At 37.3% G+C, this 72,089-nt stretch overlaps 6 protein-coding genes across 7 annotated transcripts; 1 reads left to right on the top strand and 5 right to left on the bottom strand.

Moving 5' to 3' along the window:
• Window positions 1-11,757: 11,757 nt before the first annotated feature.
• LOC104115881 (uncharacterized) lies at window positions 11,758-12,285 on the bottom strand. The gene has a single exon (XM_009626599.1). The coding sequence runs from the start codon at window positions 12,283-12,285 to the stop codon at window positions 11,758-11,760; it is 528 nt and encodes a 175-aa protein (XP_009624894.1).
• Window positions 12,286-16,060: 3,775 nt separating this feature from the next.
• LOC104115877 (methyl-CpG-binding domain-containing protein 11-like) lies at window positions 16,061-20,828 on the top strand. 2 transcript variants are annotated; one of them, XM_009626596.4, is made up of 2 exons: window positions 16,061-16,282; window positions 19,523-20,828. In XM_009626596.4, the coding sequence occupies exons 1-2, from the start codon at window positions 16,211-16,213 to the stop codon at window positions 20,438-20,440; spliced, it is 990 nt and encodes a 329-aa protein (XP_009624891.1). In that variant the 5' UTR covers window positions 16,061-16,210; the 3' UTR covers window positions 20,441-20,828. The 2 variants fall into 2 exon arrangements, with proteins under 2 accessions (XP_009624891.1, XP_009624890.1); XM_009626595.3 differs by having other exon boundaries at window positions 19,520-20,828.
• Window positions 20,829-21,297: 469 nt separating this feature from the next.
• LOC104115878 (thylakoid lumenal 16.5 kDa protein, chloroplastic) lies at window positions 21,298-24,608 on the bottom strand. The gene is made up of 4 exons (XM_009626597.4): window positions 24,145-24,608; window positions 22,389-22,528; window positions 22,210-22,282; window positions 21,298-21,651 (listed from the first exon to the last, which is right to left on the bottom strand). Exons 1-4 carry the CDS (start codon window positions 24,488-24,490, stop codon window positions 21,542-21,544), a joined length of 669 nt encoding a protein of 222 aa, XP_009624892.1. The 5' UTR covers window positions 24,491-24,608; the 3' UTR covers window positions 21,298-21,541.
• Window positions 24,609-28,175: 3,567 nt separating this feature from the next.
• LOC117281370 (uncharacterized) lies at window positions 28,176-29,012 on the bottom strand. Its single transcript, XM_033661223.1, has one exon. It carries the CDS (start codon window positions 29,010-29,012, stop codon window positions 28,176-28,178), a length of 837 nt encoding a protein of 278 aa, XP_033517114.1.
• A 30-nt stretch (window positions 29,013-29,042) lies between these two features.
• On the bottom strand, window positions 29,043-29,591 carry LOC117281371 (uncharacterized). The gene has a single exon (XM_033661224.2). It carries the CDS (start codon window positions 29,589-29,591, stop codon window positions 29,043-29,045), a length of 549 nt encoding a protein of 182 aa, XP_033517115.2.
• A 12,774-nt stretch (window positions 29,592-42,365) lies between these two features.
• Window positions 42,366-56,284, bottom strand: LOC104115880 (uncharacterized). Its single transcript, XM_009626598.3, has 15 exons — window positions 56,127-56,284; window positions 54,619-54,792; window positions 54,132-54,183; window positions 53,917-54,024; window positions 51,594-51,678; window positions 50,932-50,986; window positions 50,446-50,817; window positions 48,794-48,853; window positions 47,285-47,383; window positions 47,097-47,207; window positions 46,344-46,415; window positions 45,928-46,044; window positions 44,958-45,107; window positions 43,863-43,963; window positions 42,366-42,842 (listed from the first exon to the last, which is right to left on the bottom strand). The coding sequence occupies exons 1-15, from the start codon at window positions 56,187-56,189 to the stop codon at window positions 42,512-42,514; spliced, it is 1,950 nt and encodes a 649-aa protein (XP_009624893.1). The 5' UTR covers window positions 56,190-56,284; the 3' UTR covers window positions 42,366-42,511.
• Window positions 56,285-72,089: the final 15,805 nt, after the last annotated feature.

Here is a 72,089-nt window from a genome sequence, read left to right as displayed (position 1 = left end):
CCTCTCCCAGGTTTAGGACAATTTTCTCATGATATGCCAGGTAACTCGAATAACCATTGTAGGAAACTTATGTCAGTGGTGCATCAAAAGAACTTACTGGAGTACCTCGATTAATTCGATGTGCGAACTGGGCTGGCCGACTACCCGAGCCCCCGCCATAATGATTTATACTCGCAGGGTAAAATCCACTGAATCCCCCAGAACCTCGAGACGTCTTGGTCTCCTTAGTTTCCTCACCCCGAACACGTTCTAATATCTTGGCAAATTCTACCACTAGTGGAAATGAAGTATCAGTCTGTAGCTCCTGAGTCATACAAAATTTTACGATCATAATTAAGTCCTTTAATGAGTATGTGGACTCGCTCTCTGGCCGTAGGAAGCAAAGTAGGAATATGACGGGCTAACTTATTGAACCTGATGGCATATTATGACACTGTCATGGTGACCTGACGCAATCGTTCAAACCCTATGCGCCATACATTACGGAGAGTCCGGGAAACAAACTCTTTCAAAAGTATTTCCGAGAACCGATCCAAGTAGGCGGTGTTGTATTGGTTGGTCTGCCTTCTTCATAGGCTTGCCACAAACACCTGTGGAGAATTATCTCTCCCAAGGCCAATTTCTTCTTTTGTTATGCTGACTCAACACTATTGAGCTGGCCCATTTCTTAACATACTCTTCAATTCTTCTTTGGGGTAAACTTTACCCCTATTTATATACAATGATCACAAAAGTATAGCTCCATACCGACAATTCTTAGTCCAGAATCTCGTCAACCACTGTACTTCCTCCTAAGCACCCCAGAATCCGCAACTATGACGTCCACGCTGAGTAGACCTTCTGTAAATTTAATGTTGTTTCTCTAACTCCTTTGGTACTGAAGTATAAGATTATTATGGAGGCGGACATACCGCAAGTCCCAACCTTATCCTCTACAAAATCTCAGGTCTTAAACACATGTAAATTTTTGGGAGAACTTTTCAGTACCACATATATACATTTCAGGCCAAAACTGATATAACACATGACTCGCAATCCATTCATTACTAGTGGACTCCCCCACTCGGCGCGAAGTCATAGTTCACCACGTCCGATGGTCCACAATATTAACCTTCACAACTTGTATAAATCAACCAGATGCCAAGGTACGTTGCACCCCACCCCCCACACATTATTCACTGGGTGATCTCTTTATACGTCCGCATCTTCAGTCGGAATCACACGTTGAGGTAATGTTTGAGAATCTCTGGATCCCTCGTAGTTCATCTGCAGCATCACAAACCGTCGACACACAACTGATACCGAGTGCACAATATCATACACGAGTAGATACAAAGGAATGTGAGATATAGGTTTCAAGCAAAATCAATGCCGCACGATAAGGAATGAAAGAGGTGATATTATTCCTAAACTTCATAGTCTCTGAGAGATAAGTACAGATGTCTCCATACCGATCCTTAAGACTCTGCTAAGCTTGCTCATGACTCGTGAGACCTATGTAACCTAGGGCTCTGATACTAATTGTCACGACCTGAAATTTCTCACCGATGGGACCGTGATGGCGCCTAACATTTCACTTGCTAGGCAAGCCAACGTTAGAGAATCAATAACCAATTCCTTATTTCCATTCATTAATTAACAATAATTAACTAAGATGAGATATAATAAGTGCGGGATATCATAAAACTGTATTAATTACTACCACCCGGATCTGGAGTCACAATTCACGAGCATTCTAGAATTTACTACAAGTAATAATCTAAAAGAAATACAACTGTCTGAATGAAAGAAACAGTAGAACAGAAAAGATAGGCGGGGACTTCAAGGTCTGTGAACGCCGACATATCTACCTTGAGTCTCCGGATAGCGGACCAAGAGCAAAATCTCGATCAACCCGAATCAGTATCAAATTCTGCACAGAAAGTGCAGAGTGCAGCATCAGTACAACCGACCCCATGTACTGGTAAGTGTCGAGCCTAACCTCGGCAAAATAGTGACGAGGCTAGGACAAGACACCCACATATAACTTGAACAGTATAATCATGCTAGTGGCAATAACAGTAAATAAAGAAATAATGTAGAAATAATGGAAAGAGAACATACAGTGGGGGAATACAACATAAAGAGTAAGAATAATGAAAAGACAAAATTAAACCGAAAATCCTTCAACTAATTGAGCAATTAAAACAGCAAGGAAAACTGCACGGTATCACCCTTCGTGCTTTTACTCTCAACCTCACCAAATAAATAAATAGAACGGCACGACATCACCCTTCGTGCATTAAACCTCTCATAATATACACGGCATCACCCTTCGTGCTTTACACTCTTCCTCACAATATAAATAATGCATGCACGACATCACCCTTCGTGCTTTACACTCTTCCTCACAATATAAATAATGCATGCACGACATCACCCTTCATGTTTTACACTCTTCCTCGCTATATAAATAATTCACGCACGACATCACCCTTCGTGCTTTACACTCTTCCTCACAATTCACAGAATCAATAACAACGGATAGAGAGAAGTTTCACAAAGAAATCAATATTTCATCAATGATTACTTTCACAATTTAACATCTCAACCTCGAATCAATATTCACAATTTTATAAACCTTGGTGGAACCAGATACAAGTCTCCCAACATTTTAATAACAACAATAAGCATGGATAACATGATTTAAGACTACAAATTTGCAAGAATGGAATTTCACTCGCATGCTATGACTCGAACATAACGCATAGATGCTCGTCACCTCAATTATACATCGTATTCAACAACAAAATATGTAGCTAATACTCACACAATACCTATTCCCTTAAGCCAAAGTTAGACACAACACTTATCTTGCTCTGAAGGCCACTTAATTCTCAACAACAGCTTTTCCTTTGGAATTCATGTCCCAACCACTCGTATCTATTCAAAAATAACTCAATAATATCAAATATTGCTAAAGGAATCAATTATATTTCATAAATTAAATTTCCCAATTTTTTCCTCTAAAAAGTCGAAAAATCGACCCCGGGCCCGCTTGGTCAAAACTCGAGGTTTAGACCAAAATTATTTTACTCATTCACCTTCGAGCTCGAATATGTAATTAGTTTTGGAATCCGACCTCAAATCGAGGTCTAAATCCCCAAATTTCCGAAATCCCTAGTTTCTACCCTAACCCCTAATTCTACCATGAAAACTCTAGATTTTAGGTTGATAATTCAAGAAATGTAATGGGTAATTGAAAGAAAATGGTTTAGAATCACTTACCAATAATTTGGGAAAGAAATGGATCTTGGAAAATCGCCTCTACCCATTTGGTTCTTGAAAAATGTTGAAGAAATGGCTTAAACCCGTGTTTAGAGTCTGTTTTAAGTCATTGGACATGCCTTTATCGTGTTCGCGAGAGGCCTGTCGCGACCGCGATGCACAACGGCCTAAGGCGTTCGCGTTCACGAGTCTTTCTACGCGTTCCCATAAGGCAGCTCCCCCCAAGCCTTCGCGTTCATGACCCAGTGGACGTGTTCGCGTAGAAGAACATGACCCCCCTCCCCCAGGTACATTAAACTATCGCGTGAGACAGATCGAGTTCGCGAAGGGTACCACCCCCAACGCTTCGCATTCGCGACCAGTCCTTCGCATTCGCGAAGAAGAAAATTTCCCTGCCCCCATTTTACCTTTCGCGTTCGCGACACTACCTACGCAAACGCGAAGAAGGGCATACCAGAACAGCTGTTGCAGCACAATCTCAGATTTTCTAAGTGCAAATCACCCCGTATCCTATCCGAAACTCACTCGAGCCCTTGGGGCTCCAAACCAAACATGCACACAAGTCTAAAAATATCATACGGACCTGCTCGCACGATCAAATCGCCAAAATAACACCTAGAACTCCAAATTTAGCACCAAATCGAATAAAATTCTCAAGAACACTTTAAAATTTCTATTTTCTCAATTGGACGTCCGAATCACATCAAATCAACTCCGTTTCTCACCAAATTTTACAGACAAGTCTTAAATATCATAATGAACTTGCATCGGGCTCCGAAACCAAAATATGGAGTCGATACTAACAATGTCAAATATCAATCAATTCTTAAAAATAAATAATTTCCAAACATTTAATTTTCATCAAAAATTCATAACTTGAGCTAGGGACCTCCGAATTCGATTTCGGGCATACTCCCAGGTCCCATAATTCGATACGGACCCATCGAAACCATCAAAATATGGATCCGAGCCCGTTTACCAAAAATATTGACCGAAGTCAACAAAAATTAACTTTTAAGGCATAAATTCTTATTTTCATCAATTTTTAACATAAAAACTTTCCGGCAACCTGCCCGAACTGTGCACGCAAATCAAGGATGGTAAAAAAATGAGATTTTTAAGGCTTAAGAGTGAATATTCTAGTTCTAAAATATAAGATGACCTTTTGGGTCATCACATAGGCTTATTTGAAAATTCTTGTATGAAATTTTCTGTGCATATTTGCCAAATTCGTGTTTGTAATTATTGAGTTTTAACCTAGAAGGTAGGTGCTCGCCCAGGTGGAGTTAAATATTAATTGTTAATTTGGGTAAATAATTTTGAGGTCTTTATGCATCGCATGTCGTTATCAGTATTGTGAAGGTTTGCAATGAGATTTTTGTTAACATGAGGTTAATTGGCAATTCTGTAATTGATTATGAACAACTATTAAGACCAGATTGACCCAGATGGATGCCCCATTTAGATGGCCAGACGAGTGTGAGTTGATCTTTCAGAAGCACAAGACCGCTTTGACTACATCGCTAGTGTTGGTATTACCCATAAGTTCAGGATTTTATACGGTGTATTATGATGCATCTCGCGTTGGGCTTGATGCAGTATTGATGCAAGATGGCAGGGTGATTGCATATGTGTCACCGCAGTTTAAAGTTCACGAGAAGAAATATCTTATTCATGACTTAGAATTGGCAGCCATTGTTCATGCACTGAAGATTTGGAGGCATTACCTTTACGGTGTCTCGTGTGAGGTATTTACTGATCATAGTAGCTTACAATATTTGTTCAAATAAAAGGATCTCAATTTGAGGTAGAGAAGATGGTTGGAGTTATTTAAAGATTATGATATCACCATTTTGTATCACCCTGAAAAGGCTAATGTGGTGGCCGATACTTTGAGTAGAAAGGCTGTGAGTATGGGCAGCCTTGCTTATATTCCGGTTGGTGAGAGACTATTAGATGTAGATGTCCAAACTTTGGATAATCAGTTCATGAGGTTAGATGTTTCAGCACCTAGTCGGGTTCTAGTTTGCACAGTCACTCGGTCTTCTTTATATGAGCGCATTAGAGAGAGACAGTATGATGATCCTCATTTACTTATCCTCAAGGACATGGTGCGGCACGGTGATGCCAAATAGGTTGTTGTGGGGGAATATGGAGTTCTACGAATGCAGGGTCGTAGTTGTATGCCTAATGTTGACGGGCTTCGTGATTAATTCTTGAAGAGGACACAGTTCCAGGTATTCTATTCATCCAGGTGCCACCAAAAGTTATCAAGATTTACGGCAACATTACTGATGGAGGAGAATGAAGAAGGATATAGTTGCGTATGTAACTCGGTGTCTAAATTATCAGCAAGTCAAGTACGAGCATCAAAGACCTGGTGGTTTGCTTCAGAAGTTAGAAATTCCTAAGTGGAAGTGGGAGCATATCACTATGGATTTTGTTGTTAGACTCCCACAGACTTAGAGAAAATTTGACACAGTTCGGGTTATTATGGATAGGTTGACCAAGTCAACATATTTCATTCTAGTAGCAGTTACCTATTCTTCAGAGCGGTTAGCTAAAATATACATCTGTGAGATTGTCCTCCTACACGGTGTGCCCGTGTCTATTATTTCAGATCGAGGTACGCAGTTTACCTCATACTTCTGGAGGGATGTACAATATGAGTTAGGCACGCGGGTTGAGTTGAGTACAACATTTCATCCATAGACAGACGGACAGTCAGAGCGCACTATTCAGATATTAGAAGATATGTTATACGCTTGTGTTATAGACTTTGGAGGTTCTTGGGATCAATTCTTACCACTTGCAGAGTTTGCTTATAATAATAGCTACCAGTCAAGCATTCAGATAGCTCCATATGAAGCATTATAAGGAAGGTGATGTCGTTCGCCAGTTGGATGGTTTGAACCGGGAGAGGCTTGGTTGTTGGGTACCGATTTGGTACAAGATGCCTTGGATAAGGTCAAAATTATTCAGGACCGACTTCACGCAGCTCAGTCTAGGCAAAAGAGTTATGCCGACCGTAAAGTTCATGATATTGCATTCATGGTTGGAGAAAGAATATTGCTCCGGGTTTCACCTATGAAAGGTGTAATGAGGTTCGGAAAGAAGGGCAAGTTGAGCCCTAGGTATATTGGACCCTTTGAAATTCTTGAAAGGGTGGGTGAAGTAGCCCACAGGCTTGTATTACCACCTAGTTTATCAGCGGTTCATCCGGTGTTCCATGTGTCTATGCTCTAGAAGTATTATGGTGATCCGTCCCATGTGCTAGATTTCAGCTCAGTCCAATTGGACAAAGATTTGACTTACGAGGAGGAACCGATAGTTATTCTAGCCCGGCAGGTCCGACAATTGAGGTCTAAGAGTTATCCTTCAGTTCGGGTGCAATGGAGAGGTCAGTTATAGAGGCATCTACCTGGGAGTCCTAGTCGGATATGCTGAGTAAATATCCATATCTTTTCACCAGCTCATGTACTTTTTTTTCTAACTCCGTTCGAGGGCGAACGTTTGTTTTAGAGGTGGAGAATGTGATGACCCAAAAGGTCATCTTTAAATTTGATAATTAGTTCTATGTTTTAAGACCTCGAAAAGCACTATTTATCATTATTCGACTTGTGCGCGCAGTCCGTATAATTTTCCGAAAAAATTTTATGTGAAAAATGGATTAAAATGTGAAATAGAGCTTTAAAAATCAACAAAGTTGTCTTTGGTCAATATTTTGAGCAAACGGATTCGGATTAGTGTTTTGACAGTTCCGGTAGGTCCGTATCAGAATTTTGGACTAGGGCGTATGCCCGGAATTTAATTTGGAGGTACCTAGCTTGAATTATCGCCAGTTGGCGAAAACTAGAAGTCTAAAGGCTAAAGGTTTCTAAAGTTTGACCACGAGGTTGACTTTATGGATATCAGACTCGGATTGATATTCTGACTGTTATGTCATTTATGACTTTTGTGCCAAATTTGAAGTCATTCCGGATTCATTTAACATATTTCGGCACGAGCTTTGTAAATTAAAAAGTTTAAAACTCAAAAGTTCGAATCGAGGTGTAAATTGTGATTTTGATATTGTTTAACGTGATTTGAAACCCCGAGTAAGTCTGTATCATATTTCGGGACTTGTTGGTATATTTAGTTGGGGTCCCGGGGGCCTCGGGTTAATTTCGGGTGATTAACGCATTATTTTTGGACTTGAAAAAACTGTAGAAATCTGCTTCTGGTTTCCTTCTTCGCGTTCGCGAGATGGGTCTCGCGTTGGCGAAGAAGAAATTAGAGGTAGGCGGGGTTGTTCTTCGTGTTCGCGAAGGAAAAAAGGCTGGTCAGGAATTTTGCCTTCGCGTTCGCGAAGGCCAATCCAAGCAAGCATCGCGTTCGCGAGGTAGCCCTCGCGTTCGCGAAGGGCAATGTTGGACAACACAAATTTGTGCTTTGCGAACGTGAGGCACTTACTGCGTTTGCGAAGAAGAAAAATCTGAAAAACATAACTTAAATTCTGGAAATGGGATTTCGACCCATTTTTCACCATTTTCGATTTTGAGCTCGGGTAAGTCGATTTTTGGGCTATTTTCACGGGAAAATATTGGAGTAAGTATTCCTTATCCTATATTGATTATATTTCATGATTCCATACTTATATATATCATGAATTTGTGAATTTATGTAAGAAAAAATAGATTTTTATAAAATCTTCTAAAAATATAAAATTTAGATTTGAAGGTCAATCCGATGTCGGAATTCGATAATTTTTGTATAGTTGAACTCATATCGGAACGGGTGTTTGGATTTTATGAGTTTTTTTTGGAATTCGAAACGTGGGTCCCACTGTTGATTTTTAAAATAAATTTTAGATTTTTATCCGAAAAATTTATAAATTCATATGGAATTAATTCCTACGATTTGTATTGAGTATATTGAAATGTTTATGACTAGATTTGAGGATTTCAGACAAGAATTCGCGAGGCAAAGGTTTATTGGATTCTTGAAATTTGATTGCAAAGCGAGGTAAGTATCGTGGTTAACCTTGACTTGAGGGAATAGAACCCCTGAATTATTTGCTATGTGAATTTCATGTGCATCGATGTATAGGCTAGGTGACGAGTGCCTATACTTTGTCAATTTAATTGGTTTCTTAATTATTTTAACATCTTAAATTGTTTTAAGAAACGAATTAATTATTATTATAATTATTTCTCTCCTATTCTTTGTCAAATATTAATTCTTGAATTCCTGCAATAATTGTTACATGCTTATTGAGTTATGTGTCTTAATTGCTACTTGATATTTAGCATATTAAATATTAAACTGTCTATTTTCTACCTAATTTTCATAATAAATCGCTACTTGTCATTATTTATTTCATAAATAAATTATAATTATTGTATGCTTGTTGTCTATAATTTTATATTAATTGTTACATTTATTGGGGTAATTTCTTTTATAAGAATTGGTAAATGAATATATTGGAGGAGCGGGTTGCACGCCGCAACGTAAATAAAAATGAATATATTGGAGGAGCGGGTTGCACGCCGCAATGTAAATGAAAATGAATATATTGGAGGAGCGGGTTGCACACCGCAACAGAATTCAATATAAATATATTGTGGGATCGGGTTGCAGCCTGCTGCAACAGACTTATTTAAAAATCTATATTGGGGGATCGAGTTGCACGCCATAACAGACTTGTTAAAAGTCTATACTGAAGGATCAGATTGCACGCCACAACAGACTTATTTAAAATTCTATATTGGGGGATCAGATTGCATGCCGCAACAGACTTATTTAGAAGTCTATATTGGGGGCTCGGATTGCACGCCGCAACATAATTGATTGAAATAAATATATTGGAGGATCGGGTTGCATGCCGCAACAGATTTATTTGAAATATATATTGGAGGAACGGGTTGCACGACACAATAGAATTGATTGAAATGAATATATTGGAGGAACGGATTGCACGCCGCAACAGAATTGATTGAAATGAATATATTGGAGGATCGGGTTGCACGCCGCAACAGAATTGAATACAAATATATTGTGGGATCGGGTTGCATGCCGCAGCGGAAACTGATTGAAATAATAATGGGTTATGACTACCGAGTTGGCTTCAACTGTTGAAAAGAGACACCTATTTTATTTCTATTATTGTTGTTATTATTATTATTGCATACAGGTTAATGTATGTGACCTGCCTTAGCCTCGTCACTACTTCGTCGAGGTTAGGCTCGACACTTACCAGTACATAGGGTCGGTTGTACTGATACTACACTCTGCACTTCTTGTGCAAATTTCGGAGTTGGTCCCAGCGGCATACCATAGACTTGCTCGGATTTCAGCTACTCAGAGGAGACTTGAGGCATAACTGCACAACGTCCGTAGTTCTGAAGTCCCCGTCTACCTTATTTTAGCTATGTGTTTGCTTTCAGACAACTTTATTTTATTCAGACCTTTATCTGTATTATTCTAGAAGCTCGTGCACTTGTGACACCAATTCTGGGATGGTATTTAGACATCACTATTATTATGGATTATTCACTACATTTCAGACTTTACTTCCGCATTTGTTTCTTTGTTAATAATCAATTTAAAATTGTTTTAAAATGGATAATATTATTCTAACGTTGGCTTGCTTAACAAGTGAAATGTTAGGCACCATCACGATCCCGAAGGTGGGAATTTCGGGTCGTGACACTAACTTGGCTAGGCTTTGCATGGAAGATGATGATCCTAGGTTGAATGAAGAAGTGCGCTGCAACCATGGTTATGTGCTGCCGATAATGACTGCTTGGATCCATCAGAACCTCGGTAGCAGATATTGGGTGTGTCTAAACTATGGGGTAAGTTTAATTTTTGTAAATTAGTTGAATCTTTCACTGATTGACCTTTAATTAATTTCTTGTGTTTCATTATTGTAGGGTCCAAGATCTTGTGATTTTTGGCGTTGGAGAGATGCAGAAATTGATCCAAGATCTTAATTTTTTATTCCTAAACTGGTGGAGAAAATTGGTGAACTTGAAAGGGCATTGGAAGTGTATGAAAATGTTGAGAAACCTAGGGGAAAAACAAGTGGAAAGGAAGATAGAGAGGCAATTAGAGAAGTTGGAGCGAGAGATTGAGAAGATGAAAGGAAGGGAGAAGAAGCGGAGGATTAGTTTGGTTAAGTCCAAGATTAGGGAGAAAGTACTTTAATTTTTTGTGTTATGTGGATGTGTTATAGCTATAATCTATTGGTGTCATGTAGTATATGTGAAGAATCATTCAATGAAGTTGCCTTAGGATCAGTTGTGGCTGTAGTATCTTTAGTGTTGCTTAACAAAACTGCAGCATATTTTGTAAAAGATTAGTATAACTTTTGTTGTAATATAATGCACCTTGTTGATATAGTTTGTATTGTGAAAATTGGCAATATGTCTGTTACAAATGCATGCTTTATATTGACTTAGAAATCTGTAGTCACTGCTGCATATTAGCAGCATAATTATGCAGAAAAATATATCAACAACTTTGCAGTCACTGTTGTATATTAGCAGTATATTTATGCAGAAAATAGATTAACCACTTTGCAGTAGACTTAAACAGAAAAAAACTGAAAAACTGACTTAACAAAATTGTAGTCATTACTGCATATCATTTCCAGTAAACATACCTACAAATCTGCAGTAATTGCTGCATATTGCAGAAAAACAGACTTAAACAGAAGAACACAGAAACTGACTTAACAAAATTGCAGTCATTATTGTATATCATTTCTAGTAATAGACCTACAAATTAACAGTCATTGCTGCACATAATACCATAGACTTAGAAACTTTTAGTCATTGCTGAATATAGTTACATACCAAAATAGAATTTCATATTGTCTTTACATATACCAACTGACGAAAGGCAAACAAAAACACTAAAGTTCTAATATCTACTGGGCAGTTGATTGGGTACTGATGAACTTGTTTGGCTCAAACGAACTCTTTCAGATGCCTTTGACCTTGTCTCTATTCTTTTCTTAGCTTGAATATGTTGAAGAGTCCTTGAGGTGATAGCTTTTTTACCTTTCAATTTCACCCATGTTCTTGGTTTGTGTCCAAAATCTCCAGTCACTACTGCAGAGTTCATAGGCACAGCTGACATTTCAGGCTATATTCATATAAACAAACTTAGTTAGTTTACATCTAAGTTTGATCAAAATGAGTTCATAGTCACAGTTGACATTATATACTTACATTATAGATGGAAGCTCCACTTTCTCTTTGTAGAATTCCCATACCAACCATTCTTGGCCTCTTATAGGGTGTCCACCTTTCTATACCGGTACCAATATCCTATAAAAAAGTGCAAATTATTAAGAGGTTAAACATAAAACAGACCTACAAAGATGCAGTCTATAGAAGTAACTTCAGAATAATTACCTGTATTGTTGAACCTCATGGTCTTTCTCTTCCTGTTCCTATTTTTGGTACACTTTGAAACTGAATGTGTTGATGAAGAACCAACACTTTATGACTTTGCACCACCAGTTGATCTTGCAGTACCTTGTGTAGCCTTGTGACAACCTTTCTTGTTATGGCCTTTAGCATGACGGTTGTTGCAGGTCATCTGGGTACCTCTTTTGGAAAGCTTTCCTATTTTGTTTTCAATTGGTTCTTTCCTTCTCACTTTCTTGAGCCTACCAGTCATTACTCTTACTTCTGGTGGTATAACCGAATGGTTTTGTGATTGTGGACATATCTCCATATTTTGTACAGGCTGAAGGAAGTGACTGCAGGTTTTCATATAAGTCTCCCTACGGTACCAATGTGCAATGTAGTTAACTGGCTCCAATTTCTTGAAGTGGATAGCAGCTACAGCATGAGCACATGGTATACCCTTCAACATCCAAGCTCTACAAGTGCAGGTTAGCATGTTTAGATTCACTATATGCTTACTGGTGTGTCCTTCCTTCACCTCATAACCATATTGAGCATTCCAGTGTACCACACATTTCATTGATTTTGCTGTGTTCTCCTGCAATACCTTCAGTGCCATTGGAGAAATTTTATTGATTCAAGTATCACAGAAATCCCTCATTTGTGCTATTCTTATCATCATCTTCACCCTAATCTATTCAAGAATTGTGATGATTGTCTTGTGCCTTGGCCCCAATATCCAAGAATTGAAAGTTTCAGCCATATTATTGTCAACACTGTCACAATTATTGAAATACTTGAAATACACCTTGCACCACCTCTCTTTGTTATAGTATAGCAGGTCCTCAACTATTTTATCTCCTAGTTTCTCCATGTGATCAAGATTTTTCCTTAACTCTTGTTCATAAGTTGACCTAGCACATCTCCAAAAATAGTTTCTTCTCTCAATGCCTCTCCATATTTTTGACCAGTTTGCTAGGATGTGCCTGACACACATCCTATGTTCTGCCTGTGGGAGGATCTCACTGATTGCTTTTTCAAGTCCCTAAAACATATAAAAGATAAATAGTTAAAATATAAACAGTTAAAAGAATAAATAGAATTAACAGATTTGAATAACACATTTAATAGAATATAGGTTATCTTCTGCATGTCTGTAATAATAGTCAACTTTGTCCCATATCCAAGCTCAAGATCATTCTTTAAAAGATTCATAAACCATATCTAATTAAATGTGTTTTCAACTTCAACTACTGCCCAAGCCAATGGCAACATCTGATTATTCCCATCCTTACAAACAGTCACAAGTAATTGCCCTTTACATACACCTTTCAAAACCAACCATCAAACCCAATACACCTCCTACAACCATCAAGGAAGGTCTTCTTCAATGCATCAAAGCAGATATTAAATGCTACAAATATTTTCCTTCCATCTTCATGTGTTTCTTCACTAAGTCTCATAACACATGTGCTGCCTAGATTAGTCCTTAGCAACTCATCTCTATAGTCCAGAATTCTGCCAAACTTCTTAACATGGTCTCCCATAATCTGTGTTAACACAATATTCTTGATTTTCCTTGCAACAGTCCTTCCAATATACACTTTTAACTCCTTTTGAACTAACTCATAAAACTTAAAGATTCTAATATTTGATTAAGAAATTATTCTGTCCTTGTATCTTTCTGCTAAGTACTTTGAGTTACTCAGTTTGTTCTTGGTAGTACCATTGCACTTGTGAAGTGGATTATAGTTCTTCACCACAAAATCTTTTGTCCTAGAATCATAACTAGCAAACAAGAGCCATGGACATCCAACACAACACTTTACCCTCACCCTTGTTGGTTCATTAACATACTTATCTAACTCTACATATTCATCAACTGCATACTTTGTAAGTGTTTCTCTAAACTGTCTAACACTCTCAAAAGAAATTTCAGTTTTCCAAACAATTAACTTACAACTAGGATCAAAGATAACCCTATTTTGCTGCTTTCTTCTTGCTCTTACTGGCTGTTGGACTTCATCTTCAGCTTCATCATAAGCAATTTCATAAGGATCTGTTTCAAAACTAGCAGCTTCATATGAGGGATAATATGGCTCATCTCCAATAATCTTACCTTCTAAAGATGTCTTCTTCCTAGTTGTATACTCATCATATCCTACATCTGGACCCCTTATACCTAACTTGGCATGTCTAGTTTGAACCTCTTTCTCTTTTCTCTTCATCCTATGCACTTTTTTCCTCTCTTCTCTTAAATTCCTATACTCCTCATCAGCATCACTACCATATTCTTCTTCCCCTTTCTCAAACAACTCTTCAATTTCTGAATCTCTACTATGGTCACTACTTTCTACATCAGTTTCAACTAATGGAGTATCGTCAAGATTAGAAGGACCACCCTCATCCCCACCAAACACATTATCAGCAGCAAGGATACTATTTTGTGGTTCTTCAAACCCTACACCTTCACTGCCCCCAACACTTTGATTTATCCATTTATCAAAAGACACACTAGATTTTCCACACACATAGCTTGCATATTCAATAGTTAGAGTGACCACTAATGCTTCATCAACAGAGTGGGACACATACACTTCAAATATATCTCCATTTTTTAATAGAGGCACAATACCCATAATATCCCTATGAGTTAAAATTTTTACCAAAGTGTTAGAATTATGTGGTCTCACATAAATATCACATGTTTAACAATTATACCCATTTTCTTTCACATAGTCTACAAACTCAAAATACGAAAATCTGTCAACATCAATATCAAAGTACTCTATCATAATACATCCTTCGTAGTTGATAGGATACTGTTGTAACTGACCTCCATGGAACATCCTTACTGTAACGAGCTCAAAAGCCATTTCTTCGAACTGAAATCAGTAAACAAGAAAAATATCCGTAAATATTTTTTTTACACTTCAAAATCGATAAGAGATTGAAGAATCTACAAGAGAAGCCAACGATCTTCAGTATCTATACTCTAATCGACGAGATTTGAGGGAAAATCGACACTAGGTTTTGACTTCATCAGCCCTTTTCTTATTTTTTTAGAGAGAAATGAGGTTGGGTAATTCAGCCTAGGGTAAAAAAATAAAAGATAACGAGTCAGGTATTTTAATCGGGTGGGTTTTTAAGTAATGGACCGGATCATTAAAAAGGTTGAGTTCATTTATGACGTGACATCACTAGAAAGAGCGTGGCTCACACTCGTTAGTCTTTAACTGGTGTGGGGGTCATGGAGGGTGGAACAAAATTCACTTGCAATGTGTTTAGGGGGGTAAAAGAACATCCGTTTAGTTAAAGTGTTCAAACCTGATTTTGGACAAGTTTAATGGGGTATTTATGTATTTTACCTTTAAAATTTCATCAAGTAGTTGATTATTTCCACTGTTGAAATACTTGGAAGACTATTTTGGATGTATTCAAGATTAGTTTACAGATAGATTGGTATGCTTTTTATTTTAGAAAATACACTACTATAGATGACACATGCAGCTTTAATATATTCTCTTATGATACTCAAATATAATGTGGAAATAATATCATTGAAACCAATTTTCCAATTTTGATATCTATGTTTGACATTGAGTGGATGTTAAAATGAGTATTATAGCACGTAGTTTAAACAAGTATAAATTATTATTTAATTTTATATAAGTTATTAAAAGAAATTAATTGTAAATTGTGATCCCAAATATCATTTTCTATCCTTGATTAAATGAATATAACGATGATTAATTTATTTATCAAAAAATTAATTGAACACCTACAAATAACAATTTTAAGATTGCAATGTTGGGCCGTATACAAGCCTTTCTCATCTAGTATATATATATATATATATAGTTTTGCAGGCTGCTTCACCGGGCCTCATCATCATTCACATGGCCTCAATAAGGGTTTTTTCTTTATTTGTCACTTTCTTGAATTATAGATCTGACCTTTTTGACACACTTATCTCTTCATCTAATCCTTTTTTAAATCTACACCTTAATGTCTTCTGGTTGCTACTATTATCCACATTTATGTCTTTTCGCTTCTAGACTCTAAACCCTAAACCCTAAATTTTCGCTTTTTTCGCTTCCAGAGTCATCATCTTCATTTTCGTGATATCCCATATCCGAGTCTTTATCTATATTGTCTATACATATATACACACAGAATTAAAAACATACTAGAAATTTTTGTTTTATTTTTTTTCTCTGTCAAATTCGAATCACTATAAATATATCTAAAAATACCAAACATAATCCAACAAGTAATGCAAAAAGAAAAGGAAAAAAGAAATCAAAATAGTGGCCATCTGTCACCATCCGATGCGAAGTCAACTGATCTCAACCCTGTAATCTATAAGAAGAAAACTAAAATAAGACATTACTAGTAATAAACTACGATAACAATATAAATTAAACAATCCCAGAAACTTTTGCAGTTTTTAGTTTCAATTATATTGGAGAAATTGTGTACCCATTTTACAGTTAGTTGGTTTGCTTCATTTATTTATTTTTGGAAAATTGGGTAGGTGGAAAATGGCAAGCTCTGTGGAGAAAAATGAAGTTGTTTCCATTGAACTTCCAGCTCCTCCTGGTTGGAAGAAGAAGGTAGTTCTCTCTTTTGTTCAGTTCTTAAAGTTTCTTGAAAAGTTAATTTTTTTTAAAATTGTTTTTTTGGATTTTATGTAAAGTTAGTTTCTTTAGCTTTGGTATGTGCAAATTTGCTACAATGTGTTTTGTGGGTGTTGTTTAATTTTGCTTATTTTTGTGTTTCTGAGATTGAAATTTTGGTTTTAATGAGTAGGAGTTATTTAGGAGATAGGGTTTTGTTCAGGCTTTATGTTAGCTTATGTTCAGCCTCTAGTTTCTTGAAAAAGTTCTGATTTTTATTGAATTCATGTAAAGTTTGATTCTTTAGCTTTGGTATGTGCAAATTTGCTACACTGGGTTTTGTGGGTATTGTTTAATTTTGCTTATATTTGTGCCTTTCAGGTTGAATTTTTTGTTTTGATGAGTAAGAGTCATTTAGGAGATAGGGTTTTGCTCAGGCTTTATATTCGATTAGCTCATGTTCAGCCTCTGTTTTCTTGAAAAAAGTTCCAATTTTTATTGATTTCATGTAAAGTTCGACTCTTTAGTATGGTATTTGGAATTTCTTTTAAAATGGGTTTTGTGGGTATTGTTTAATTTTATGTAGTTATGTTATGAGATTCAGATGTTGAATTCTTGTTTTAGAAGAGTAAGGGTAGTTTAAAAGATATGGCTTTCCCCAGGCTTCACATTAGTACATCTATGTTTGCTTGAGAAATTCCCCATTTTAGTGATTTCATGTAAAGTTCGTTTCTTTAGCTCTCGTATTTGCAATTATTGTAATTTTCTAGTTCTGGGGTTGAATTTTTGGTTTTGAAGAGTTAGAGTAGTTTAGGAGATAGTGTTTCCGAGGGTTTAGGAGGATGTTTAGTCTTGTTTTTGTAGATTTTCTGCAAGAAATGTCAATCGGTGTTAATATGAATCTCGGTGTTCTTTGATATTGGGGTTTTCCTGCTTCTATAAGTTTGAGGCATTTCTTCTTGTTCTTAACTTGATATTCTTTTGTAGTGCGCAGAAGTACTCGGTTCTGCGTTTTGGTTTGTTTTATCATAAGTAAAGCTTCATATAGTCGAGCCCAACTTGTTTGGGGCTGTGGCTTAGTTGTTGTTGTTTTATAAGTAAAGCTTCATGCGTTCGTGCTATAGAGGAGAGAACCAGGTAATCCCATTTATTGTAGTACTGCAATTATGTCCAATGGATCCAGAACAGCAGTTTTTCTTATCGGGATGAACTGGTTGTGCAGTAACAGCGAAATTAAATGCACTTGAGTTTTTTTTGTCGCGTATTAGACGACTTTAAAACTTCGGAAAATATTGTTTCATCTTTTCCTACTCATGGTAATCTTTCTTGCATCCCTATGGTTTTTCCCATTTATTGCAGGACATGCTTTTTGTTTCTCTTAAACTGCCTTAAACCAATGTTAATTAGCTTGGAAATATTTTAAGCTCTAAAACAAGGATAAAAAGTTGAAAACTGCAGGTTTACGGTTAAGTAAGATTGGCTTGGGTGAGTTTTTGCCCATTTTTTTGAGAAACCTTAGAAGGGAGGAGGAAAGATGAGAGGAAACCGGGCATAGGATCGGCAATACAAAAATGGGAATTTAGACTAAGTTTCAAATATAAGCCTTATCCATCATGGAGGTACTGATTTTGAACCACTATGTTGCTAGAATAAGATATTATGCAGCAAAAACCTGAAAAACATTTCAAAATTTTCGATTGGTGCAAAAATAAGAGATGATGAGGCTGAAAAGTGCTTTTCATCCTCATGTAATTATAGAGCTTATAGGTGCCTGGACTTGGTTCCTTTAGATCTGAGACATGTTAACAAGACCTTGATCGAAAATATTTTTTTCTCAATCAGACGGATAGTTACTGTTGGTGCCTTAGTAGGTTATAATGATTCAAGTATCTAAAGACTCTCTTGCTCAACTGGCTTTTTAGATGTTGTCTTGCTGCCATTCTGTGATTCTTTTGGCTTGGTTGACAATTTTCTGTTGAGAGGAAAAGTATGTTATGTAAAATAGAAAACCTTTTTATTGGAGCTAGAAAACTGTGATTCAGGTATGCAAAAACTTCTTTGTTTTTGAGATCTTTACAAAAATAGCTTGCCGGATTCACTATTTATTTTCCCTAGCCGGTATACATAGATTTATACACATATTTTACATGGATTATTACATATATTTTACAGCCTCCAGCTATTTTTAGTTTAAGTGGTTGGGTTGGCGGCTATTTAGGTTAATTCTATTTTGTTTTTTCATGATCGCCGTGTTAATTCATAATGATGGCATATGTTACTCTTTGATAAGAAAGAAAAGAAAATCAATCACGATCAAAATACACTCAAGCTATACTCTATTTACAAGATCCTAGAATATTCTAGAATATCGACGAGATTCTAACATGAACAATCCTTTATGTAATCCTAGGGTGAGTTTGTTTCCTTTCTGGTAAATTCATCTATACTACAAAATAAAAATTTAAAACAGGCGATCATGTCTTTCAGCTGTGTGCTAAAGACGACTTGTTTGATGTCCCAATTTAAATGCAGAACCTGTCATATCTTCACTGTGAGGGAGAATCCATAGGATTCAATTTCAGGGAAAAAGATAAATTTATACAAGTTGAAACTCTACAGAATCTCATTTGATTAAGAGGAGAAACATCATAGGAAGCCCTTTAGCTCTGATTTTGATTTTCTACTGAAATTGCCGTTGGATGTGGCTGTGCAGCCTACAAACTGTGTGCTAACTTATATCTTCATGCATACTAGTTAAAGCAGCAGATTCGTGTATTTTGTTGCATTGGTTTTTTGTTCCAGAAAGACTCCTAAATTACTTACAACTCCTTTAAGCACTCTTTTATCTCCTTTTCCATCTCTCAAGTAGTTTTTTATCTTTCGTTGCCCTCAGGGCTTTGGTCTAGTGGTAAGAGCGTAGTGCATGATCTGTGGGTTACGCCGCGCATGTCACGGATTCGAACATCTATTGCAAAACAAAAGCCTAGCAATTAAGTGGAGAAGGAGGGAGGGATAGGTCCATTATCCAATGAGTTTGTACTGTGCACCACTGACCCTGAAGATTTTTCAGTTATCAAAATTAAAAGTAGCTTCCTATCTTTGGAACTGCCACAGCTTGTCCAATACTCCTTTTTAGCACCCACCCAAACCCGCTCCAAGAACATTATAAAGAACTTAAAAGAGAAAAATGGAGAACATATTTCTTTTTAAAATTGACTCTTTCTGTTCCTTTAGCAGTTTCTGCCTAAAACAGGAGGTACTCCAAAGAAGAATGAAATCGTATTTACTGCACCAACAGGGGAGGAGATCACCACAAGAAAACAGTTGGAACAGTACCTGAAGTCGCATCCCGGTGGTCCACCAGTAGCAGAGTTTGATTGGGGAACTGGTGATACTCCAAGAAGATCCCCAAGGATTAGTGAAAAGGCAAAGGCAGCTCCATCTCCGGCAGAAAGTGGGCCTGCTAAGAAACGAGGCAGAAAGTCTTCAGCTTCAAAGAAGGATTCCAATGAAGTCCCTGAAGAAACAGAAGCAGCAAAGGACGATGACATGGAAGAAGCTGAAGAACATGAGAAGGATACTGCAGCAGTGGAAGCTGATAAGGATGTTGAACAGAAACAAGACGAGAACCAAGATGAAACTCAAGATGGAGAGAGCGAAATAGAGACGAAAGAGGAAGCTGAAGCTACTGAGAAGGATGTATCAAAGAAAGATGAAATTGAATCTTCTGAGAATGATGGAAAGAAAGACGAAAGCCAAAATGCCTATGGCAAAGTAGAAGATGCTCCTTCTGAAGAAGCTCAGGTTGAGAAAGATGTCCAGATGGCTGATAACGTTGGACATCCCAAAGATGTTGAAGAGGCTGCTGGTGATAAAGTAGCTGATGGTCCTGAAGCTGCTAAAATGATTGAGGAGGAAAAGGATGTACAGGTTCAAGAAAAAGTAGAAAACATGCCTACTGAAACAGTGACATCAGATTCTATCACTGCTGAGGAAAAGAAGCATCAAGCGGAAGGAGAACAGAACGATGAGCAGAAAACTAGTGCTGCAACAACGAGCACTGAAGATCAACATAATTTGATGAACAGTGAAAAAAGTAAGGTGGATGGTGAAGTAACTGAGAATGGCAGCAACACTAATGAGGCCAAGCCTTGAGCTGCGGTTTGAGTAGCTTCGTGCCACTTCTCTGCTCTCTCTCTGTCTAACCTTTTACTCCTACTTGCTTCTTTTCGATGACTGTATTGTCGTTAAATTATAGATACTCTAATTGTTCACGAGACGTCTGTATGCAAAATCTTAGATTTAGGACCTAAATATTGCTCTGGTAGGACTTATCGCCTGCAAAGATATTTGCACCACTACTAATCTATGTCATAGATTAGACCTTCAGCAGAAACACTAATTGCGCTGAGGTAATTTGTAGTTGTCAAGATCTCCATAGCTCGTTGTATGAAACTCAGTGATGTAAGCTTATATAAAGCCTTTGTGTTATCTTGACTAACAAGGGAATTGGCTAATACGAGTTACTGCAGTTTGTTGTGGAGTGATTGTGTTCTTACCTTTCAGTAATACATCTATCAATCAACTACCTTAATCCAAAACTAGTTTGATGATTGCTCAGGTGGTCGTTGTCCAAGGTTGTATAATTTTCTTAGCTCAATCTGAGGATTAATCCAGTTCTTGGCTTGATGCTAATTGAAAAGTTTATTATGCAGCAATGCTGAAATTTCAATAGCTTGTTCCCTTTTCCAAAGCAATAAAATATCCAGATTAGGGCAGCCCGGTGCACTAAGCTCCCGCTGGGTGCGGGATTCGGGGAAGGGCCGGACCACCAGGGACTATTGTACACAGCTTTATCCTACATTTTTACAAGAGGCTGTTTCCACGGCTCGAACCCATGATCTCCTGGTCACATGACAGCAACTTTACTAGTTACTTCAAGGCTCCCCTTCGAATTGTGCACTGGTAATTGTTTGAAGTGAACTGGCAGAAGCAAAAGAAAAAAGAAAAGCTGATAACAATAGTCTAGTCTTTTTTCTCACACATTTAGCTTCAACTGAAACAAACTCAAATACATTGTATATTTTTCATTTGACAGAGGAAAAAAACACTGAAAATGATTACTGTATAACTTTGTAGATACATAAACAGTAAAAGTAATGTCAAAGGTAAAAACATGTTGGCATGGACCAAATTTTCTCAATTCTCATATTAATAGGTATCAGATAAAAGAGGGAAATGCTAATTCCTTTTGCTTCAAAGCCCTTTTAGCTCTTCAACCAATCCTGTTAATGTTGTCCATTTCTCAAATGCACTTGCTGATGCCAAAAAAGCTGTCTTTGTTCCTTCAATGTCATTCTTAGTAACTGCATAATACAGAATAAACAAGAAAAATGGTTAATTTTCATTGACAAAAGTACATATTTCGTGATCTTACGGCACCCAAGGGTTTGGCCTAACGGTCAATAAAATTGCGAAAACTATGGGAGACCAAGGTTCATAACAGAGACAAAAAAACGACACATAATTTCTCCCATCTGCCTAAGTCTTAGTATCAGAGTTACCTAGTACCTCGCTTCTAGGTTGGCAAGCTTCTGAAGAAAGGGTGCACATGTCACCTTAGGCGAATCCCACAGCGAAATTGGAGAGGAAAGTGAAGAGTTTTATAAAGCATGACAAAAGTTCACATAGTACGCGCGCTTTTGGGGCTCGAGATGGCGTAACCCAAAAAGTATAAATCTGTGCGGGCCTAGGCCTAAAGTGGACAATACGTCCCATGGGCTTGGGTCGCTGGTGAGATCTAGCAGATATTTGGTAAAATATTTGAGGTGCCACAAGCTAGTCCGGACACCACCATTATAAAATTTTTAAATAAAAACACTTTCTTGATTTTGTGATCACTGGTTTCTCAAGAAAAACATTACCTGATGAAACTAGAGAAAATAGCGAAGAATTGAAGGAATCAATCTCTGTTTTCTCCTCATCGCTACCACTAAACTGTAACAACACGAGGAAAATAATATTCAGTGCACATGAACATCAGCTGCAAAATAGATAATGAAAAAAAATATGTGCTTGAAATGGAAAGATCAACTAAAAACACCTTGTTGAATGCTGAATTAACTTTCTGAACCCAATCTGCATCAGTGCTTTGGCCAAGAACTGAACTTGCAGCTGATAAATCATTGTTCTCTATTGCTTGACCTACTATACTGAGCTTGTATACCAAATCTTGCAAGTATCCTTCACCATTGTATATAATAAATGAGAGTTAACAAATCTATACTTCAAAAACTTCTTAACATTATTGCAAGATTTCATTAATTAACAAATTAAGCAATGACATAACAACAACAACAACAAACTCAGTATAATACCACATAGTGGGGTCTGGGGATGGTAGTATGTACGCAACTTTAATCATACCTTGTGGAGATAGAGAGGCTGATTACGCAATGACATAGTCTAGTTTTAATTGCATGCAGATAAGATTATTAGGCCATTTTTCGTGGTTAGAAAAGTACTATGTTTTTAGGTACAGGGGCGGATGTAGCTCACTTTGAACCCACAACTTTCAAGATGGAGTAAAGATATATATGTAAAAACCTACTAAAATCTCAATAAATATGAAATCTGAACCCATAACTTTAACAATACAATGAGTTTATTGCCGCTTCTCAATCAGGTATACATCAAAATTCAAGTCTAATTGCTACCAAGACTTAAATTCTATACCTTTGAAGCTCTCACACTTCATTATCTCCTAAGATGATTCAGGTAACTGACTACTCAAACAATTTGGGATCCCAACTTAGGAACTTTCTGGTGTTGCACTCTTTTCTGATAAAATAAACTTGATTGCGATCCATAAATAAAAAGATGAAACTAAATAACTAAGGTTGGATCATCATTATGATACTATACTTAAGAAAATGGATATCTAAAAACAAGGTGTAGCTCCCCCAAATTCGCGCTTAAGACAATGCAGACTAGTCAATTAACAATATAGTTTCCTTTTCGAAATTTGGTAATCAAATGTATAATTATAATACAAAGTTTAATATGGTAATATGGCAAAAATTTAACTATTACAAATGGATTTTGGCTGCTTTTCTCATTCTGCAAACAACATTTTAAGCAAAAACCAGCCAAGTCCTTATATTACCAACTTACTGATATGAAAACAAAGAACTTTATATTATCAACTGCACTATAATGGTGAAACTTGGGAAATGACAGAACCTAATATTCACTTTAATTGGGTAACTTTTGAATTCTCTATATTTCAATGTCCAACCTGTACTTTTATAGGCATATTGTACAACTCCAAGAATTAGTCCCATAAACAAAACTTAACCACCGAAGGGAGCCTTGGAGCAACAACAAAGTGTCTATGGAGGCGGACCTATGCTATAGGTAGAGGGGCCACAGGAACCCATAAAGTTCGACAAAAATTCTATATAAACATGTATATGTCATTAGAAAATATTTATATATTAGTAGTTGACACCCTGTATATAAAGCAGATTTTGGTTGAATCAAAAAGTGCACCCGCGACCTTCAAATCCTGGGTCCACCTCTGGTTGTCTTCGTGTGACTTATAGGTCACGTGTTCGAGCCGTGGAAGCAGCCGCTAATGCTTGCATTAAGTTAGGCTGTCTACGTAACACCTTTAGGGTGCGGCCCTTCCTCGGAACCTGCATGAACGCGGGATAACTTGTGCACCGGACTACTCTTTAACCAAAACTTAACCACCAAATAAGGGGTGCTTCAGTAAATATATCACATAACAAACTATTCAAACTATACTTAATTTTACTAGGGAAATTTTCAAGAAACAAGAAAAGATTTTTTTTTACCTTTCTCCTTAGTAGAGGAATTGATAATGCCTTGTCTTTCAAGTCTTTTCTTTCTGTCCTTTTTCACTTTTTCCATCAACTCATCATCCTCATCAGCTTCTAAAATTGCAGCATTGGCTTGAAAAAGTCCATTACCAGTTAAAGATAGCAATAAACTTGATGCAATGCTAATTGAAAGGCTTCTCTTGCTAATAATTAAAGAATTAAAACTAGGTACATTATTTTCTGCTTTGCACACAATTAATTGTCTCTTAACACTGATTTTTTGGACTGTTAAATTGGACAAAGAAGATGAATGAAGAGAAGGAAGAAAAGATTTAGGATTTGAGAGGCACACAGTTGCCATTTTTTTCTTTTGTTTTTTTTTCCCCTTTCTTTTTATTTTTCCTCTTAAATTTCTCTGTTTTTTCTGTTAGTATATGGTGGCAGTGTGACAAGTTGGAGTATAGAGGATAAGATTACAAGATTTCCCTCATATCAGAACCATTCTCAGGTCATTAAAATATTGAGGGTATTTCAGTCATTTTAATACCAAACAAACAAAAAACTTAAACAAGCAAATAAAATTAAGAGAACATCCTATCTTCCACTGTTCCTACTTCCAACACATAACCAGTTAAATTTTAACTTGTTTAGTCAGGAAAAACACTAAACATTAAACAATTCCTCCGACAAAAAATATGATCAATTATAATTTGAATAGAGAAAATTACCATACAAACACATCAATTACAATGTAAAAATTACATGGGGCGTCCTATTTGGTCGCCTCTTTTTAGCTGGCTATCAAATTAATAATTTTTAAAAATAAGGTACAAGTTAAAAGGTGGCACAAATATAATGTACGACTGCAAATCCCCAATTATAATTTGAATATTTTAGTGGTGACTGGTGAGAATCCCACGTTGTGGCCGTGGAGACCCGGGTTCGAATCCCAGTAGCCACATATCTTTACCGAGGGTTTATAGGAAACAATCTCTCTACTCTCACAAGGTAGGGGTAAGGTCTGCATGCACTCTACCCTCCCCATACCCCACATTTGTAGGATTATATTGGATTTGTTGTTGTACTCAATTACTCATACAAATTCCTTTTGTGTTATATTTACAGATCATATATTTTACTAATCTTCTATAAAAATGGCTATATATAACTAAAAGAATATTTGTATAAACCATAAAATCAATCTCTCCGGCTTTAGTGAGCCAGGAGTTGAATCTTGACTCGAGTTTGTATTGTATTCTTTTCCTTTTCTCTTTTATTTAATTGACGCTGCAAGATAAGGTTGCGGCAATAAACAAATTGAATGAATGATATAAGAAAAAAATGAAACTAGATTAACTTAATCTTTTTATCCTAATTCCATTTGATCAATTAAGAACTACGTACAACCAAAGCTTGTTAAAGAGACGTCTAAGTGGCTACATACCATTGCATGCATGAAACGCGGATCCGTTTCTAGTAAGATCGTCACAAATTTTAAAAGATTTATGCACAGATATTGTAAGAATATTTATATAATCAAGATAAGTATTTTAAAACTATTTGCATAGATAAACGTGTATACTAAGCATGAGTTAGTATATATACCCTGTTAGCAAGATTATTCAAAAAGAGCTCAAACGTGTACACTAGGTAAATTTGGTAATTTTTTAAATTGTTAGCAAGATTATTTAAGAAGAGCTCAAATGTGTACACTAGCTAAATTTGGTAATTATTCAAATTATTGTGCAGAAGTCTTCTATATTGTATTGCGTCATATAAAAAATGCTTGAAAAAATCGAGTAAAAACTAATTATTTTCACTAGAAAATAATTTTATTTTGTTTTGGTTTGCTTTGTTCTTATTTTTGTGAGTTTTTTTTAGATATCTTTAGTATTAGGAGAACCGTCAAGGATTATTGTGATAGAATTTATTTTGTGTTGTCTGTTAAAAAAAATAAAATGAAACGTGTCTGAAAAAAAAGGGACAGAAAATTTGTACAAGAGAACTATTTTTTTAAAAATAAAAAATAAGAGGGTCACCCAAACAATATATGTCACAATTCACCAACTTGACTTACCCGAATTCACATTAAAATTCACATTTACATGTCAGCATAGAAAGGTTAGCCCGGTACATGAAGTATCTCGTATTTATACAGAATTCGGAGGAGGGTTGCATCCAAAGGGGTATATGATATAGGCAGCCTACCCTAATACAAGTATTAGTAGCTGATTCCACAGCTCGAACTTGTGATCTATTGGTCATACGAAGACAACTTTACCATTGCTCTAAGGTTCCCCTTCAGCCAGTGGCGGAGCCACCTTATCTAAAGGGGTGTCAACTGACACTCATTCGTCCGCAAAATTATACTGTGTAGTTCGATAATTTTTATTTTATAGGTATATATATTAATGTATGTTCATGACTCCCCTTAATTTGTTTTTAGTATGTTTACTTTTTCTATATACTGACACCCCTTAGTGTGAAACTGCCTTCAGCATATTAGATTGAATTCCATGCTGTCATCCTTAGCCACGTGTCATCCATAAAATAGCTGACTTTGGTCCTTCAAAAATCAAATGCCCCAACAACTGCCTTTGCTCTACTGCTTATATATATAGAAAGATCATAGCCAACCTCATGACTCCAATTTGAGCTCTTTTCCCACATAAAAAAACACAAAGATATAATATACATATAGAGAGAGAAAGCTAAAGATTTAGAGAGAGAGAGATCTAGTTCTCTAGCAACACAAAAAGCAGAATGTCAAGAAAGTTGAATTTGGCTATGTTAGTAGTAGCAACTGCTTTGTTCAATATTTCAATGGCGCAAAATACTTATGTAGTAGGTGATGCTTTGGGTTGGACTGTACCTCCTGGCGGAGCCGCCGCTTATTCCACCTGGGCTGCCCCGAAAATCTTCTCAGTCGGCGACACTCTTGGTAATACTCAAAATAGTAATAGTGTCACATAGAACAATTTTTTTTTTTTTTGGAAAATTGACATAAAATATTCTACAACTACATGAAATATTTTAATTTTATCATTAGTTATACTTTGGATCCATTCCTACCTTTGTCATTGTTAAAATAGCACGTGTTAGCTAGTTTTCGGATTGGTAATTAAAAAATGGCCAACGTTTGCAAAGTCATTAAAAAATAACCACTATTTTGTTGCAACACGCAAAGTTCCAGCATAATATACCGGAGATTGGAGCGCCTATGTATGAACTTCCAACATATTATGCTGGAACTCCAGCACACGGAAAGTTCCAGCATAATATACTGGAGATTGGAGCACCTGTGTAAGAACTTCCGGCATATTATGCTGGAACTCCAGTACACGGAAAGTTCCAGCATAATATACTGGAGATTGGAGCACATGTGTATGAACTTCCAGCATATTATGTTGGAACTCCAGCACACAGCATATTATGCTGGAAGTTCACATGTAAAATATTTGAACTCCAGCATATTATGCTAAATATTTTTCGGATTTTGAACAGTGTTTTTGTTCAGATTTATCTTTACATAAAAAATGGGTAAATTTCGATTATTTTTAAAACTGTAGCTATTTTTAAATTAACACTTGTAAATCTGATTTTTTTTTTAATTTTACTCTGTCATTAGCAAATTGTCTGCGTACTGGCCTTACCCTAATATTTCATAGTCAAAAGCTAGATATTTTTCTGAAATATTTGGACGTGGAATTCGTCCACCCCATGCTGGAACTCCATCAAGCTCAAGGTTAAGCATGAGACAATTTGGTGACAACAAGAGTATGATTGACCCTAAAGCATAAGGAAGGATAAAATTAAGACGCTTCGTGTAGTAAAAGTGTGAATCTGGATATTTTCCTTTTTTTTAACTAATAATTATATTATTGATGTAATCCTTGTTTTTGAACAGCTTTTAACTTTGCGACTGGAGCACACAATGTTGCTGAAGTATCCAAGGCTGATTTTGATTCATGCAACACCGCAAGTCCGATTTCCACATCAACTAATGGACCAACAAACATTATATTAAACTCTGTTGGAACACATTATTACCTTTGTACATTTGCAGGGCATTGTGACCTAGGCATGAAATTGGTTATAACTGTCTCCGCTGCCTCCATCTCTCTTGCTCCTCGGCTTGTACCTGTCACGCCCATTACTCCACCAACAACCACCCCAATATCTGCTCCTGCCACGCCTACGCCACCAAGAGCTAACCCCACTACTCCACCGATAGCCACCCCGAGATCTGCTCCTGTCGCGCCCACAAGTTCTTCACCAAGAGCTAAGCGTACTGCTCCACCTATAGCCACCTCAGTATCTGCTCCTTCCAACTCTATTACTCCACCAGCAGTCACTCCAGTATCTGCTCCTATCACCCCCAGTACTCCACCAAGAGCCACATCCACTACTCCACCAACATCTACCCCAGTATTTGCTCCGACCAATCTCACTACTCCACCAAGAGCCAAGCCAATATCTGCTCCTGCCAACCCCACTACTCCACCTATAGCTACCCCGAAATCTTCTCCTTCCAGGCCCACAAGTTCACCAAGAGCTAAGCGTACTACTCCACTAACAGCCACCCCAGTATCCACTCCTGTCACCCCCACTCTTCCACCAAGAGGCACGTCTACTACTCCACCAAGAGCCGCACCAGTATCTGCTCCTGTCAACCCCACTACTTCACCAACATCCACCCCAGTATCTACTCCGGCCACCCCTACTAAGCCACCAAGAGCCACCCCAATATCTGCTCCTGCCACCCCAGCTACTCCACCAAGAGCCAAGCGCACTATTCCACCAACAACCACTCCAGTATCTGCTCCTGCCAACCCTACTATTCCACAAACAACCACCCCAGTATCCGCTACTGTCACCCCCATTACTCCACCAAGAGCCGCACCAGTATCTGCTCATGTCAACCCCACTACTCCACCAACATCCACCCCAGTATCTTCTCCGACTACCCCTACTAAGCCACCAAGAGCAACCCCAATATCTGCTCCTGCCACCCCAGCTACTCCACCAAGAGCCAAGCGTACTATTCCTCCAACAACCACTCCAATATCTGCTCCTGCCAATCCTACTACTGCACCAACAACCTCCCCAATATCTGCTCCTACCATACCTACTACTCCACCGAGAGCCACCCCTACTACTCCACCAACCTCCACTTCAGCATCTGTTCCTGAAAACTCTAATACTCCAACAAAATCCACACCAATATCTGCTCCTACCACCCCCAATACTCCACCAATATCCACGCCGATCACGCCACCAACAGTCACCCCGATATCTACTCCTGCCACGGCGAATGCTCCACCAACAACCACCCCAGCTGCTCCTATCACCCCTACTATTCCACCAACAGCTATCCCAGTATCTGCTCCTTCACCAGTGACAACTCTAGCACCTGTACCTACGCCATCTGGGAGCCCTTCCGCCCCAACACCTTTATCCATTATTAACCCACCGTCTCCCCTCGCGATTCCATCGACGCCATTGGCCGGTTCTCCGATTACGCCTCTGCCTTCCCCTAGTGTCATTCCACCATTTGGTATCCCCTATGTCCCAACACCTCCATCGATCGAGTCTCCGGTTATGCCACCGCCTCCACCAAGTGCTGCTGCACCATCTTTGGTTCTTGCAGCATTGCCAGTCACTTTCTTGGCCATGGCTTTAGCTAACTTGTTGAAGTAGATCATAGTATTACAATGTTATTGTATATGATTCTTTTTTTTTTTCCTTTTCTATTATTTGTCTTAGGTTTTCTATATAGATTTGAGACTTTTCTGTACCAATAAAGCTGAATTTTCAAAATTTCAGCTTGAAATGGATGTGTTATTATGATTATAATAAAATTCCAATTTCTAATTGCCAGCATCTTAGTTATTGTCTAGTGGACTTACGATGAAGGAAAATGCTGGGAAATAATACATTCATCCACGTCGTGATGCAACCATTTTTCGTGCAAAAATAGTTGCTTAATTTTATTTTATATATATATATATATATATATAGAGAGAGAGAGAGAGAGAGAGAGAGAGAGAAAAAAAAAATTGCCAGCAGAAGGAAATAATGTTGTTACGTGAAAACAAAATTGGAAAAGTAAAGCAGAGACGGAGCAAAAGCTGTTCTTTTATCCTTCGTAATTACTTTTCATACTTCATACAAAATGGTGTGAAGTAAATATCTAAATAACAAGAATTCTATCGGTTCTTTTAGTGCTCCTTATGTCTCATTTTATGTGACACTCTTTTCTTTTGTAATATTTTTTTATTTAATCTCAGAATTCTAATTTTACCTTTAATGCCAAGAGTTGTTGAAACCTTACCCGATATAACATTCATTTTACTATAAGGAGAGAAAATAAAAAGACGTCCGAACTCTCACACTACTCGTTTAAAAGGATAATTTTTTGTATTCTTATATATGCTTATCTAACATGTTAAAAATCTTCTTTAAAATTTTAAACCCCGTGTCATCAAATATCTTCACATAATATAAAATGGAAGGAGCAATTATTATGACTCAGAATATGCGGGCGAAATGCTCAGATCATATTGTCAAGATCAATCACAATTTCTTGTGACTAAAGTTGTTTGTAATTGTCATATCATCATTCATGGCAAAAGTTAGACCTTAAAGTAAAAATTTATATTTATTTAGTACGTTGATGTTCTCTAGGTGTTGGAAGGCTTTAGCTTTGATTACATTGGTATAAATAAGATAAATACAAGGCTACGGTCTTAATCTCTCAGTTATTTATAGTAAATTATAATTACGTAGGAAATGATCATATTATAATGTCAAGATCAAAATCTCAGTTTCTTGTGATTAAAGTAGTTCGTGATTGAGATATCATTGTTCAAGGCAAAAATTGAACGATCCCTTATAGTTTCCACTGGCTTGGTATATTACGATTTAATCTCCCAATTTCAGCAAAATCCAATTATAAAAGAAATGATCATATCATAAGGTCAATCGCAATTTCTGGTGATGAAAGTTAATTAATTTGTAAATTTTGCCATACTATTCTAAACAAAAATTGGACGACGACATTAACGTATGAATTATATTTAACTTTTACGTTGATTCTGTATATGTGTGTTGGGGTGGGGTGGGGGTGGGGTTAGGTGGGGGACACTATTTCAACTCGAATTAGATGATGAAAAGTTTTTATGTTTTGGATTATCCAATAAATTAAGATGTCATTTTTTTTTAAAATCTATGAGTGCGTACCAGTTGATAAAATAAATAATCACTATGCAGAAAAAAGATTATAATAATTCTTCCAAACAAGCTCGAGTAGAACACTATTTTTGTATTGTTGTTCTCATGACATTGTATCCATCATAATTATTTTTAAGACCTACTTATTGCGTTAAGAATTTAAAAAAATGTGTAGTCAACTCGAACTGCATTAAGGCAATTATGGACCATTTGGTTCATGGATAATAATATAATATAATATCGTGCCGCAATATTGAGTAAATCAAGAACTGGAATGAGTCCGACTCAATCTCAAAAGGTAGCACATAAGATAAGTTGCTCGAAACCATATAAAGAGAGAATACGTTTGCTCGACCATTATGGACACACAACGAAGATGAAATCCCGGGTTAGTTTATAATCTCTTTTGTCCTCCTACTTCGTGCAACTTTGACGAGACAAAACCCTAACACCTTTGTTGTCTGCATTGGTTGTGATATTGGCCATTGCCATCTTTTGTGTGAATGAAGTCTCCAAACTAATCTCATGATCTTTTTTGACTGTTGTTCACAATTCTTGCTCATTCAGAAAAATGTCACCTTAATAATTTAGAAACAATTTAATCTTAATATTTTTATGAGGAATTTTCACAAACCACTATTGTTTAATGGCTATTAACTTCCTATAGCTACCATATACATAATTACTTCCTATAGCTACTATTCAGTTGTTACAGTTGTGTATTCGCTGTATTCGCACTGTTGTATTCATGAATACGGCAGCAAAAAGGGCCTAAAAAGCAGGGCAGTCCAGTTGTACGCGCATATATTCACATATATTTGCGCCATGTATTCATGAATACAGCATCAAAAAGCGCATAAAATCAGGGCAGTACAACTATACGCGCATGTATTCACATGTATTCGCGTTGCTGTATTCATGATGTGATGACCCGATAGGTCATCTTATGTTTTAGAATCAAATTCTATGTTTCGAAGCCTTTAGAACCTCATTCTAGCCTTTCTCGATTTGCGTGCGCAATCCGAGTATTGACCCGGGAGGCTTATATGTTAAAAACTGATAGAAATAGGAATTTTTACCTTAAAAGTTAATTTGAGTTGACTTCGATCAACGTATTGAGTAAACGGATCCGGATCCGTGTTTTGACGGTCCCGGTGTATCCATATCGAAATATGGGACCTAGGCGTATGCCCGAAATCAAATTCGGAGGTCCCTAACTCGAGTTATGAATTTTTGTTGAAAATTAAAAGTCTAAAAATTTAATGGTTTTTAAGATTGATTGATGTTTGAATGTGTTGATATCGAGTCCGTATTTTTAGTTCCGGTCGGTACAGGTCCAATATAATATTTATGACTTGTCTGTGAAATTTGGTGAGAAATGGAGTTAGTTTGACATGATTCGGACGACCGGTTGTGAAAATAGAAGTTTTAAAAGTTTCTTGAAAATTTCATTCGATTTGGTGCTCAATTCGTAGTTCTAGATGTTATTTTGGCGATTTGATCGCGCGAGCAAGTTTGTATGATGTTTTAGGACTTATGTACATGTTTGGTTTGGAGCCCCGAGGGCTCTGGTGAGTTTCGGATAGGCTATAGAGTGTTTGAACTTAGAAAAACCAGCAGTTGATACACCAGATCTGCAAACTTCGCATTTGCGATGTCTGGCTCGCAAATGCGAGCCTCGCATTTGCGAAGAGGCCATCGCATTTGCGAGCAGTGGGCTGGGAGGGACACATTCGCATTTGCGAAGTTTTTGATCGTATTTGCGATCCTAGCAGTTCGCATTTGCGAATGCTGTGTCGCATTTGCGAGGCCAACAAGCTGAGGCAATCTTCGCATTTGCGTAGAAAAGTTCGCATTTGCGAACCCCAAGCCGCAAATGCGACACCTGTAATTGATAAAAACTTAAGTTAGACGGGATGTTTCTCCCATTCATCAAATTTTCAAATCCTAGAACCCTAGAGGCGATTGTTTCAAGACCATTTCTTCCCCAAAACATTGGTAAGTGATTCAAACCCATTTTCTTTCAATCTTTCATTATATTTCACAAATCTTTAACCTAAAATCTAGGATTTTCATGGTGAAAATTTGGGGTTTGGGTAGAATTAGGAATTTTTGAGAAATTGAAATTTTGACCTCGAATTGATGTCGGATTTCAAAATAAATTATATAATCGGGCTCGAGGGTGAATGGGTAAATGGATTTTGGTCCGAACCTCGATTTTCACCAAGCGGACCCGGGGTCGATTTTTGACTTTTTGGGAAAAAGTTTGGGAAATCTAAATTTATGCATTGTAGTTGATTTCTTAAGCAATATTTGATGTTATTGAGTTAATTGTGGCTAGATACGAGTGGTTTGGAGGCGGATTCTAGGGGAAAGGCCCTGGTAGAGCTTTGAATTGACTGCGGAGTGAGGTAAGTGTTGTGTCTAACCTTGACTTGAGGGAATTAGGAACCTTCAGACTATGTGTTATGTGAATATCATGTGAGCGGCGTATATGCGAGATGACAAATGCTTATATGCCGCCGAATTATCTGTTTTCCCTGATTTATCATTTTTCCTTCATTATTTTATTTCGTGTCTTAGCTGTTATATGCTCTAGATGCTTTCTATGCTTAACTGTTACTTGTTAATCAATATCTTCTTTTGTTAATGATGTTAGCTCTTTTCATAGTTTTACAAATCCCTGCTATTTGCTTAAATTGACTTGTTTGCACCTTCTAATTGTAAATTGCTAGATTGGTCTCGCTGTGTAGCATTACTTGTGTAGATTCTTATGTTGTACAAGGTTTCCTTTTCGGTTCAGTTTGACATTTATTGATCGTAAAGGTTTGTGGTTTGAGCTGTTGATTTGACTATGTACATTGAGTGTTTGGTACTGATATGGTGGGATCGGGTTGCACACCGTAACAAGTGTAATAAGGGTGGATTGATATGGTAGAATAAGGGTGAATACTTATTGTACGGTAGGATCGGGTTGCATGCCGCAACAGGTGGAATAAGGGTGGATTGATATGGTAAAATAAGGGTGAATTATGATACTGACGCTGATATATGGTGGGTTCGGGTTGCGCGCCGCAACATATATATATTATTACTGTTGTTGATATTGCTACGGTGAAATAAAGGAGGATTTTGTGTTGTCTGGTGGGATCGGGTTGCGTGCCGCAACAACCTATTTGTTTCCATTTCTTGTGTCGTGTTAGTTTTTTCGGTTTTGGTATTTGGACTGTTAAAGATTGGTAATTCTACATGACACTGGCTTATTTCTCGAGGTTGCGGTTATTATTTTTAGTTGACTGTTTAATTCTGTTCAATATTTCTATTATTCTGTCATTATTATATATACTACATACAGGTTTTAGTGTAGGTAACCCGCCTTAGCCTCGTCATTACTTTGTCGAGGTTAGGCTCGGCACTTACCAGTACATGGGGTCGGTTGTACTGATACTACACTCTGCACACTCTGTAAATTTTGGAGTCGGTCCCAGTGGCGGTTATTAGCGTGCTCGGATTAGACATTTGCGGAGACTTGAGGTACGGTTGTTCAGCGCCCGCAGCTCCTGGAGTCCCCATCCTCTTTCTATTTAGCTGTGTATTTCCATTCGAACAACTTTGTATTCATTTCAGACCCTTATATGTATTACTCTAGAAGCTCGTGCACTTGTGACACCAGGTTCAGGGCTTTGTAATAGATGTTGGCTGGTTAAACTTCCGCATTTACACTTAGATCATTTCAGTTATTTAAGTTCTTTCTTAATTTTGTCATTTAACTGTTAAAGGAAATAAACTGTTCTAGCGTTGGCTTGCCTAGCAAGTGAAATGTTAGGCGTCATCATAGTCCCGGCGGTGGAAATTCCGGATCGTGGCATAAGAATACAGCAGTGAAAAATACCTAAAATCAGGGTAGTCCAGCTGTACGCGCATGTATTCACATGTATTCACGCCATGTATTCATGAATACAACAGCAAAAAGTGCCTAAAATTAGGACAGTCCAGCTTTACGAGCATGTATTCATATGTATTCGCGCTGCTGTATTCATGAATACAGCAGTAAAAAGCGCCAAAAATCAAGGTAATCCAGTTGTACTCGCATGTATTCACATGTATTCGCGCCATGTATTCATGAATACAACAGCAAAAAGCGGGGCAGTCCAGCTGTACGCGCATGTATTCGCATTGCTGTATTCATGAATACAACAGTAAAAAATGCCTAAAATCAGGGCAGTCCAGCTGTACGCGCATGTATTCACATGTATTCACACCATGTATTCATGAATACAGTAACGACAATCACCTTAAAAATAGATATGTCCAGCTGTCTAAGAAAGAGGAAACACATAAATAGCATATTTCATACCTTATATCATGCCTCAATGATAGTATATACCATAAATACTTATTTTGCTATAAAATATAAAAGGTAGTTATAGAAAATAATATTGGTTTATAATAAATAGGGTGTATATCTTTGCTATAGGAGGTAAAATTTCCTATTTTTATTTTGCTCTTAATAAGATAATTTATTATTACACAAATGCCTAAGGCTTCTTTTAAAACACAAGTTTCAAAAGTTTACTTTTTCTAAACGGAAAATGGCTATTAATGTCCCTTTACTATTATATATTAGTTATTTATATCCTGCGTTATACTATTCAACCTTTTCTATCCCTGCCTCTAGGGTTATTGATAAATCTACCCCTCTTATTAACGGACCCAATCGACCCGGATACGTGGCACAATTTTAAGACACCCGACCATTTTTAAATCCAATAACCCATATCAAATGTACCCATTTCTTCATCTTTTCAATACTCAAATCTTAGGTTTCATGGTATCTCTTAAATTTTTTGCCTCCTCCTCCGATTTTCACACAAGGTATTACTATTACTATGATACAATAAATTTCTAGTTGGTTTCTTCTTGTTTTGCTCCATCTGTTATTGCAAGATCTTTTAATTTTCTCACTTTTATTTCCGTAAATATGTCATTTAGTTTCAACAATGTCACAATGTAGTTGTTCATCTCAAGAAGTTGGTTCAAAAAGGAGGTGTTTATGCGGTATGACTGCCCACTACTTTACAGCTTATACTCCTTGCAACGCTGGTCGAAGATTCTACAAATGTCCTAAACCTGATGTGAGTTAATTTATATAATTATCGTATTTTGATTGTTTGATTATTTTCAAGCTTGAAATCGTTTGAATCATTTTTCCGAAAAATTTCGTATGGTTATTTCGAATGGGTTGATGAAGTATTATCGGATAGAGCAATGACTGTTATTTGCAAGTTGAAGTCACAATTGGAGGCAACTAAGCTTGAAAGGTTGAAATTAAAAGAAAAAGTAGAAGCAATGGAGGCCATAATTGAAGTTGGAGATACCAAAATAAGCATATTGAAATCGATGTTGGATGAGGCTTATCTGGAAAGGGACTTATTGAAGAATAAAGTTGAAGAAATGGAGGCTACAAATCAAATGGAAAGGACCAATTCCAAGAAAATGGACTTAATTATTTTGATATCATGGGTCCTATTTGGTACCTTAATTGCAGCTTGTTTGATGAATTAAATATTATTTAGTGTTGGGCTATTTTGTATTATGAAGTTAAATTAGGTTGTATGATGAACATGACTCTTAGAGCAATGTAATATATGTTATTTTGTTGGGTGAAAGATGAAGTTAAATCTCCTTGCACCACCTATCTTCACTGCTAAAATTGCCTGTTTTGAACCAAAAATTTTCATAGATGGAATTGTTCCTCTTGTTAGTATCGGACAAGTAACAACTTTTCACAATATAGTTGGGATAATAGCTGGACAAGTTCAAAGTAGAGTCTTTAGGTTTGGTTGGGATTGGTTTGTTAACTCATTAGATTTGAAGTTAGAAAAGCACCAGTGATTTGTGAGCTGATAATAATACTTGAGGACAAATCAAACTTGTTTATGGTGAAGCTATTACAGTACTTAAATTATGTATTGCTATTGCATTTGTTTGAAGATTCTCATCTATTAAACATAAAATTACTTGGTTCATATAACATGTTAGACCAACTAGATCAAAACATCAACGGAGATCAATACAACAAACCATCCAAATCTAGGTTTGTTCAACAATAGCTAAGATTCACATAAACTGGTTGATACATATAACATGATATTAATATAACATAAAAAATAGATTAAATAACTATTACCATTAGTTTAAAATGTTAACTGTTAGGGCTCATTTGGTACGAGGTATAAGGGATAATTAATCTCGTGATTAAATTTGATTTGAGTCTATCCCATGTTTGGTTGGGATAAAATCGTGGTATAACTAATTTCGGAATTAGTTATCCCGGGACTGTAGTATTTTTTTATCCCTATGGAAGGATGGGATAACTAATCCTGGATAACTAATTTCGGGATAGTTAATCATGGGATAACTTATTTTCCAACCAAACGACCCCTTAAGGTACAGTTGAATTGACATACGGATGCCATATTATAACCCCAAAAGAAGTTACCACCTAAGTCATACTATGGCATCCAACTGTCATCACTACCTAGCAATAAAAGAGTAGTAGTAAATATAGTCGCAGAAGCCATAAATTACATCACCAACCGAATTGTTTTGACAAAAAACTAAGTTCCAAACTATTACTCCAAAAACCTACTTCCCATTACTCCAAAATGGTACTTTTCTTTCCCTTTCTTGCCTACAGCTTTTCAATTTTTTTCTGAGCTTGCATCTCCAGTTGGTTGCTAGTTACAACCTCTTTTCCCTTCCATGTGAGTCCTCTCGGTGAGTATGGCAGATTTGAAGGCTCACTCATATTAGTTGAACCACCTCTTAAGGTGATAACTCTTGTCACAGATAGAAGACTTGGCTCTTATCTCACCTGAAGCCTTGTCCTTGTCTCTGAAATAACTTTTGACCTTATAACAGAATCTTCTTCATCTGCAAATACTGGAGGTCAAAGTCTCCTACTAGTAACATCTCGGAGATTTGAAATGCTATCAAAAATAGTTGGAGTAGGAATGAACACAAGTGGACTGTTGGAGGCTTGACTATTTTGAGATTGTTGGGGACCTGATAATGGTATTTTTTTATTAATGTCTTCATAATCTACAGTTCTTTTCCTTTTCATTGTCTGCTTTCCTTTAGATTGAACATTAGATGGCTGTCATAAATAAATAATAAATTGTTAGATAATAGAAAGTCTACTGCTAAAGACTAATAAGAGTAATAATCACCTTTGTACACCCTCTTGCATTATGATTTGGTTCTCCACAGTTGCTGCAGCTCATGGTTCTCCCTTTCCTTGAAGCAGACCATTCACCTTGTCTCTTACTTGCCTCATCTTTTTGCATATTTCTCTTTACCTTAGGCCCGCCTACTAACTTCACCAAATGCGGTGGTTCCATGGCCTGTGATGGGTCTATTTTTCAGAATTTCTCACCCCTAACAGGCTGCAACTTATGTGAATAAGTCTTTAGAGTAGCCTCTTTGCTATACCACTAATGCATTTGCTCCAGAGGGTCATTCCTCTTGTATATTACTACTCTAATTGTGTGAGGACATGGTATTCCTGAGAGTTACCATGCCCTGCAACTGCATTGCTTCAATTCCATTTTGACAGTATGTTTATCTGCTCCTTCTCTAATCTCATAACCATCATCTCCATTAAAGTGAACTAGACATGTGTGAGCAATCTTCAAATAATCAGCATACAATTCATGCTTTGTGGACTAAAGTCATGAGTCCATGACTTTACTTGATCTTCATGTTCTCTCAACAAGGTCATAACCTTAACTCTAATATCTTCTAGCATCTTGATTATTGGTTTGTACCTTGCATCCAAGATCCATGCATTGAAAGACTCTGTGAAATTATTGTCCACTGCTATGTTTTTGCACACAGTATCAAAATAAGCTCTACACCATGACTGGGCAGGTTAATGTAGCAAATCTCTCATAGCATCTTCATCCATATCCCTCATAAGTGTTCCATGAACACCACTATAGAATCTTCTTCATCTCCCCAGATCTCCATCTCTTACACCAATTAACCTCAATGTATCTAACACAATATCTATGGTTAGCTTCAGGAAGTGCTATTTTTATTGCCTCAATCAGACCCTACAAGTCATGAGCAACCAGAAAAGAAAAATATTTAAAAACAGAAAGTGTACTGAAATGAACTAACCTACTAAGCTATAAAAAATAGAAAGTCTACTGAAATAAACTATAAACTAACCTACTAAACTATGAAAAATAGAAAACAACTGAAATGAAATAACCTATTAAACTATAAAAAAACAGAAAAGAATTGAAATAAACTAACATACTAAACTATAAAAAACAGAAAAGAACTGAAAAGTACGTTTTGCATGTCTGAGATGAAAGTGTGTCCTTCTCCATTCTGTAGGTCCAATGACCCTTTTAGCAATCCCAAAAACCAGTCCCAAGTCCTGTTTGTTGCTTTGTCCACTACAGCCTATGTTATAGGATAAAAATGATTCATTGAGTCTTGACCAATAGCAACTAGAAGATGTCCTTTAGCTTTTTCCTTAAGAAATGTCTCATCCAATCCAATGAAAGGCCTCAAACCAGCCTTAAAACCTATTTTTAGTGCATTGAAACATATATACATTCTTAAAAATCTCCTCTTACCTTCAACTAGTGCATCTTTTGATAATTTAATAACAATATCACTTTCGGGATTACTGATCTTCAACTCATTGGCATATGCCTCTAACCTATTATACTCATCTTTAAAGCTTCCTTGCATTTTATTAAGAATCAATGCTTTTGCCCTCTTGCATTTTCCATGACTAACATTCAGCTCAAATGTATCTTTCGCATCAGCCCTCGTCTATTTCACTTTATATTTTGGATTATTTTGTAACTTTTTTTTAAAATAATATGCAATAGTACAGTAGTCAATAGTACCATTATCATAAGCAATATAGCAATCATGATGTGGGTTTAAGGTCTTGATTCTTACCCCGGACAGTCCCCATCTTTAATGATTAAACAAACAAATGGGCAGCCAATTTGACACTCATACCTAAGCCTTGTTGTATCACTTTTTTTAAGAACTATCTCTTTCTTATTTATCATAGCATAGAGTTTCAGACACTTCCTAGCTTGAGAGATGTCCTTGAAAGTCATACTCTTGTTTAGTTCCTTATAATCAAGGAGCTAATCAGTAGTGCTCATGTTTCTTTGAGTTGCAATAGTATCTAATTCTTCAGAATCATACTCATCACTATCCTCACCATCAGTTGAGCTACAGTCAGTAGCAGCGTCATAATCAGGTACTACAACCTCTACATATTGTGTAATATTAGGTACTTAGACTGATATCTCACATTCCTCAACAACAAACTAATTAATATTATTATAATCAGTAGTCTTCAGTACCAACCATTCTTAACAGGCATAATACCACTATCCCCTTCAACTTCATCGTAGCTACCATAAGGGGCAGAAACTATAAGTTGTTGAACACCAATAAATCCTAATTCATTGCAAAACTCATCTACAATATCTTTATAGGAAAGATGGTCAGAGTCATAACCTGTCCAAGTGTGCAACGGGTTCTTAGCATACTTCACTTGTGGCTCTCTACTCCATTCCCCCACCATAGTTGAATATTATGTCCAGATTAACCATATTGTTGATCTGAAATTAAATAACATAGAGAAAGATTAGATCATGAATGATAATAAATTCTAAGAAAGTTGAGCTAAGGAGACCAATCACAAACTAAACTAAATTAACTCATTACTAATCCATGCATTAAACAATACCATATAAGAATAGTAAAACAAAGAAAAACACATAAAAAAATAATAAAGTTCACATAACCTAAACCACCATAGCCATAAAACCATCTCCAAAACCCTAAACCACCCAAAGAGAAAAAAAAAATTGGGACCAGTACATCAACCAAAATACTGAATGTGTAAAAGAAATACAAAATTACTAAAATAATTGGATTACCCCACATTCAGGACCTCTAGTTTACTCACATGCAATAAAGCCAAAATTTGGTCAATAAAGAAAAAGTCAAAAGTTGCATTAGAATAATCAGAAATTGCAGTAAAAATCATATACAAATTAATACATACACGAATCCTTAACTAGAATGATAAAATCAGGAAACCCTATACCCTAAACCTATAAAATAAACGCTAACTTAAGACACATTACTACAAAAATTATAGGCTAACAAGAATGAATCTATCATTTTGGTGGAATTTTATTACCTTTACACCATAGGAGATTCAAGAATAGGCAGATGGATGGAGTGTCGTTAATTTCGGTGGTCTGTTTTTTGGTCGTAGTGTGATTCTATGGCTGAGGAGAAGCTATTTAAATGAACCCGTTAAATGGTTACGGATCGGGTCGTTGATGGGTTTCAAATTGGGTGTTGGGATGGGTAACCAAGCGATAATTATAAAAAAAAAGGGTCGGGTGTCTTAAAATTGTGCCACGTGTCCGGGCCGACTGGGTCCGTTAATGAGAGGGATAGATTTATCAATAACCCGGCAGGGATAGAAAAGGTTGAATAGTATGATGGGGGTACAAATAACTAATATACAATAGTACAGGGACATAAATAGCGCTCTTCCGTTTTCTTGAACTAACTGCCTAGTCAATTCTAATCTGCTTTAATTATGCTTTTCTTGAGCCGAACATCTATCGAAAACACCTCTATACCTTCACAAGGTAGGATAAAATATGCATACACACTATCCTCTCCAGACTCCATTAAGTATATTATTGTTGTAACTGCCTAGTCAAATGATACCACATAAATTGGGACGGAGAAAGTAATATTTTTTTTGTGTGGACCTGACAATGACTTAACGAAGGTCAGTTGTGAAAGTGAAGCTGAAGTGGTAATACACGCCTTTCTAATGTCAGGGTATTTTGTTGGCTATTTTTTTTCCTGTTGTTGGACACGGGTGTCTTACTAACATAAAAGCTGAAGCATTACAACAGAGACAAGAAAAATAGTAAAAAAAACTGACGAAGAAGAGATTACTGGCAAAAATCTGCTTCGTCCGCTTTACATGAATTCATTATATGCACGTGGAAAAAATATCGTTGATCTTGAAGGTCATTTATCGAACTAAGAAATTTTACAGCCTAAGAAGAAATTATAGTACATCATCATCATCCTGTTGATAGTACATTGAAGCATCATCAAGTGGTAATGAAGGCGGAGTTCCGGGAGGGATGCAAGATTCACCATTCTCACCAGCACATATACACAAAGCCTCTGCATCCCTGAGAATAGCATCCAGGTCAATATGGCCACTCAGCTCATTGATAAATTTCAATAGCGTGTCGAAATCCATCTCCTCTCTTATTATTTTGCTTCGATATCTTTTCAGAATTGCGACACAGACATAGAGATGAAGGTGCTCGCTCCTATAATGCGTCCATAATACCTCCCACAACCGCATGGTTTTCTCAAATTCAAACTCCCTACAAAAGACAAATCAACAAATAAATAAACTAAACTAATACAGAAAAACAAATTGAAGCAGCAAATTGGAGCACATATTTAGTGGCATCCAAGGCTGACAGTAAAGAAAGCAGTACAGGATTTGAGAAAAGAGAACTGCACTGAAGAAACTAGAAGAACCACAATGGTAACTTTCAAACAATGATAGTGTATCCCAGCACAGTTCACAGTGGTGGGTAAGCAAATAAAAGAATTTTGCATAATTCATTTCTTTCGTTCTTTTCTCCCCATGGAGAAGGGTGCTGTTGGAGAAAAGGATGCACATCCATAAAATCTTAGTGCACATACGAAACAGGAAACCATGTCCCTTTGATAGGAAAGTGCTGACATGGGTTGTAAGCAAGTTAATTTGGATTCATGCCTGTTCGTGAGTATCTTGACTAATATCCAAGATAGTGGCAGTTAAAAGCTGAGCTCGTAACCTTGACTTTGTTTAATTGTGAATATTTCCTGTGAAGTACAAAATGGTAGCATTTTGATTACTCACACGTTTTTCTCTAATGAAGGAACAGGATTACCTATTCCCTTCATGCATTTAGCTTTATGAATGTGCAGGACTCATACGAGTATGCAGGCATGAGATGAAATAAACTTTGGGTAGGCTCAGGACATCTAGAAAATGGGCAGGATTCAAGGTATCAGAAGCGCATTCAGGTGAACAAGATAGGGAAAGAAAAATGTTACTTCAGGTCCCAGGACCAGTTAACTGTCTGAGGGTCAATGGAAGAACATAGTAAGACAAAGGGAAATACAAAAGTGGCATGCACACTGAAGGAAAGGGGCAGGAAGCTAGTACAAGAGATGGGATTAACAACTTCAAAGGGCAGCTAAAGTTCTTTGTGATTTTCCACTTAATCATATGGAACAGTCCAACTAAGATTCTTTTGAGCAGAAACATTCCAAATATAAGATTGAAAATAGTGATTAGAAATCAATGCAAAAGGAAAAAGAAGAAGATGAAAAGAGAGTATGCAGCTTGCCTTTTGAATTGTATAAGAACCCAGCGGAAGCAGAAGAAATAATTCAAGCAGTCCTTCTGTTTGAAATAATTATGCAGAGGGCTGTCTAACAACTCCACCAACTGCATAAGCACAGTAAAAACATTAATTTTCTGTAGGAAAGCAAATACTTATCAGCTCAAAGTGTATAATACAAAAGAAGAATCTACATAGCTGGATAGAATCAGAAGGTATGGAAACAAGGAAGAACTGGTGATGGCATGGGACTATTCACTTGCTGAACAGCCATTTTCTTTATGAAGTCACTTGCTGAACAGCCATTTTTTTTATGAAGTCACTTGCTGAACAACCAGTTCCTACCAGCTCAAGATAAACAGGCGGACACAGATATATAAAGCCAATGAATGTGTATCAACAAAGGTTAGGCTTTCTTAGACAGGTAGCATGTTAGTGTTGAATCTCCCACATCGGCTAAGGGATGGGGGACTAGGTCTCTTTATATGGCTTGAGTTGTCATCACCCTTTGAGCTAGCTTTTGGGGTTGAATTAGGCCCAAGGTCCATTTCTTTATCAGTTAGAAGACCAATAAAGCTAATCCTTTCATTTGACACCCAAAACTCAATAATTCTTAATTGCAATAAAACCCAATATTTTAAAGGCACGTGCTATTTCACAACTAAGAAAGGAGCATACTCGAAGTCCAGGGGTAACACCAAAGAGACCTCGGTCAAATCCTATTACCTAGGAATTATCAGTACTTTATCTTCTTCCATGGCCATCTCGGACACGCTTGGGGCATAAACACATGCCGACTACTCCTGTATCAGTTTACTCTTTCAAAACAATTACAGCGACAAGGAAAGAGAGAACAAAACACGGTTAAGACATAAACTTCTGAATTTGGGCAGACATGACAGTCTCTTGCACTGCACCCTTACAATAGATCTCTGGTTAAGTGCACTCTCTCTTTGGGGTTCATTGGGAGGTAAATGCTGATGCTAGAACCTTCTCGTAAAGTTGGAGATCCCACCCATAGGGGGTTTTAGGAACAGGAAACAAGAGAGCAGGGAGGGGGAGAGTGTGAGTGAGTAAGAGAGAGAGTGTGAGGGAAAGAACCTTTGATAATGCAAAAAGCTGAGAGTGCATTCCATTTTGGTCACGGTTAAAGTTCGGTCCCAGTCGTTCCATCAATGCCACAAAGCACCAAAATGATTCTGATTCATCTTCCATGACATATAATATTGGTGAAAGGAGATCACTCATACCCTGCAACTCGAGAGAATAAGATGTTTGTTGATATATCAGTGAGAAACTATGAAAGAAAAGGAAGAGGCATTAAGTTGCACCGAGAATATTTGAGTAAAAAGGGCTTCCACAATAGGATAGAGTATGGTATCTTCACAAATATCACACCAACGAATTGATTTTTGGGAATATGAGAAAATCAAATAACCATCAATAAGACAGGCTTGGTAATATCAGTTAGGACAAGTAATATATATTACATAGAATCTGAAAGGTTGTATCTTCCCGTGATAAAATGGTTGCAAAGGTCAACTATTGTGAAATTTCAGTGGTAACTAATAGACTTACAAGAAACGACATATATATCTTGCTGCTTCGTTATGGCAAAACCCAATAATATTTAAACTTAATGCAATCTTGAGGAGAAAATTTATAGTTTGTAAATCTTCTGACTAAGAAAATTCTCCAGTTTAATGTAGAATTTTCAGAGTTAGAATAGTGTAGAAAAAGAAATTAGAACTTTCTAGTTCTGTTGTTTAATTTTACAAAGTTATTCTCCCATAAATCTACTGATGATGTCTGGACAAAGTTAACATCATAATCTTGGACTGGGTGCAACCAACAAATAGTCAATGTTCAAGCTCAAGTCATCCAATATTGGCTACAACCCGATCAAGAGAGAAAGAAAAGGGTAGCAACAGACCAGAAGGAGTTCAATGCCAGAAATTCAAAAACATGTATGTAGCAGAGATCTCACATACGATCAAATTGTTTGGAAAACAGTATGTGAACGTATTGATCAGCAAAGAGACACACAATTAAGCGTATAGGAAGATGTTACCTGACAGTAACCCAAATCAAAGTTGTAGAATGAGTAAGTCAGCAGTATATCACGCAAACATTTAATGTTCGGGCTGTCATCCTCATCATAGAATGAAATTGACCGATCAGTCCTTACCTTGCAGATCAAATAAGAAAGAACAATGGAAGAAAGAAGAATAAAATGTCAGTTTTCCCCCTTATAATAAACATAATAATAACCAATAATAGTAGTTTTAGTAGTATCACTGATTGTGAATTGCAAGGATGAAAAAAGCATCTTGGTTCTCAAACAAAAAAAATTTACAGGCCGTTAGGTCCTGGGTTCGAGTCACGCTGGAGGGCAAGTGTGGAAACACTATAGATCCTCCTAATTTGGGAGGGATTTAAAAAAAAAACATTTACATGCCCGTGAAAATAGATAAATTTGACACATACCACATCTTTTTCAATAAGGCCTTTCCTCTCTCGAAATTTTGTAAATCTTCTAGCCTGCTCCTTAGAGATGCTCTGCAGAGAAAAAGGTCAGCGCAGATCAGATTTAAACTACATTTTTAGCAAAAAAAAATATCTCAGAGAGGCTTTCTTGTCTTGGCTCCTTTCGGACAATAGGAAAACATAGGGATATACTTCCCACATGAAAAACCATATCTAAAAGATAAAAGATTTAATTCATTTAATCCTTCACATGAAACTAGTATTTCACATTATTGAATAACACTCCCGGAACCAAGTTCCGGGGAATCAACTTTTTCCAAGCTCCTCGATGATCTGTTTGGAGTCTCCCATGAGAAAAGCATCAGAAAGTTGTTTAATCTCCAGGAACACTTATAATTTTTTTCATTCTTAATTAACTATGATTAATCACTATATCCATTAGTAAACCAGGCTATGGCAGCATCAACATGGAAATCAGTATTAATAAGCAATCTGTATTTTTGCAAAATGTAAGACGAACCCCCAAATATCAAATAGGCAAGTGTCAGAGACATTAAACTTACAAGAGTATCAAACAAATGTAAGAAGAAAAGGATCTTATTGCACCTAATGTGATCTAAAATTTAAACTATCGCATAATCATACTATTTGAAGGAAAACATCTACAAAGATTGAGTAAATAAGGAATCAGGACCATTTTACTTTTGAACCCCCCCCCCCCCCCAAAGCCCCCAGCGTGAGAATATGACAAACCTTCCACTGGTTTTTAATCGTTTCATATTCCGACTTTCTTACAGACACAAGGTATTCCCTCTCCGCATAAGTTGAATCATATGAATGATATCCCAACAGAAATCGCCACACCTGCCATAAAGACATATAAATATATTCATGCTCATAGAAACGGACGCAGAGTGGGGTTGACCTGTACAAGGACAGACCTCTTTACGCAGACCTTGTTCGACTCCTCCGTAAAATATCCTCTTTCTTACTGCTTCCGAGTCTGTGACTCTACCTTCACAGTCCAGGAAAGCAGACCACTGTATAGGGAGTAAAACATGAGGAACTTAGTTGTGAATGCAATAAAAACAATAGGCCAACATAGCAAAAACCCACAATTTGTTATAATCCATGCAAATTTACAAATATGGATGTCGTCGAAGACGCACCAGATGTGCAGTATTTAACAAAAGAGCAAGGTAAGCCTTGCCAATGGATTAGCATTCTCAGATAATCATGCAAAGGAAATAACACACATTAAGATAGAATTGTATTGGACATATATCTGCTCTACTGAACGCTAATCGTGGAAATGGATCATATAGACTTGACTCTCTAATTCTGATAAAGACTATTGCTCTATGATAATAAATACTCTCACTGAATGACAATTTATTAGACATTAAAAGATTTTATTTAAACTTACAGATGCATTAACATTTACCCAAGCTGTTTCTCCCGGGAAAGATTTGTGGTGCAAATAATACACATACAACAACATATATACGCACACACATATACAAATAACAGTATCGAAAGTTAAAAGAACTAAACAATCTCAACAGAAAAATCAGAAGAACCAATATGTTTTACATCTTGCATTTCAAAAGGTCACAAGTAAAAACTAAAACACACAGATCTCAAAATTACAAATTAAAAGTATTTGAGAAGGCTAGCTTTGAACATGGATAGCACTACCTCCAAGAATATTTTTATAGATGCAGTCTTGCAAGAGATTGTCTATCTCAAAACTAGTTCAAGTTCTAACATAGCTTAGTCTTTACCAATAACATCAAATGTCATAAGAGTTCAAAAGTTGGATTGCAAAGCGAGTCACTAAATTGATTTCTTAGAGACACAATCCCCCCACCCCCCACCCCCTTTTATTAGTGACATAATGCCTCAATATTGTTCAGCTAAAATGGCCTGATATTTAGAATTATAACATTCTATCTTTGAAAAACATTCCCTGTAAGAAGCACCAAAGAAATCATCAGTTTAGTAATATCACGCCTTCAATGGAGAATTCATGGGAATCCAGAAGATATAATTGATTTAAAACAAAGAGAATTTCTTGTTTACGCAAAGAAAGTTTCTACATGATAAATAGAAAAAAGACAGATAGGTGGTTTACAAATGCTACTTCTAGACCAATTAGGAATTTCTTCTAATACAATGGTTAAAATTAAAAAGATGTGCAAGTGGAAAATTGGTGAGACACTGACATCTGCATGCTCTGACAAAAAAAATTGAGAATCTATGACAGAGTTAACACCTTGTGCAACAGTCTACTTAAAACTCAATGAATTTAGTTGCTTCATGGCACATGCACAAGTAATTATGACAAATCGAATACAATGAGATAGACAGGAAATGAATGTCGAAACATTTGCTTGTGCCTAATAGCCATTATACTAGCATTTTACAAGTGCAAAAAGATAGCCTTCTACCTCTTCTGTTCCCAGTGGAGGTTGCCGTGGTTTCCCCCATACTAGTGACAATTTGTCAAACTGCGGAAGAAAAACTGGCATAGATCAAACGCAGAAAGAGGACTAATGAAATTATAACTTTTAGAAATAGAAAAATAAGGAGATTAGAAGTCCCGAAATAACTCAAGCTACCCTATTTTACCCACCGGGGGAGGGGGAGGGGAAGGGGGAAATGGGGGAGGGAATACTCTATGAAGAATCGAATCCCCACCTACATGGTGAAAGTTTGGGCATCCCACCATGTGAGCTACCCTGAATCCCCATCCTTGCTAGTATGATTCATACTGTTGGTAGCTTAGGCAATAAATAATACTATTACTTTTTTGATAATAATAATAATAATAATAACAACAACAATAATACTAATACTAATAATAATAATAATAATATATTGTTATTATTTTTTGGATAAAGCAGTATTATTATCATTATTTATAAGAAGCTTAGGCAATAATTTATAATTTAAAATACTATTCTCAAGCATAAAAGTTCCTAGATTATTTGGTTTGACCTTGTGAAAAGACGAAATTTTAGGTGTTTTTAAAGCAAATCAGAGTCAATCAGTAGGATATGTAAGTGCCTAGAACTGGTTGTCTTTCTGGTGCAACGAGTATATTGAGGATGCTGTTAATAAGCTAGCTTTCATTAGAATTCTTCAGAATTAGGAAAGAATATAAATACTTTCGTCTGTAAAACCACAGCACATAGTTAGTGTTTGCTATTTAATAAAATAATTTTTCACTGATAAAAAATTTACTTCTTAGATATCACTACAAGTCCAACTATTGGCAAGGGAACGGCACTGAAGGGTTAAGCATTTCTTACACATTTTTAATCAGTAAAAAGAAAACATGTCAAATACTTCATCCATCCCTATCTGACCTAGAGGCTAACACACATTCTAGAACATCAAGGAAAAGAAACGATTTATCAGTATGGTTGGTTTAGAAAAAAGTTATGCCTAATTTTGAAGGACGTTATATCACTCAAGGTAAACCTGAAAGTCAAAGGACTGAATTTGAACTCTTTTTCTGATAAATAAGGAGTGAAGTAAACTTATCTTATTATCAAATGTTTCATCTTTCCCATACCGCTATAATGTACGCTAAGACTTGTCACAGATACTGAGGATACTCAATGACTTAACTGATGGGACATTTAAAAGGCATACCGACTCATAATATTAGGCAAACTGATTTCCGGTAATTAGTTCTTACTTGAAACCAGCTTTTACCATTTTGAGAAAAAGATAACCTTTTCTAAGAAAATCACCGAATACAACAACGCTGTGACAGCACTAAGCCTCAATGCGAAACTGATTATCCGACAGCCATATGAATCCTCTTTGCCCATTATGCTCCAAATGGCCCTGTTCCACTCCAGTACTCAAAAGTTTGTAATAATGTACATAGTAGGAGTTCTAAGGTTCTCTGAGTCCTACTTTATCAAAATAAGGTTCTAAGTCCCACAATTATCCCTAGTAGGAGTTCTAATGTTTTCTATAAGAAATGAAGTCGGCTCCTGGCAAACCTAGGAATAATGTAAGCGAACAACATGACTAACCATATAATATAAATGCAGAAACAAAGATTAAAATATGCAAGTTTTTTCACCTCCAAGGGATCTGCAGGCACTTGAACATCTTCAGGCAACTTCTGAACATCATTAGATTCAGCAATGCGAGGATAATCATTTGTTTTTTGGTCTTGCTTCCTCCTGTCACTAGGAATGAAACCATCTCCCTGAGCTTCACGAAAAAGTTGAGATGTTGTTTCACGAGCAAATCTGGTCACAAGAGAAAATTTCTCTAGCACTTGAATGGACAAATCTCGAGCAGGATCATTATGTTTTTGCCATTGCCTGGCATTTTCTTGAAGAAATGCAGAATTTCTATCAAAAGTTTCCCCATCAGTAGGTGCAGCAGCTGAAGATGGACTGTTAGCCACAGAAACAGCCCTAGGAAGCTCCAAGGAGGAGAGAGTTCTCTGTAAGAAGCAAATTAAAGTATGAGCAGAAGTGAGTATTCATGAATCATGATGAAGCTCTTCACACAAGCTCTTAAATTGGTTAACCAATTGATTAATCAACACTGGTCACACCTGGAGTGGATCTTGAAAATCGTTGACGAGAAATACATTAGCATCTTCAGCTGACCTGGAAACATACAACTCATCAGTAAGAACGGAAAGGCCTTTATCTAACAAAAAAGTTCTCTCTCCCACTACTAGTTCGCTGTAACAAGATAAAACTGGAACAAAAACAAATCGAGATCCCAATTTCTAGCAGTATGAGAAAATATATTCTATTGACAGACTAGCATCAGCAAATATACTTTTAAATCTGGAAACAATTGGTCACTGGTATACCTGCAATTCAGCTACTTTAAAAACCTGAAAAGAATTCATAGTAGGTATGCCTGTAATTTAGCTGGATTACCATTGAATGTCAACTAGAGGTGACACCACATTATAGTATTTGCAGAAGGATTTACCCTTCCATCTATGACATCCTTAGATTGTCTTTTTTTTCCTCATCCACCAAAAACAAATAGTAAGTTATTTGATCTTCATACGACATCGCAATTAATTTATTCACTGTTATTTATCATCAAGCATCAATTCATTTGTGAACTATCTAGTTTTAATTTCTACTCTCATTTTTATGAACTCTGACCCCAAAAAGAATGCTGAGGTGAATTTGGTTTACTAGTGTTATTGCTTATTCATGATAATGACAAAGCCAATGCACGAAAGAACACCACCTCACAAGATATGCATGTTGCTTAATTGTTGCAAGAAATTCCCGGACACCACCATTGTAGAAATAAAGTGGAGGAAATGCCAGTCCTGCAAGTGATGGATGTAGGAAGTAAGCTCAAGATGCAATAGTTGCAGTCAAACTGATAATATGATGATAACAGAATTATAAAAAAATCCACTAAAAAGCTGAGCGGAAATATCATAAGGTAGATAGCATACAAGAATTTATCCATCAAGAAAACATATATATGCATTATACAATTCTAAGAAGAATTGTCTTCTTTAATCATCATGATTTCCTTGGAACAAGAAGAATCACCAAAGCTATTCTAAAATAATGTTGATTACAGAGAGTTGCCAAAGAAAGTAAAATCCATTCAAAAATAACAGAGAATGGTTAAAAAGAAATAACTTAAATCAAATTGATATTTCATATATAGCCAACCACTAATAAGAATTTGTTGCCTGCTCCACTTTCTTTGTACATAGGTTGCCAGTTGGTGCCACAATAGAGAAAAAACGGAGCTACTTTTACAAACGAACAAACATATGCAGAAAATTTAACCAAATCTGGTCCATAATGTCAAAATACATTGCCTCCGGTGTCTTGTGTGATAAGAAGGTGTCACTAAGACTTAAAAGGTGGTGTCACTAAGACTTAAAAGGTAAGTTCTAAAGAGTGGTGGTTAGACCGTCTATATTGTATGGGGTGGAATGTTGGACAATTAAGAACTCTCATGTCCAGAAGTTGAAGGTAGCAGAAATGAGGATGTTGAGATAGATGTGTAGGTATACTAGGAGAGACAGGATCAGGAATGAGGTTATTCGGGATAAGGTAGGGGTGGCTCCCGTGGAGGATAAGCTGCGGGCAGTGAGGCTTAGATGGTACGGGCATGTGAGAAGGAGATGCCCGAAGGTACCGGTAAAGAGGTGGGAGAGGTTGCATATGGGGATCTAGGGAGGGGTATAGGGAGACCTAAGAAGTATTGAGGAGAGGTGATTAAGCATGACATGGCATTTCTGCAGCTTACTGAGGACATGACCTTGATAGGAAGTTATGGAGGTCGAAGATTAGGGTAGAAGGTTAGTAGGTAGTATAGCATATTTCCCTTTCTTTCCGATAACTTTAGCATTACGCTAGTTGTGGTCTATTCTTTGCATATTATTACCTAATATTGCTTCTGGTTCGTTTTGGTTAACTATAGATATTGCTCATGTTTCCTTCCTATAATTTTTTTTTTCCTTTTTATTTTTTCTGTTTATATATATTGCATTTCTTTACTGCTATTTACTGTGCTTAACTGAGCAGAGGTCCTTCAGAAACAACTCTTTACCTGCTCAAGATAGGGGTAAGGTCTACGTACACACTACCCTCCCCAGACCCCACTTATGGGAATATACTCCACTTATGGGAATATACTGGGCATGTTGTTGTTGCAAGATTTTCCGAGCTGTTTCAAAAACAGACAATGAATGACTAGCCTTTTACAATCCAGTTAAATCAATTCTTCGTCCTCACTATTCTCCCCCATCTAAGATTGAGTTTGCACTGGCCAGAAATGACAAATAAGACAGTGAAAGTTTCTGTGAGAAATAATGACGAAATTATATTAATATTATATTAACTAAAGTGTCTTACAGTAGACCTATTTATATACATTGTTTACACCGAACTAAACATCTATTGCGTGATGTGGGACACTATACATAATAACTATCTAACAGTTTCCTTCTACATGTTTATTTTGCATACAAGAAGAGCTGAAAAAATACAAGAAAGAAAACATTTCCAATTGACACCAAAATTTATTTAAACAAGAATAGAGAAAACTTAAAACTTTAGCCCTCCAACAAAAAAAAAATATCTATTTCTTGGTTTGTCTTTTTTCTTCTGTCTGCTTAATTCCACTCCCGTTTCCTGTTACAGCCACTCTATTCAGATATGTCTTGGACAGCTAATCCAGCAGTCTATAGCTTGTCAAGCTAGTGGAGCTAACAGTGGGGTTTCTTGTTGCTACTCACTTAACTTGGTAGGGAATTAATCATGCAGGGAGAGAGCATACATATAGCTTCAACATACACATACGACTTCCCACTTGCTAGATTCTCAAGATATACAAAAAAATCAGCCAAGGAAACATATAGTACTAGATTAAGCAACTTTGAACTCTGCAAGGAGTAATTGCACATTAACATTTTAACTTGAAAGGTTATACATGTCCAAAAGAGATCAAGGGTGACAACTCGAACTAATCTATCAAAACAGCACTTCACCTTTGCTACTATGAAAAAGATGCACTAATGAAATACAGCACAGCTAAATACCTGATGATAAAACTACAATAACATATTGCCACCCCAGGGTGGGAGTGTGTCTGCGAATTGACCTAACATCCGAGAATGGAACTGCTCGTATAGTATAAAGACTCTTATCTGCACCAAGATATATAAAGAACAACCATTACACAACAGCCCATGGAAAATTAGCTGCAGACAGCTGCTCTTTCCTCTGAGTCACAGTACAGATAATTGACCCCCACCTTTTTCAGATAACCTTGCATTCGAGCTTTGCCCTTTATATGGAATCCAAGTCTGTCACAGCAAAAATAATTCAATTGCACATTCAGAGGGTAGAACCAAAAATTTAATGTGCTACAAATGTTAGAGACAACCCCTCTCCCTTTCTCCTTGTTTTATGTGACAGCAACACTTTGCTTTGTAATTACATCAAGAATTTAAGAACCCAGCTCTTTACATCCCTATATATAAGAAGCAAAGCACAAGGAAACATGATTTCATAGCAATGAAAATTTGACCATTTAAGAACTATGTCTCACATCCGTCTCCATGTTATTTAGGATTGAATATGGACTTGACAACATTCATATAACCTCCTACGGTTATGCACCAAAAGTGAAACTTTATTTCTCCCTCAAATCAAAACTATCAAAAAGTAAGTTCGCCTAAATGAGAGTTGAACCAGTTGTAAAACTACTCTCCCTCCACAAACATAAAGTAGATGTATACCATAAACAGAGAACCTCCTTGCTTGATCAGCTTTAGTCGACCACTGATCCTCTCTGAAGCATACTGAGTCGGATGAATTGCCACATTATCTTTCAAATATACTATTTCAGCACCTTCTTGTTCCCCTGATGAACTCTGCTTACTGCTATCACTCCTATTCATGCTTGCTGAACCCTGAAAGCTCATCCACGGACAACAGAAACCACATTCAATTCGTCATTTCATATTAATATTTTTTAAAAGGATCATTTTAAATTACTAATTAGAATATATCACAAACAAAAAAACCCGCTTCCCCTCCACACGCGATCAAGTGGTCATGCTAGAGACGTAAAACAGTCGTGCATAATTAAATTATGAGATCCTTCAGAAATCAGAACGAGCTGCGAGAATCTTATTTGTTCTCTTTCATTTCTTAATTGAAAAAGCAAATTGAAAATAAATCACCAAGTACAAAAATAAGTATAACCACCAGCAGAAATTGGTAAGGTTCAATTCAACATTTAGTCCGTCAGAGCACCATAATTCATATTAAGTTACGCTGGATGAACTGCATTGTTGATATTGATCTGAAAGAAGATGGTAGGTACAGCTAGCACAATATATAGATTCCATCGATAGTCATTAGGGCCTCTCCGCAATCTATTAAATTGATAGTTGTTCCAAAGGATCCAAATGGCCAGTTACTAATAGAACTCGTAGGCTCTTTTGGCTAAGGGCTTCTCAACACATGGAAGCTAAACCAGTGCTGTCAAATAACCAAACCACAATGATTAAGGTAGGTATAGTAATGCTATGGACAGCTTGCTAAACTGGGTGCTAACAAAGAATCAAACTGCAATTACTAAGGTATCGCAATGTCCCCAGCGCTTTGGTCTAATGGTAAGAACATAGCGCATAATGTATGGGTTAGGTGCTCGTCACGAATTTTTGAATCTTGCCGGGGACAATATCCAACAACTTTGGCGAAACTCATGTGCCCCCAGAGATATATTGGTTATAAAAAATGACTAAGGTAGTAATTGTATGGACAGCCTGCTTAATTATCAGAGTAATAAAACTATACAAAGTACACAGCATATGCGCAAATTTAGCTTATCCGAATATACAGTAATTATCAGCAGTTAAACACAGTTCATCATAAGTCCTCAATAATCAAGTTTAATTTAACCTCAAAATAATCACACACAAAAATTCGGCAAGTAATCAAAAAAGGTGCTCAACATAAAATCAATTAATGCACAAATACGTAAATAAACATAGTAAAGTACTAATCTAAAAATTTTAATATAACGATGAGATAAACATACACAAAATAATCAGCAATTAAACACAATACACCTAAAAATAATCACAAAATATTAGGCAATTAATCAAATAAAATGCTCAACATAAAATCAATTAATGCACACAAACGTAAATAAAGCATTGTGAAGTACTAATTATACGATTCGAACATAGCGATGAGATAAACATGATTTGCGAATTGCGAATTGTGAATCGCTTACTTGCTGAATAGAAGCAGCGTAATCGGCGTCGTCGGAGAGATCGTGAATGTCAATTTCATGCATCGCCGGTGAATTTAATGGAGGTTTTGGCTGAGTGAGGGGTGGGGGGAGCTTTTTCTGTGTTCGGGTTGCGGGGGGTGGGGTGGAGTGGGGGGGGGGGGGGGGGGGTTATGTTGAACAGTTGAAGTAGAAAGCTTGTCTTAGAGACGAAGAAAGAGGTGAGAATGAGCAGGTGACGGTTTTCGTTTTCCAGTGGTACTTGTGTGAACGAAAATTTATATATTTCTTTTTTATCGGGTATTTATTACCCACTTTAGGATTGGATTAATGCAATTTACCCGTAAAATCTAATTAAGGATTAAATTAATTCGACTCACTGTGTTGTTATCAAAATATTTGTTGATTTACTTATATTTTGTTTTGATAGGAGGGAAACGCAATCGCTACAATGTTACCACAATCTTTGGTAATTTACTTATATATATATTTTTTTTTGTAAGAGGGTAAATATGTAGCCGCTATAATCTCTGCACTTCGGGCGAGCACTCTGTGCATGATTTACTTATATTCATTAGTCCTATATTGTATATTTTCTTTTTTGGAAAAATTCGATGCAAAACGTCATAGTCAACAAACAATATCAACATCAACTCAGTAGTAATTACACTAATGGGTCTGGGGAGGGTAGACTGTACGCAAACTTTACCCCTACCCGGGGTAAAGAGACTGTTTTCGGGAGTCTCGGCTCAGCAAAACGTCATGGTCAAAAAATTAAATTTGATTTTGACTCTTACAATATCAAATTTATTAAAGTTAAATGAGTGTTATATGGTGATAAATTAAAGTTTAAGAAACACAATTACTATATCTTGTTCTTGTTATAAGTAATATTATTTTAATTTATGGATAACTTCAAGAATTGAACTTATATGTGGTTAAGTTGTACACAAATAGTTATTTCTAGTGACCATAGATTACTCAAATTCTGGAGATTTAGTCCTTTTTAAAATCCACAATTGAAAGCAGAAACGGACGCCTCTGTAGCAAAATCGCAGCAAATTGAAGAAATTCAGTATTTGCTAAATGTGAAGTTGATAAGTATTACCCTGTTTTTTAAAAGTTACCACTCTTAGGATAAGTAAATTAATGGGGCCATATAACTTTAGATTTCTAATAACAAATAGTTTTAGTGTACTGCATTGCACGTGTGTTCCGCGTCTATTAATAAAATATTATATACAAGTACAGAAAGTAATTCAGATTTCAATAATAATAACCTATAATATCGCCTAATTGTCAATTCTTTTGAGAAACTGTTAAATAGTATGATACCAAATTGTCATACTATTTGTTTAGTATTCATCAAGGAGAGAAGATTTATCCCCAAAAAAGTGTCTTGTTGTAAATTGTACCGTTGTTATTTTAGAAATTGATTTGGACTTCATACTCAATATTTTGCAGTGATTGAAACTTTATATATTAGATCTCGACTTGGACCTCATGATCTGAGTGTTGTCGTGATTCAATCAACAAAATATCAAACCAAAAGGAACACTTATTTATTATCAATTTGAAGTGATAATTCAGATTATTAGAAAAATTTAAAAATTATTCTATTTACCAAAGTAGTCTATAATTTGTTGCTAAATTTAGGTAGAATAACTAAACCACTCTCAAATCTGGCACCTAATAAGAGTCAATCAATATTTTAAAATATTTTTGTGATTGACATCCCACTTTAAGAATTCATTTTTTTTTGTTATAATGGTCTCTATATCAATTGTAAGAGCAATAAAAGCAATAACTACACTCATATGTGTTTCAAACATGAAACAGAAACTTGGAAAGAAATCAATGTGGAGATGAATCCTAAGGAAAATTAAGATGGTATGTATTATAGTTATTTAAAATAATTCAAATAAGGGGAAAAAATTATATAAGCTATAATTGATTTTAAATTTTTAAGTATTAGAATTTCTACATAATTCAAATAAGGAACGATGTAATAAGCAGAGTTTTAATTGATTTTAAAATCTTAAATTAAAAAAAAAAATTTAAATTACAAGTTTGTAACTCTATTTTTAAAAGGTGACACAGTTGGTCCACGGGTAGATTTCTTCTAAAAGCAAAAAATCATTCTCTAATCATTAACAAAACAATCCAAAATAATAAACAAACGTGAATAAGAATTCAATCTCTAGATTAAGCTAAATCTTCAGTGATACCCTAAAAATTACAAAATCACGAGTACATGATTGCATACAATCTGATTCAAAAGATCTTTATGAATGGGTTGTGTCACGAACCGAAATTTCCACTTTCGGACCGTGATGGTGCCTAACATTTTACTTGCTAGGCAAGCTAACGTTAGAATAATATTAATCAATTTTTAAATAATTTTTTAAAAATTTATTAATAACAAAGAACGATTGCGGAAGTAAAGTCTTGAATATAGTGAGTAATCTATAAAAATAACGGTGTCTAAATACCATCCCAGAATTTGGTATCACAAGTGCACGAGCTTCTAAAATAATACAAATAAGGGCCTGAATAAAATAAAGTTGTCTGAAAATAAACACGCAGCTAAAGTAAAGTAGACGGGGACTTCAGAACTGCAGACGTCGTGCAGTTATACCTCAAGTCTCCTCTGAGTAGCTGAAATCCGAGCAAGTCTATAGTACGCCGATGGGACCAACTCCAAAAACTGCACAAGAAGTCAGAGTGTAGTATCAGTACAACCGACTCCATGTACTGGTAAGTGCTGAGCCTAACCTCGACGAAGTAGTGACGAGGCTAAGGCGGGTCACTTACATTACCTGTATGCAATATTAGTAACAACAACAATAATAGAAATAAATCAGGTAACTCATTTATAATAATTGAAGCCAATTCATCAGTCATAACCAATTATTATTTCCATCAATTCTGTTGCACCGTGCAACCCGCTCTCACAATATATTCACATTCAATTCTGTTGCAGCGTGCAATCCGCTCTCACAATATATTCATATTCAATTCTGTTACAGCGTGCAAACCGCTCTCACAATATATTCATTTTCAATCCTCTCATATAATTATTTTAATCAAGTATATATATTGACTTTTAAATAAGTCTATTGCGACGTGCAATCGGATCCCCCAAATGTTGACTTTTAATAAGTCTGTTGCGGCGTGCAACCCGATCCTCCAATATGGACCTTTTAATAAGTCTGTTGCAGCGTGCAACCCGATCCCCTAATATGGACTTTTAATAAGTCTGTTGCGGCGTACAACCTGATCCTCCAATATATCCATTTCAATCAATTTTGTTGCGGCGTACAACCCGATCCTCCAATATATCCATTTACCAATTCTTATAGAAGAAATTTTCCCAATAAATGTAACATTTAATATAAAATTATAAGACAACAAGCATACAATAATTATGATTTAATTATGAAACAAACAATGACAATTAGCAAATTATTATGAAAATTAGGGAGAAAATAGGTAATTTAATATTTAATATGCTAAATGTCAAATAACAATTCAGACACATAATTCAAATAGCATGTAACAATTAATGCAAGAATTCAAGAATTAATATTTGACAAAGAATAGGAGAGAAACAATCATTATAATAATTAATTCATGATTTAAAACGATTTATGATTTTTCAAGTAATTATGCAAACAATTAATTTTACGAGGTATAGACACTCGTCACCTCGCCTACACGTCGTTCACATGCATTTCACATAACAAATAGTTTAAGGGTTCTATTTTCTCAAGTCAAGGTTAACCACGACACTTACCTCGCTTTGTAAATTCCAATCAATTACTTGACCACGACTTTTCCTTTTAAATTTGTCTCCAAAAGCTTCAAATCTATTCATAAACAATTCAATATACTCAATACGAATCATAGGAATTAATTCCATATGAATTTACTAATTTTTCGGATAAAAATTTGAAATTCAGTAAAATATTCGACAGTGGGACCTACGTCTCAAATCTCGGAAAAACTTACAAAATTCGAACACCTATTCCGATACGCGTCCAACCATACAAAATTTATCAAATTCCGATGTCAAATGGACCTTCAAATCTTAAATTTTCGTTTTTTGGAAGATTTTATAAAAAACTGATTTTTCTTCCATAAATTCACGGATTCATGATATAAATGAGTATAAAATCATGAAATATAATCAATATAGGATAAGGAACACTTACCCCAATATTTTTCCGTAAAAATCTCCCAAGAATCGCCTTACCCGAGTTCAAAAATTGGAAATGGTTGAAAATGGGTCGAAACCCCATTTCTAGAACTTAAGTTCTGTTTTTCAAATTTTTATTCATTGCGACCGCGGAAATTCATTCGCGATCGCATAGAACAAAATTTGCCCAGGTTTGTTTAACACTACGCGATCGCGTATAAGGCCATGCTATCGTAGAGAACAATTTCTCAGCCTTACGCGATTGCGTAGGTTTATGCGATCGCGTAGCACAATTTCGGTGCTTCAGCTTCTGCCTCATTCCTTCTTCGCGATCGCAACTTTGAGCTCGCGTTCGCAGTGCACTGGGAGCTAGCCTTCCGCGTTCGCGTGCCTATCTTCACGAACACGAAGAGTATAACTCACGGCTTAAAATTTTCTCTTCGCTATCGCGAAGCACAATGCACCAGATGACAACAGAAGCTCAAAAACCAGATTTTCTAAGTTCAAAATCATCCCGTAGCCTATCCGAAACTCACCCGAGCCCTCGAGGCTCCAAACCAAATATGCACCCAAGTCCTAAAATATCATACGAACTTGCTCGCGTGATCAAATCGCCAAAATAACACCTAGAACTACGAATCGGACATCAAATCAAAGGAAGTTTTCAAGAAAACTTTAAAACTTATATTTTCACAATCGGGCGTCCGAATCATGTCAAATCAACTCTAATTCTCACCAAATTCGGCAGACAAATCATAAATATTATAGTGGACCTATACCGGGCTCTGGAACCAAAATACGGACCTGGGGTCAATAAATCCAACATCAATAATTTCTTAAAAATTATTAAGCTTTCAAGCTTTTAATTGTTCATCAAAATTCCATATCTCGGGCTAGGGACCTCGGAATTCGATTCCGAGCATACGCCCAAGTCCTAAATCACGATACGGACCTACCAAAATTGTCAAAACACTGATCTGGGTCCGTTTGCTCAAAATATTGACCAAAGTCAACTCAGTTGAGTTTTAAAGCTCTATTTCACATTTTAATCCATTTTTCACATAAAAACTTTCCGAAAAATTATACGGACAGAGCACGCAAGTCGAGGAATGATAAATAGTGCTTTTCGAGGTCTTAGAAGATATAATTACTTATTATATTTAAAGATAACATTTTGGGTCATCACATTCTCCACCTCTAAAACAAGTGTTCGTCCTCGAACGGAGTTAGAAAAAAAAATACCTGAGCTGGTGAATAAGTGTGGATATTTACTCCGCATGTCCAACTCGGACTCCTAGGTAGATGCCTCTACCGTATGACCTCTCCATTGTACCTGAACTGAAGGATAACTCTTAGAGCTCAACTGTCGGACCTGTCAGGCTAGAATAGCCACCGGCTCCTCCTCGTAAGTCAAATCTTTGTCCAATTGGACTGAGCTGAAATCTAACACATGGGACGGATCACCATGATATTTTTGGAGCATAGACACATGGAACACCGGATGAACCGCTGATAAACTAGGTGGTAATGCAAGCTTGTAGGCTAGTTCACCCACCCTTTCAAGAATTTCAAAGGGTCTGATATACCTAGGGCTCAACTTGCCTTTCTTTTCAAACCTCATTACACCTTTCATAGGTGAAACTCGGAGCAATATTCTTTCTCCAACCATGAATGCAATATCACGAACTTTACAGTTGGCATAACTCTTTTGCCTAGACTGAGCTGTGCGAAGTCGATCCTGAATAATCTTGACCTTATCCAATGCATCTTGTACCAAATCGGTACCCAATAACCGAGCCTCTCCCGGTTCAAACCAGCCAACTGGCGAACGACATCGCCTTCCGTATAATGCCTCATATGGAGCCATCTGAATGCTCGACTGGTAGCTATTATTATAAGCAAACTCCGCAAGTGGAAAGAAATGATCCCAAGAACCTCCAAAGTCTATAACACAAGCGCGAAGCCTATCTTCCAATATCTGAATAGTGCGCTCTGACTGTCCATCTGTCTGTGGATGAAATGTTGTACTCAACACCACCCGCGTGCCTAACTCACATTGTACAACCCTCCAGAAATATGAGGTAAACTTCGTACCTCGATCTGAAATAATAGACACAGGCACACCGTGAAGGCGGACAATCTCACAAATGTAAATTTCAGCTAACCTTTCTGAAGAATAGGTAACTGCCACTGGAATGAAATGTACTGATTTGGTTAACCTGTCCACAATGACCCAAACTGCGTCAAATTTTCTCTGAGTCCATGGGAGTCCAACAACAAAATCCATAGTGATACGCTCCCATTTCCATTCAGGAATTTCTAACTTCTGAAGCAAACCACCAGGTCTCTGATGCTCGTACTTAACTTGCTGACAATTCAGACGCCGAACTACATATGCAACTATATCCTTTTTTATTCTCCTCCACCAATAATATTTCCGTAAATCTTGATACATTTTGGCGGTACCTGGATGAATAGAATACCTGGAACTGTGTGCCTCTTCAAGAATTAATTCACGAAGCCCATCCATATTAGGCACACAAATACGACCCTGCATTCGTAGAACTCCATCTTCCCCAACATCAACCTATTTGGCATCACCGTGATGCACCGTGTCCTTAAGGACAAGTAAATGAGGATCATCATACTGCCTCTCTCTAATGCGCTCATATAAAGAAGACCGAGTAACTGTGCAAGCTAGAACCCGACTGGGTTCTGAAATATCTAACCTCACGAACTGATTAGCCAAAGTCTGAACATCTGCAGCCAATGGCCTCTCACCAACCAGAATATACGCAAGACTGCCCATACTCACAACCTTTCTACTCAAAGCATCGGCCACCACATTGGCCTTTCCGGGGTGATACAAAATGGTGATATCATAGTCTTTCAACAACTCCACCCATCTTCTCTGTATCGAATTAAGTTTTTTTTGTTTGAACAGGTACTGAAGGCTACGATGATCAGTAAATACCTCACACAAGACACCGTAGAGGTAATGCCTCCAAATCTTCAATGCATGAACAATGGCTTTTAGTTCTAAGTCATGAACATGATAATTCTTCTCGTGAACCTTCAATTGCCGCGACGCATATACAATCACCCTGCCATCTTGCGTTAATACTGCACCAAGCCCAATGTGAGATGCATCACAATATACTGTATACGATCCTGAACCTGTGGGTAATACCAACATTGGCGCCATAATTAAAGCAGTCTTGAGTTTCTGAAAACTCAACTCACACTCGTCTGACCATCTGAATGGGACACTTTTCTGGGTCAGTCTAGTCAATGGGTTTGCTATAGATGAAAACCCTTCCACGAACCGACGATAATAACCTGCTAAACCTAGGAAACTCCGGATCTCTGTAACTGAAGTAGGTCTAGGCCAATTCTGAACAGCTTCAATCTTCTTAGGATCCACCTTTATGCCTTCTGCCGATACAACATGCCCCAAAAAGGCAACCAAGTCTAACCAAAACTCACATTTTGAAAACTTGGCATATAACTGATTATTCTTCAAAGTGTGAAGCACACTTAGAAGATGCTGCCCATGCTCCTCTCGACTGCTGGAGTAAATCAAGATATCATCAATGAATGCAACCACAAAAGAATCCAAATAAGGCTTGAACACCCGATTCATCAAATCCATAAATGTTGTTGGGGCATTTGTCAACCCAAATGACATCACTAGGAATTCGTAATGCCCATACCGAGTCCAAAAAGTTGTTTTAGGGACACTAGATGCCCTAATCTTCAACTGATGGTAACCGGACCTCAAATCGATCTTTGAAAATACCTTGACACCCTGAAGCTGATCAAATAAGTCATTAATTCTTGGCAGTGGATATTTGTTTTTGATAGTGGCCTTGTTCAACTGTCGATAATCTATACACATCCGCATAGAGCCATCTTTCTTCTTTAGAAATAATACTGGTGCACCCCAGGGCGAGACACTAGGTCTAATGAATCCCTGATCAAGCAAGTCTTGTAACTGCTCTTTCAATTCTTTCAACTCTAGCGGGGCCATACGGTATAGTGGAATAGAAATGAGATGAGTGTCCGGAGCCAAATCAATACAGAAGTCAATATCTCTGTCGGGTGGCATCCTCGGCAAATATGTAAGAAATACTTCTGGAAATTCACGAACAACTGGTACTGAGTCCATATAAGGAACATCGGCACTAGGATCGCGAATATAAGCGAAATAGACTAGACACCATTTCTCTACCATGCGCCGAGCTTTCATATAAGACATAAACCTTCTAGAAGAATGACCAAGAGTTCCTTTTCACTCTAACCGAGGTAACCCCGGCATAGCTAGGGTCACTGTCTTGGCATGACAATCCAATATAGCATGATAAGGGGACAACTAATCCATACCCAAGGTGATATCAAAATCTACCATATCAAGAAGTAGAAGATCCACACTAGTCTTAAGATTATCAATAGTAACCACACACGAATGATAGACACGATCTACTATAATAGAGTCTCCCACAGGTGTAGAAACACACACAGAAACACTTAGAGAATCACAAGGCACAACCAAATATGAAGCAAAATTGGAAGACACATAGGAATAAGTAGATCCTGGATCAAATAGAACTGAAGCATCTCTATGGAAACTAAAATAATACCTGTGATCACAGCATCAGATGACTCGGCCTCAGGCCTAGCTGGAAAAGCATAAAATTGGGGCTGGGCCCCACCACTCTGAACTGCGTCCCCGGGATGGCCTCTAACTGGCTGGCCTCCACCTCTAACGGTCTGACCTCGACCTCTAATGGCTTGACCTCCACCTCTAATGGCCTGACCTCCACCTCTAGCTGCCTGACCCCTACCTCTAGCTGGATGAGCAGGCGGTGAAGCAACCGGTGCCGGTATGATAGCACGAGAATCTTACTGAGATCTGTTACTCACCAATCTAGGGCAATACCTCCTGATGTGACCAATGTTCCCACACTCATAACACCCATCCTGATGCCGTGGCTGCTGAAGCTGAAGTTGACCCAAATGGGCCGGATAACCGCTGTAGTAACTCTGGAGTGGCGGTGCACTGATAGGAGCTGAATGTGCACTAAATGCTGGTTGTCCATAGTAGGGCATAATAGGACCGTGACTCCCTGAAGCACCGGGAGATGCATGAAGTGATGAATGAAAAGGTCTGAGAGGATGATCCCTACCAAAATTACCCCTGCCTCCAGATGAGGCACCATCGAAACCACCGAACTGACGAGGCCTCTTATCAGACCTCTTCCCTCTCTCCTGTGCAAGAACCATCTCGATCCTCCTTGCGACATTAGCAGTCGCCTGAAAAGAAATCTCACTACCGGTCTCCTTGGCCATCTGAAGTCTGATAGGGTGAGTGAATCCCTCAATAAACCTCATCACTCTCTCTCCCTCCGTAGGTAGTAAAAAGAGAGCATGACGGGCCAAATCCACAAAACGGGACTCATACTGAGTAACAGTCATACTGCCCTGCTGTAGACGCTCAAATTGCTTGCGGAATTCCTCTCTCAGTGTGATAGTGTCACGACCCAAATTTAACCCTCCGTAAGGTGTCGTGATGGAACCTAGTCTTTACGACTAGGTAAGCCTAATATTACGAAAAATATAAAGAAAACACAACATTTTTTAAAAAATAAATAAATAAATAAACAGCATATCATGAATAGCCAAGAGTAGTACCACTCGGCATATAAAAAATAATTTCCCAAGACCCGGAATATCACTAAGTCACAAGTTGCTATAATCTATGTAGCTCTATACAAAAGGTTGAAAATAATAAGGAAAGTCTCTAAGCGAGGGAGCAGAAGGGGACTCCGAAGATTTGCGGACGCAAGCAGTAGTACCTTGAAGTCTCCTAGAATCAGCAGCACATACTAAACCCGAGGCTGATAGCTCGTACCTGGATCTGCACACGAAAAACATGTGCAGGGAAGGGCATGAGTACACCACAATGGTACCCAGTAAGTACCTAGCCTAACCTCGGTCGAGTAGTGACGAGGTCAGGTCAAGGCCCTACCGGGGTAATTATAATAAATTAAGCAGTAAAAGATATAAGTAAAATTTACGGTAACACAGTTGAAGAGATTCTCAAAAATTTAACAGTTAAGGGAGCTCTCGGCTCAGAACAAGGTAAACACAGTGCGGAATCTCTCAGGATACCGTCCCGTAGTTCCAAATGAATATGCAGTACAGGGGGATCTTCCGCAATACGTCCGTAGTCCCAAAGTAAATATGCAGTGCTGGGGGATCTCCCGGAATACGTCCGTAGTCCCAAAGTAAATATGTAGTGCTGGGGGATCTCCTGGAATACGTCCGTAGTCCCAAAGTAAATATGCAGTACAGGGGGATCTCCCGGAATACGTCCGTAGTTCCAATTTAAATATGCAACACAAGATAAAATGGCAGGTATGGCATCGAGATATACAGTTTATACTGGACATAGATAAGGAAAATAGGGACTTAACTAAGCATGGCGCACAAAATGTCAATTAGGCAGTTAAAACACGTAAGCATGCTTCTCTAGTCTAAGTTTAACAATTAAACGTATTAGTGTAATTTAATAAGGAAAAATAATTTATGATTTAGAAAGGAAAAACGAGATTTTTGCAATAATAGCCCGTGTACGTACTCGTCACCTCACGTACACGGCGCCCACACATCAATTAATATCAAAAACCTTAAGGGAAAAGTCCCCAACACAAGGTTAGGCAAGCCACTTACCTCGACCGCTCAAATCAACTTGATACCACGTTCTTGCCACGAGTATCCGACTCCAAATGGCCCGAATCTATTCAAATTAATTGCATAATGTAAATATAACTACAAGTAACTAATTTAACTAATTAATTCGAAGCTAAAGCGTGAAATTAGGAAAAACGCCCAAAACGTCTCCCCGGGACCACGTCTCGGAATCAGGTAAAAATTACAAATTTTGAACACCCATTCATTCACGAGTCTAACCATATCAAATTTACTAAAATCCGACACCAAATGGTCCTCCAAATCCATAAATCAAACTTCCAAATCCCTAACCTCCAACTTTCAATTTTCACCTTAAATACATACTAACTAGGTGGAAACATACATGGCAAAGCAAGATTATTGATCAAAAATAAGCACAAGGGACTTACCTCAAGAAATGCCTCGAAACTGCTCTCACAAATCGCCCTAAACCGATTTTGCAAAGTCAAAAATGACAAAAATCATGAAGCCCTTTGGTTTTAACCACTGCCCAGGTATTTTCGCACCTGCGAAACTTGGGCTCGCACCTGCGGGTGCGCTTGTGCGGAAAAGGTGCGCATCTGTGCAATTCACTTTCCCCCTCTGCCTTGTGCAGCAAAGGGCCGCACATGCGTGTCCGCGCCTGCGGAAATCCCTTCCGCTTCTGCGTAACTTGCGCACTTGCGAACAGTCTTACGCATTTGTGGGCATCGCAGATGCGGCCTTTTCCCACGCACTTGCGACCCCTGACCAATCCACCCAACTCCGCTTCTGCGCCAATTTTCTCGCACCTACATGCAGCCTTGCGCAGGTGCGATTACAGCATAGCCAGCAAAAGCATCAAATTCTTCCTAAGTCCAAATTCATTCTGTTAAGCATCTGAAACACACCCAAGGACCCCGGGACCTCAACCAAACATACCAGCCAATCCTAAAATACCATACGAACTTAGTCGAGTCTTCAAACCACATCGAACAACACCAGAATCATGAATTAAGCACGGATTCATGCCTAAGAATTTAAAATTTTCCACATTCTACAAACGACACCGAACCACATCAAATCTAGTCTGAATGACCTCAAATTTTACACACAGGTCACAAATGACATTACAAACCTACAGACACTTTCGGAATTCCATTCCGAGCTCGATATCAAATCTTTCACTATCGGTCAAAATTGCCGAAAAATAACTTTCGCCAATTCAAGCCTAAATCTATTACAGGCCTCCAAAACATATTCCGGACGCGCTCCTAACCCCAGAATCACTCAACGGAGCTAACAGAGTCGACGAAATTCCATTCCGGATCCATCTTCACAAAGTTCCGACTACGGTCTAAATTCTAAGGCTTAAACTCACAACTAGGTACTAAGTGTCCCAAAACTCTCTGAATTCCATAACCAATCACTCCGGCAAGTCCCGATAGCGGAAACAAACGTGGGGAAAACAGTTATTAGGGGATCGGGGCTCTAATTCTCAAAACGACCGTCCGAGTCATTACAGATAGGGAGGAACTTCTCCAGAAATAGCTAAGAGAACTGCTCCCAGGTAAGTGCAGGCGATCCGACTGGTCGGGTCAATGTATAATCTCTCCACCACCTCTTGGCGGAACCCGTCATCTGAAATACAGCAAAATCAACCCCATTAATCTCAACTATACCCATGTTCCGCAGGACCCAGTGGCAACGTTCAAGATAATCATTTGGGTCCTTCGAAGGTGTACCACTTAAGTGAACTGGAAAGAGCTTAGTAAACTTATCCAGTCTCAATAAGGCCTCAAAATACATGGCGGGCCTATCATTAGTCTGTGCCGCAACAACTGGCTGAACTACCCCAACTGGCGGGGCTGCTGGAGCCTGATTCTGGGGAGCCATCTGCTCCGGAGCGGGAGTAGTGGGAGTTTGTGCTCCTCCCCCAGACTGTGAGACGGCTGGTTCCACTGGAAATATACCTGTCACGACCCAATTTCACCTATAGGTCGTGATGGCGTCCAACACTACGGCTAGGCAAGCCAACTAAATAAATTAATCATTCATTGATAAAATTTAAAACCAAGAGAAATAACAAAACCTAAATTCTACCAATATGTGTGCCAAGACCTGGTGTCACAAGTGTATGAGCATCTAGTAGATTATACAAAACCTCAAATACTGTTTGAAATAAAAATAGATAGAATGAAAAATACAAAGAGAGACACTAGTAGCTGCAGAATGGATCAGAGAAACAGCTCACCACTATGCCTCTGGATAACGTGGGTGTAAGATGATAGGTCCCCCACTAGTACTTGCCTCAGTTCCTGCACAAAAAGTGCAGCAAGTATAGTATGAGTACGTAAACAACGTGTACCCAGTAAGTATCAAGCCTAATCTCGAAGTGGTAGAGACGAGATGGCCAACTTTGACACTCACTATGGGTCAATAATAATAATTGGAATACAATTAGGATATTTAAATCAACATGATTTACAGAATTTAAAATAATTTATTTAATCAGCGGAAATAATTAAATTTCTTCAAATGCAACAATTCTCAATATATTAATTAAATTTCTTCAATTCAAATAATTTCTAATTTATCAATTAAATATCATTTACAGGAATAACAATTAATTCTTTAACAAGCAAGAATAATAATTCATTAAATTTCAAGGATTTTCAATTTATCAATTAGCTTCGCAAGCTGAAATAAATTATTAAAGTATCGTGTAATTATTATTATTAAGCACGATTTCTGCCGAGGACGTACCGCCCGATCCAGAGTGTCGTGTACACTGCCAAGGGACGTGCAGCGCGATCTATAGATGCATCTATCCTGCCGAGGCATTCGGCCCGCTTCACAAGAAAGGAGGACATTTTCTTATGTACCTTCAGAAGGAGAGTATATTTATTATAAGATAAATTCGGGAGGAAGAACAATTTCTCTTAACAATTAATTAATTTAAACAAAAAATCAAGTATATGATATGTTCATCCTTTAATATTTTTATCTAACAATTCACAATATATGTATATATCAAATATTATTAATTAAACAAAGAATATAATTTACACAAGTAATTCATGCTTTGAGTCCTAAACTACCCGAACTTTAGCATTAATAGTAGCTACGCACGGACTCTCGTCACCTCGTGCGTACGTAGCCCCCACAATTAGCAACAATTATTTAATTTTAATCACCTATGAGGTAATTTTCCCCTCACAAGATTAGACAAGAGACTTATCTCGTCTTGCTCCAATTTAATCCACTATAAGGCCTTTTCCACGATTATCAAACTCTGTCTCGCTCGAATCTAGCCAAAAATAACCGATATAATCACTAAAAATTATAGGAATCAGTTCTATAAGAAAATACTACATTTTCAATAAAAATTCTGAAATTAATTAAAAATTCGTCTGTGGAATCCGGCGAAAGTTACGAAATATGAACACCCACTCAACCACAAGTCTACCCATACCAAAATCACTAAATTTCGATAACAATTCGGCCCTCAAATCTTCAAATCTATCCAAGAGGGTTTTCAAACTTTTCCAACTCAATTCACCAATTAAATGATAAAAATAGTGATGGATTCGGGTAATTTAACCAATATTGAGTTAGGAACACTTACCCCGTTATTTTCTCTGAAAATCTCCCAAAAATCGCCTAAATCCGAGTTCCAAATCGTTAAAAATGGAAGTCCCATTTTCAGAACTTAAACTCTCTGCCCAGTGATTTCTTCTACGCGATCGCGAACTTCCTCACGCGATCGCGTAGCACAAATTTTCTGCCCAAACATTAACCCTACGCGATCGCATCAAGTCCCATGCGATCGCGATGCACCAGGTTCTGACTCTACGCGATCGCATCCCTCTTCACGCGATCGCGTAGCACAAATGCGTGGCCCACCTTCCTCTCAAATTCTCCCTACGCGATCGCAAATAATGACACGCGATCGCGATACACATATTGGCCAATCCTACACGATCGCGGACGTATCCAAGCGATCGTATTGAACAAATTTCCTGCTGCCTAAATTAACCCTACACGATCGCAACCCCATTCACGCGATCGCGTAGAACAAATCCACCTCTGCCTAAATTACTCTACGCGATCGCAGACCAACTTACGTGATCGCGTACAAGGATACTAGAAGAAAATACGAGGAGCTATCAGCAGTGTTTCAAAGGCCAAAAGTGATCCGTTAGTCGTCTGAAATTCACCCAAGCCCCTCGAGACCTCAACCAATTATACCAACAAGTCCCAAAACATCATACGAACTTAGTCGAACCCTCAAATCACACCAAACAATGCTAAAACCACGAATCATCTCTCAATTCAAGCTTAATGAATGAAACATAAGATTTCCAATTTCTACATTATGTACCGAAACCTATCAATTCAAGTCCGATTGACCTCAAATTTTTCACACAAGTCATAAATGACATAATGGAGCTATGAAAATTTTCAGAACTGGATTACGACTCTGATATCAAAAAGTCAACTCCCCGGTCAAACTTCCAAACTTAAATTCCTATTTTAGCTATTTCAAACCTAATTTAACTACAGACTTCTAAATAAAATTCTGAACACGCTCCTAAGTCCAAAATTACCATACAGAGCTGTTGGAATCGTCAAAATTCTATTCCTGGGTCGTTTTCTCAAAATGTTGATCGAAGTCAAATTTAGCACTTTATGGCCAACTTAAGGAACGAAGTGTTCCGGTTTCAACCCAAACACTTCCAAATCCCGAACCAACCATCCCCATAAGTCATAAATCATTAAAAGCACATATGAGAAGTTTTATTTTAGGGAACGGGGTTCTAAAAGTTAAAATAACCGATTGGGTCATTACAGTACCATTTTGGGCCACGCCCTCCATAAGACTTACCAAACGGACTGGAGCGTCCTGATGTACTGGAGTGGCTATGAATCCTTCCGGGACCTGAACTAGTCCAACTGGTACATTCTGAACTGGAACTTCCTCCTGAAGATCCACCTGAGGTTCTATAACAGGTGCAGTTGCAGCTCTGGACTGAGCTTTACCTCTGCCTCGGCCT

Source organism: Nicotiana tomentosiformis, chromosome 6 (genome assembly GCF_000390325.3).
Source record: "Nicotiana tomentosiformis chromosome 6, ASM39032v3, whole genome shotgun sequence".
NCBI classification, from domain to species: domain Eukaryota; kingdom Viridiplantae; phylum Streptophyta; class Magnoliopsida; order Solanales; family Solanaceae; genus Nicotiana; species Nicotiana tomentosiformis.
The sequence above is the reverse complement of the archived record's forward strand: the minus strand, read 5'-3'. Positions and strand labels throughout refer to the sequence as shown.

Excerpts from the sequence above, each read along its gene's own strand:
- LOC117281370 (XM_033661223.1), bottom strand. The coding sequence starts at position 29,012 with ATGGGGGTGACAGTAGCGGATACTGGGGTGGTTGTTTGTGGAATAGTA.
- LOC104115881 (XM_009626599.1), bottom strand. The coding sequence starts at position 12,285 with ATGGCACTGAAGGTATTGCAGGAGAACACAGCAAAATCAATGAAATGT.
- LOC104115877 (XM_009626595.3), top strand. The coding sequence starts at position 16,211 with ATGGCAAGCTCTGTGGAGAAAAATGAAGTTGTTTCCATTGAACTTCCA. Across the intron at positions 16,283-19,519 it reads CTCCTGGTTGGAAGAAGAAG|CAGTTTCTGCCTAAAACAGG; the intron begins GTAGTTCTCTCT and ends CTGTTCCTTTAG.
- LOC104115880 (XM_009626598.3), bottom strand. The coding sequence starts at position 56,189 with ATGCATGAAATTGACATTCACGATCTCTCCGACGACGCCGATTACGCT. Across the intron at positions 54,793-56,126 it reads ACGCTGCTTCTATTCAGCAA|GGTTCAGCAAGCATGAATAG; the intron begins GTAAGCGATTCA and ends ATGAGCTTTCAG. Across the intron at positions 50,818-50,931 it reads ATTTTCAAGATCCACTCCAG|AGAACTCTCTCCTCCTTGGA; the intron begins GTGTGACCAGTG and ends TGCTTCTTACAG.
- LOC104115878 (XM_009626597.4), bottom strand. The coding sequence starts at position 24,490 with ATGGCAACTGTGTGCCTCTCAAATCCTAAATCTTTTCTTCCTTCTCTT. Across the intron at positions 22,283-22,388 it reads TTAATTCAGCATTCAACAAG|TTTAGTGGTAGCGATGAGGA; the intron begins GTGTTTTTAGTT and ends GTGTTGTTACAG. Across the intron at positions 21,652-22,209 it reads ATTTTCTCTAGTTTCATCAG|TTACTAAGAATGACATTGAA; the intron begins GTAATGTTTTTC and ends TGTATTATGCAG.
- LOC117281371 (XM_033661224.2), bottom strand. The coding sequence starts at position 29,591 with ATGGATAAAGGTGTTGGGGCGGAAGGGCTCCCAGATGGCGTAGGTACA.